The sequence below is a fragment of the Gossypium arboreum genome, chromosome 7 (genome assembly GCF_025698485.1).
Source record: "Gossypium arboreum isolate Shixiya-1 chromosome 7, ASM2569848v2, whole genome shotgun sequence".
Taxonomy (NCBI): Eukaryota; Viridiplantae; Streptophyta; class Magnoliopsida; order Malvales; family Malvaceae; genus Gossypium; species Gossypium arboreum.
In genome coordinates this window covers 80,418,151-80,490,087 of record NC_069076.1, presented here as the reverse complement: position 1 = coordinate 80,490,087, position 71,937 = coordinate 80,418,151, and the positions used below count along the sequence as shown (strand labels likewise).

Sequence of the window (71,937 nt, the reverse complement as noted above, 5' to 3'; positions counted from 1 at the left end):
GTCCAAACACTGCATGTCAAAACCAGATTAGTCTTCAATCAAATATATTCCTTTCACGAACAAAATTTTGCTCTCTTAATTCAACATAAAATCATAAGTTTAATCTTCAACAAATAGGCATTTTTTGTCTGCATTAATTAAGTACAATTTTAATCCATATCAATCACCTTTAATATCAAGATATCATTTGGCTAAATAAAAACTTCTTTTTTATCACAATTTCCTTAGACATTGAAAAGATAACCACACTAAATTATTTCGAATTTCCTTATTTGATGAAACATCTTCAAACATTCCTTAATATTTGTTGCACAAAATTCCTTTAATAATTGCACAAAAATAGTTTGTTAATCATTGTCAAAATATTTCGGTTACTAAGATAACACCAACATATAACTAAAAACAAATTTTGCTCTGTTTTTTTTTTTTTAAGATTTAAGAAAAATAGTAATATTAAATTAATATTTTTATAAAATTCTAAAAACTTAAATATTAGACCCTCAATTAAATCTTAAAATTTTAAAAATTATGAAAAAAAATACTTGTTTGTAAATCCCTTAAGACTTGCGGACTGTAAGCTTGCCATTTCTCCTACTCCTAGTATTCTTCAAAAGGTTAATTTTGAAATCTTCAATAAGTATTTTTTAAAGAAAATTCACATATTGGATATTAATATAAACGAATGGAAAGAAAATGAAAGCATTATAAATTTTTATCTTCCGTCTCATCTCAAGTTAGTAATGTTTGGTTGCTATAAGTTAGTTATATTTCCAAGTAAATTAGCATCTAAAATTATTGGGTAGAAGTAATGGTCAGGGATATTAAAACAGTCGATTCGGTTAATATTTGAATTGAATTATCTAAAATGTAAAAATTTTTAATCGTTAATTGAATCAAATTTTTTTAAATACATTAATTGAATTGAAATATTTTGGTTAATTCGGTTGGTTAACTGAAATATATATATTTTTACCTTTTAGTTAAAATAAATATAAAATATATAAAAGATATATTGTTAATGTTCATGTTTTTTAATAGTTCAAAAATTATATTATATATATTATTTATTTCGGTTAATATAAAAACTATATTATAATTCAAAAAATACATTGCTATATATAAAATATATATTATGTATAATATATATTATTTATTTAGATTAATTAGGTTAATTACTCAATTTTGAATCAAATTAATCGATAATCAAAATTTTAAAAAATTATTAACCGATTTCCGACCGAATTAAATTCGACCACCGATCAATTAACCAAATAAAATTGATTTGATCAGTCAATTTAATTTTAACTGAACTATGAAGTCGAGTTTAATGAGACTTGATGAGGTTGATATTAGAAAGAAAATTCCGTGGAATTGGTATATACCGAAATGAGCAGTTTTTTTATTCCTAGGATTAGTTTGAATTGGTATATGATTTCATTGTTGTGCGGTTTTGGTTGATGCTGTTTTCTATCTCTTTCTTCCTCTTTTATTTGGCCATGCTTGCGAATTCCTTTATACAATGTGTGCAAAAAATCTCCTTTTTCACACCTCTCTACCTCTTTGCTAGACTCGTGCAAAGTTTTTCTTCCTAAATTACTAATTTTTAGTTTTAGTTTTCTTTTCCAAAAATTTTTAATTTATATGATCAAATTATTAACTATTAAAAAAATGAATGGTGATTTTTATATAGTTTGTAAACATGTTTTAATGATGATTAGGATTTTTTATTAGATTAATTATTATTTTGAATAATATTGTTTTGTATTAATTATATAAAGGCTTTAGTTATGCTTTTAAAATTTATTATTAAAAATTTTGGATTGCTAAATAATTAAATATATTTTTAATTATGTTTAAAAATTCAAACAATAAAGTGAAATAAAATAATAATTAAAAATACATTATTTAAAAACTAATTAAGAAATTAAATACATGTATTTTGAAACTAGTTCATTGAAAACAATATATTTAACCTCTAAAAAATTTAATTACAAAATTAGCCCTTAATATATATATATATATATATATATATGTATTTTTTATTTTAGCATCTAAATTTTTTGGGGTTAAAAAGTGATGCATAAATTATTAATTTTATCTCATTTTATTTTAAAATTGCAACATTCAATAAAAATATGTCATGTGTGATATTATTATCGGATAATATCATATTTTTAGATAAGATAAAATATATAATTACGATACTAATTTTGACAAAAAAATTATTTTAAAAAATACTTAAGAGAAAAAGAAAACATAGTTAGAGGAATAGATTTTATTGCATTGATCAATTTAATTTCAGCAGTGTTATTAATATGCCTCTTAGATAAATATTAGTAGTAGTTATATATATAGATTGATGTTTCATTACATATTTTCATTTTGAAAAATTTCAAAATTTATATTAGAATGATTCTAAAATTAAGTATCAATAAAATTTTGTCACATCATTAAATTTTAAAAATATGAAATTGTTATATACTCATTCATAGAGAAATTATTTTCTAGACCATATCCACCACATTATTCATGGTCCCTTTTTAATTATTTAATAACATTTCAACAATTTTTTCTATGTCCTTTTTTTTTATCCTGAATCCTAAACCCAAATCCTTAAATCTTGAATTTTGAATCCAAAACATAGAACTCTGAACCCTAAATCTGAACCCCAAACATGCAATCCTAGACCCTTAAATGATGAACCCCAGACTCATAAATCGTATCCTCGAACCCTTAAATCTTGGACATGAATTCTAATCTTGAACCTTAAACCCAGAATCCAAAACACAACCTTGAACCCTAAACTTTTAATCCCAAATCAAAACCATAAACCTTAAAGTTTGGGGTTCAAAGTTTAAGATTTAGGGTAAATAATTATCAAAATTATATGTCAATAACATGAAAAATTATTAAAAAATTACTATTTTAAAATTTTGATTGTACAAAATAAAAAATATTAACTTATAAAAAATGATTAAAATTTGTAAAAGAAGAAAAGATGATTGTTTATAATTTAAAAATTAATTATTTTAAAAATTTAATTAAAGTTAAATTAAATTGAAGAAGATATATTATACATAGATGAATGTATAATAATATTTTATTATCTTTAAAATTTAATAACGTGAAACTATTTTATTAATATCTAAAAATTATGTTTTTAATATATTTTAATATAATTTATTCTTTTATTATTTATTGTCAGCATCCATATAAATTGTATCCTTGTTTACGGAGAACTGTACCCAAAAACCAAAGGATTCAAAAGGAAAAAGCAAATAAATGGCAGTGAACAAATTTATGAATCCCATCACTTGTCCATCTCAGAAACTGCCATACGTAGCTCTACAGCATCCTATATCCAGTCTTAGGCTCAAATCTCCCAGTCTCTTCATGGCCTCAACAAACATGAAGAAACCTTTAAGAATGGCTGATAAGAAAGTGGGTTTTCAAGTCACTCACTCCATTCCACATCAAAAGTGTGAAGTCTTCAAATCGATGGAGATGCAGGGTTGGGTTAAGAACAACATTCTACCATTGTTGAAACCCATTGAAAGAAGTTGGCAGCCCCAAGAGCTTGTACCCGATTCGGCCTCCGATGGATTCGAGGAGCAAGTTAAGGAACTGAGAAAGAGAGCAATGGAGATCCCAGATGATTACTTTGTTGCCCTTGTTGGAGATATGATCACTGAAGAAGCTCTTCCAACATATCATGCAATTCTCAATCGATTAGTTGGAGTTGGTGCTGCAGCTGATGCAAGCACCAATTGTTGGGGCATTTGGACAAGGGGGTGGACGGCTGAAGAAAACAGACACGGGGATGTTCTAAATAGGTATCTTTACTTGTCTGGAAGGGTAAATATGAGTCAAATTGAGAAAACAATTCAGTATTTGATAGGTTCAGGGATGTACGTTGGAATAGAAAACAACCCTTATCTCACTTTCATTTATACTTCATTTCAAGAAAGGGCGACTTTCATCTCTCATGGAAACACTGCTAGGCTTGCTTTAAAACACGGGGACCCCTTGTTGGCTCGAATCTGTGGAACAGTAGCATCAGATGAGAAACGCCACGAGATTGCCTACACGAAAATCGTGGAGAAGCTGTTCGAGATGGATCCAGATGGAACCGTTATTGCTTTCGCAGAGATGATGAAGAAGAAAATCACAATGCCGGCTCATCTGGTGTATGATGGTGAAGATGATAACCTTTACCAGCATTTCTCCGCTGTTGCACAAAGACTTGGGGTTTACACTGCCGATGATTATGCTGATATATTGGAGTTTTTGGTGGATAAATGGAAAGTTAAGGAGCTAAGTGAGCTTTCAAGTGAGGGAAGAAAGGCTCAGGAATATGTGTGTTTGCTGGCTCCGAAAATCAGAAGGTTAGAGGAGAGAGCTAAAGCAAGGTCTAAGGAAGCTCCAAGGATTCCATTCAGTTGGATTTTTGGCAGACAAGTAGAGCTCTAAATTTTAAAAGATTAGATGGCAAAATAAGTGCAATAATTGCATGGCTTTGGCATATACAGAACTACAAATGTTGGCTTGCAATAATAATATAAATAAAATAGTTATATACATCATTTAAAAATAAAATAAAAATAATTTTCTAAGTATGTTAATATAGAAAGCAATTCGTGAAATACCATGCACTACAATTTCACTTAATACATTATTTTCGAGTATAGATGTAAATCAATCCCTTTAAAAATATCATCTCAAATAAAATAGTAATTTGAAAATAAAATGGTTTATAATTTTGTCTAGCAAAGGTGCTAGACATTTGTCAGGCCAGGGGAATAATGGACCGATATGTTTACTGGGTGGGCAGGCTACAGTTGGAACTTTTTGAAAATCGAATTGCCCATTTTCAGTGTTTCAAAAACTAATGGTGTAGTAATTTAGGGATAAACTTTATTTTTGGGTTAGATGTTAAAGTTGATTCTATTATATTGTTATATCTGAATTTGATAAATTTCATTTTTGAATTTGTTTTGGGTTTTTCCTCAAACTCAAAATTCGAATTCAACATGGCTACCACCAACTCATGGCTTGCCAATGCCTGCACTCAACTCCAAATTTCAGCACCATCTCCTATCAATGTCAACTCTTATTTGTTGGCCAAATTTGGTTTATAAAACAGTTTTGCTGCATTCCAGAAGATTTTTTTTTATGTTATTTATAACAATAAGTTTTTTACTAAATTAATATTAGTGTTTGGAAATAGGTGATATAAATATTTCTTGGATTTTGATCTGTACGATTTTCTTTCTATTCTCGAATTTTGGTTTCTTAAAGTGTACGTAGGCTCTAAATTACAAACTGATGAACACTATGAAAACTTTTTATTGATACTCAAATGAGATTATCAATAACTCTCAAACGCTAGAACTCTGAAAAACAAACTCTCTCATAATTAGAATTTATTTGAAAAAATAAATCTTAATGAATTTTGACAGAATGACAACGTTTAGTAAGATCTACATTTTACCTCGATAATGATCTCTATTTATAAAAAAAAAAATAATAAGAGTTGGTTGAACAAGTAGAAGCCGGATATTAATATTTTGATCGAAGATAATTAGTCCATCTCGAACTAAGGGAGGTGGGAAACCATTATCAACGATTAGGGTTGCCGCCCATTTCATATGATTTGGTGCTTAGTAAGCATTTTCATGTATTGGGTTAACTATATATGTTATTTGGTCTTTAAATCAACCTATATAATTTTACCAACTCAATAACTTGTTTTTATTCTCAAATATTAATTAATTAATTTATTAATTAACTAATTTTTCCAACACAATTGTAATTCTATTAAAGTCGTGATGACTTTTCCATACTAGAAACTATGAGTAAATAAAATTAATTGTCTTGTTCAACAAGACTGGATGACTAATTAATTTAATTTTTAATTGAACTTTAATTATTTAATTACAATAATTTAAATAATAATTTGAAAAAAATTAAAATTGAAGTAATCTCTTGCTTATATTAGGAAAACGTATTCACTACACATAGTGATACATGAGATTTATTTCTCTAATTCATCATTTTCATTTATTCATCTCATTGATTCAAATGTAAACCATCAAGGTTATACCAAGATAGCGAAGGGATTGATTGTACATATATAATTAAGACTCAAATAATTTGAAATTAAGTTTTGACTCTTCAAATATTAATTACAACATTATTTAGCCATTGAGTTATTCCACTAAAGTACAACAACTGAACACTCCCTAATATATGCCATTACGAAATTTATTTATCAAGTACTCATCTAATGACCTTGTCATATGTGTGTTACCCTCTAGGATATCTTCAATATCTTTGGGTTAAATCCGTTCATCCAATTTGATCTTATTTTATCTCAAGGTAACCATTACATCTTCATTAATGAAAAGTCAATTATTAACACATAGTAATTAAATCATTCGTCTCATACAAATGACCTATGACCACTTTACTTTTCCATCTGTCATGTAAAGCCAATGGGAGGATATCATTTATCCCTTTTTCTCTTGGGCTATGAATTCCACTATTATAAGTGAAGCTATGTCATGCAGAAGCTATATACCCAATGTACCAGCTTTCAGCTCTATTACCAATTGAACCTAGGCTTTTAATATATCAAAGTAACGAGTCACACACATAAAGCCCATTACTTACTCGGGAGTGAGGAAAGACACAATATGAACATTACAAGTAAATAAATCTGTGAACAAATTTAAGATTTATTCTACTTGGGTTCTGTCCAATATTTTGTCAATCCAAACAATCATATCTATGTCTCTATTTTCTGATAGTCTCTCAATCACTCTCACAGGTAGGGACAATCTCATCGTCATGCCTCTTCCTAAACCTCTCTCAGTTCCTTGACCATTTTACTTCATCACTCTAAGGTCCTTCTCTCAACTGAAATCTAAGCTTTCTTCAATCACACTCATCTTCATCATTTTCTCATACCATCATTAGGCTAAGCTCAACTTTCACACCATTCAAAACCCCTCACCATTAACCATTTTCATATTGGATCTAGTTTCCTAAGTGTAGTATATTTGTTTTGTATACTTGTATTTTTTTACACAAATTGGTTTAATAAAAATATTCATTAATTACATCAATACCTTTTGTATATTGTCCTCAATGTTTTGCTCGCAAAGCAAAATAGAAGTAAATATTGACTCACTAGTTATCTAAAATTTAACTAATATTAAGTATTATTATATGGTTGAATCTGAATACGAAAAGTCGGCTTGTATTAGTAGATGAACATAAACTTGTCCTTAGTCTAATCAGAAATAAGCAAACCAACTAAAAGACTAATATGATTTCTATCAAGTCCACTTGGGGAGATGTTTTTTTCTTAAACATCAGAGCAAATGAGAAGATAGAGACATAGATGTGATTGATTGGACTAACAGTACATCAAACATGACCTAAGTAGAATAGATCCTAGATTCGTTTATGGATTTAATTCGTTTATGGATTTATTCACTTGGGACGTTCATAGTGTAACATATCTTAATCTTGAGTGGATGATAGACTATGTATGTGTGACTTGTATATTTTTTGTAAATAAAAGTCTGAGTTCAAATATATAAGGAATTGAAATCTTGTGCATTGGATATATGACTTTTGCAGTATATAGCATTATTCACAATAGTGAAATTCATAACCCAACTAATGGGTAAATGATATCCTCTTACCGGAATTACATGATAACTTAAAAGTAAATGTGGCCATGAGTCGTTTGTCTTTGTGATAAATGTCTTGATTACTATTTGATAGTAATTGACTTTTCTTAAAGGAAGATGTAATAGTTACCATGATATTACATAGTGTCATATTGGAAGAACAGATTTATCCTAAAGAGATTAAGGATATCCCATTGGTGCAGTCGTAAACCAACTAAAAATTCAACAAAGACAAATGCACTTATTAATTAATAATATAGCTACGGTGAGCACAAATATTGTTCACACGAAGACTAAAAGTACTAGTAATTACTGTCTTTCTATTATTTAACCAACAAATTGGAGTGATTGATAAAACTAAAATTAACTAAATTGATTACCTAAAGAACACATCAAAGAACAAATTAGGAAAATAAACGATTAACAACCAAGAAGTGAGACAATACCTAGGAAAGAATTCTGTCATTATCAGTCTAAATTACTCAATTTCTTCACTTAATATCTTAATCAGTAAAAATCCCTAAGTTATGCTAATATCTCTCTTTAAGACTAAGAGCAACTAACTCTATATTGATTAATTAAAATTTCTTTCTAATTAAAACCTCTATTGTCACAATAACTTGATCTATGGATCCCCTTATTAGATTTGAGTCTAATCCAGTAGATTTATGTCATTCTATTTCTAGGATTGCATGGAACTCCACTCAATTACGCTAGATCTACTCTTAAACAGGGTCTATTCCTTCTCTAATTTAAGCACATCAAACATGGATTAATAGTCTAGAAATATTTAACCAATAATTAAACACACATAATTGAGAATAAGATCCAAGTATTTATTACGTAAAAATAGAAATCAAATAACAAAATCCATCCTAGGGTTCATCTTCCTAGGTATTTGGAAAATTAGTTCATGATAGCAAATAAAAACATCCCAGCGACAGTTTAACCACAAGAAACAAAGAAAATCATAATAAACGTCAAAGAAATCAAAAGGAGATCTTCAATCTTAATGGAAATCTACTTCAGAGTCGACTTTAATGGTGTTTTTCGAGTCGTTTTCTTGAGTATTCTATAGCAACTCTCTCCCATCTTCTTATTTTTTTTCATATACAGGTCTTAGAATGCCCGAAAAACCAAAAAATTGTATTTTCCCGCATGTTTAGAGTGCGATTTACAAAATCCACACAGTTTGGCATATGGCTGTGTGGCAGCCCATGTGGCTCACATGGCCTTGTGTCTAGCCCATATGGCTCTTGAAACTTGCTCTAATTTTTTGGTTTTCACTCATTTTTCACTCCTTTTGCTCTCAAAGGCTCTCCTAAGTATAGAAACATTAATTTAAAGAATTAGAAGAATAAATTTCACTATTTAAATTTAATAATCATCCAAAAACACATTAAGAATGAGGCTAAAACATGTTACTCATGACATTTATCACCTATTAGGGTAACACACTTATGACATGGTTAGTGGACAAGCACTTATTAAGTAGCTTTCATAATGGTATGAAATTAGGGATAGCTCAGTTACGATACGATAGTGGAATAACTTCGTAACTAAATAAATTTATAATTAATAGGTGAAAAGTTAAAACTTAATTATAAATTATTTAAGCCCTAATTATATGTGCCCAATCAGTACCTAGCTCATTGAAACCATAAATGAATTGGATGTAGAACCAAATGAAAAAAAAGAGAGAATGGAAATGATGAAGTTAGAGAAATGAGTTGCATTCACAAATGAATATGTTTTCTCACTAAGTACAGAACTAACTTGAGAAATAAATTAAGGTTTACGAATCATTATTGAATTAATTATAATTAAATAATTAAAGTACAAAATGGAATCAAACTAATTAGTCATTATAAATCCATTGAATATTGAAATTAAATATATTTCCTCATAGATTCTTTTATAGTAAAATTGTCATGACTTTAGTAGAATTAGAATTGAGTTGAGAAAATTATTTAATTGGGAAAGTAATTTAGTTAATTTAATTATTTAAATAAATAATATTTATTTTTGGAAATAGAACATAAATATTGGGTTGGACTCAATTATAAAGTATTAGGTCAAAAGTTTAGTACACACATATAATTGAACCTAATACAGGAGAGGCCCAATCCCTTTCATACAATAAGTAAGGGGCAACAACCCTTGTAATATTTATTAGGGTGTGTCACCCATCACTCTCCTAGTTAGAAGGTTTTCTATTAAATAAATATTATTTGTGTAACCTTTATTCAACTAGGATTCTCCTATCTCTCTCTACAAAACCAGCTCTGTTTTAAAAATTTTTAAACTTTCACTGTAACTAAAAATCATTTTCTTAACCAGATTTTTTCAACAGTTGTTATTAGAGCCAGAGTTATTCTATGTTTATAGTATAAATTGATATTAAATTTTCTCTCTTATTCATGTTTGATTATTTTTTATAAAATGAGGCATTCTTTGGTTATATGCATGTTTTGCTATTATGTATGTGATTGAATATATTTTATTATTCTATTATATATATATGATAAAGTAATTTTGCTAAAATTGTGATTCCTAGAAATTAGATTGGGTGTAAATTTAAGTTTTGTTAATTTTTTGGGGTATGAAACTAGATCATGCACTATAATCTCCATGTAAGTTTTAATTTTAATTTTTTTAGAATAATTCATGTGAGCCAAAAACGGACTTAGGGTTTTCATAACCAATTTTTCGACAAATCTCGGAGAATTGAGACCCATATAAAACTAATTGTGAAGACACAAACCCAACCCAACCAACTGATAAAAGACTAATAGTGGTTTGGCTAGTGACGACCTATAGTGGTCTGATCGATGATGGTTGAATGGTCAGCGGCAATGGCCAACAGTGGCCCGACGGTGATGATATGACAGTGGCATCAGCAATGACAACGATGACCCATGTTGGTGACGGCAGTTTGGAGGTGGATCCTTTTGCTGAGTTTTTTCAAGCCTTTTGGGTTTTGGGGAACCCAAAACTAGGATATTTGGCTTTCACTTAAAAGACCCATAAATGTAAATTTTTTATTATCTATTTTTTCTAGGATGGAATCATGAAAATTTTGGCTGGTTAGAGTCATTTAATTTTTATGGTTTTATATGATAAGCATTATGATATTTTAAATTGACTGGAAAGTATGTTCATGCATATGTATGATAAGTATGCCATATAGTTTAGGAAAAGAATGTCACAAGTACTTGTCGTGACATTTTAATCATTCATGATTGAAATTGAAAACAAAAACCTTACATGTTTTTAAAAGGTTGAGTGGGAGAAGGTTTATACACAAGACTTAATGCCTCCATCAATGGCCTCTTTTGATGGCATGGCAATTTTCCGACCCTAAGGTAGGTATTGTCTTTGTGGATTTCACTGAGACATTTCCTTAAAAGAGATAATTATCCTGTGATAGCATATGATAATTTGTTGGCACTGAGGTAGGTATTATCATGTGGAATTCACTAAAGAAGTTTTTTTTTTCTTTTATAGAGGACAACTAGTCATGCATGTTACTCGTTGAGATTCTCTTAAGACGACTCATTCAAGGTATACATAATGATAGATGTTGAGTTGATGGTTATATACTCAAAATCATTCTAGTTAAGTAACTTCCCACGAAGCTCTACTTAAGTTAAAATGATGGTTAAATGTGAAACAATTCTTAGTACTTATGAATACCTAATACTTTAAGTTCATGTATTAATTGGATAGAAATTCATGTTCTTACTAGTTGATTAAGATTGCCCCAAGGTGACCTACCTCAATGAGTGTAGGAATTATCATTGCAATGACTTACAAATGTATTTGAGGTTTAATGTAAGACGCATGCATCATCTTAAAGCATATTGAATGTTGCAAAAGTTTTTTTTCAAAATATTTGCTTAATAAAAAGGTATTAATGAATGGGTGTTTTATCTTTCAAGTTTGAAAACAACATCTACTCCCTTACTAACCATACTTACTATGAACAAGCTGAACAAAAATAACTATAATAAATGGAAAAGGAACCTCATGATTGTCCTAAGTTGAGAGAAATTCAAGACAGTTCTTGATAATAAATGTCCTCCAGCCAACCAAATTGAGGCTAGAAATCACTAGAAAGGACCTGATGAGATAGTTCATTGCTATATGTTGGCAAGTGTGACCAATACTCCTTATAAGCAACTAGAGAGTTTTGATTTATACAAACAAATCATATAGCGTCCAATATTTTGCAAGTGTCATAGGTCTAGTTGAAGTAATTTGTGTTTCAATGTAACACTAAGTATTCCAAGGATCGAACCCGAAGGAGATTGATTGATAAAATGAATTAACATAAATAAAGCCTGCAAACTAGTGAGTCTAGGTAGCTAATCGACCGCCTATAAACATGTTATTATTTATAGTAAAAATAGCACACCAAAAATATATATAATTAGAATGGCGGTGTCTATAAGTATACATGTCAAATTGTAATATAGTATTGTGTACAACGGAACACAAAAAAAATTCCAAGGATCGTACCCAAAGGAAGATGAAATAAATCTATAAAAATATTTTTACAATAATAAGTCTAAATAGTATTAACCAATCCTATATTATGACCAATTATATACTAATGCTTTTAGACCCTTTAGCTTTTTTTTTTCAATTTAAGTGAAAATAACTTAAATTTATTTTTTGTTTCTTAACCTAATAAAATGTCATGTAAATAATTTATATACAACTTAACAAAAAAATATGAAACATAGATAATGAAATTAGTGAAATTGAAAATTGAACTAAAATTAAAATTTAATGTATACAAATACACTAAATTAATGTTAATATATAACATTACAAATTGTACCAAAGTTGAATATCTAATTTTGTATTTATCCCTTATGCTTGAAAACGATTATTTAATTACAAATTAAATATATTTTTCGTAAGAAAAGTAATTTATACATTGCCCAGTAATTCCTAATCACACATCACCTAACATTTCTCCCGCTACTTTAAGAATTTTCTTTAATATATTATATTTTTACTTAATTTTTTTAATATCATCTAGGAGCCTACATACAAAAAGCGAAAAAAAAAAAGTAAAATACATGAACTAGCCGTTGGGACGCTTCAAACTAATGCACGCGCCGTCCTTGCAACGGTCAAAAAGATCCCATGTTTTGAATTCTCATCTCCTTTGTCCACCCACCTCCATAAACGACGCCGTTTCCTTTTCCTTCCCCAACGTTTTAAAAACCAAACGCTCTCAATCCCTCACACAAGTCACATCTCTAACTCTCCCTCTCTCTCTTAGAAGAACAGGAAACAAAAAAAGCCCCTTTGTGTATCTGTTCTTCGCATTCTGCTTTTAACTACTTTGGTTTGGACTCTTCAAAATTTCCTTTTTCTGATTTGAGTTGGGTGTTTTTGGGTTTATTTTTTGGTTGAATCAATAGTAAGCAAAAGAAAGAAATGGCAACCGTTAATGGGTACCAAGGAAACACTCCAGTGGCCACTAGCACTGGATCGAAACATCCTGCCCCCACTGCTAAGACTGCTGATGCTCAATCTGTTCTTAAAAGGTTTTGTTTCTTCTTTTTTGTTTCTCTTTTTATTAGTTCTGTTTGCATTGAGTTTTGTTTCTTAACTAGGTGAAACGGAAGGTATTTTCACTTGCACTGGTTCAATCAAGAACCCTTTTATCATTATTGTTGTTTTTATCAATATGAAAATTAGTGTTTTCAAGTTATTTGCTGATCTCTATCTTCTCTCTTTTTTTGGGGGGTTGTCAACAGGTTGCAATCCGAGTTGATGGCTTTGATGGTAAGATTTGTAACTCTACTTCTTGGAATCTGTTTGATATTTATTTATTAGTGCAAGTTTGTTGAAAAATATATAAAAAATGATTAGATGGGTGGAGATTCTGGAATATCAGCATTCCCAGAAGAAGACAACATATTTTGCTGGAAAGGAACAATAACAGGAAGCAAAGACACGGTGTTTGAAGGAACAGAATACAAGCTATCTCTTTCCTTCTCCAATGATTACCCTTTTAAGCCTCCAAAGGTTAAGTTTGAGACTGCCTGTTTCCATCCAAATGTTGATGTCTTTGGCAACATTTGCTTGGACATTCTTCAGGTATTCTTCCTTCCTTTGTTGGTTTTTTTTTTTTGGCAAAAACAAATCCTAGTTTTTTGATGCATTATTGTTTGTTTTGTAGGATAAATGGTCATCTGCTTATGATGTAAGAACCATACTGCTATCCATCCAGAGTCTGCTTGGAGGTATTCTTTTGGTTACTTCTTTTTCATTTCCTTTTCCATTAAATGCTAGTGTAATTCTAATGAAATGGGCTTTTTTTATTGTAGAACCCAACATTAGCTCACCTTTGAACACCCACGCAGCTCAACTTTGGAGCAATCAAGAAGGTATGTTTGTTATATGGTTTTATGAACAGCAAATCTTTCTGAGTAGGGGAATTGTCTGACTTGTTCTATTTTTATTGGGTTTTGCAGAATATAGGAAGATGGTTGAGAAGTTGTACAAACCTCCTAATGCATAATTTGAGAAATCAAAACAGGAGTTTTGTTATGGTTTTTTCTTCTTATTATTATTAATATTTTTTCTTATTGAAGAAACGAGAACATGAAATTTGTCATTTTTCTACAGCATGTATGATTTTACTTTACTATTGAATGTGATAATGATAAAAGCTCTTCTTTCTCGAAATTCTGTTCTTGAATCAATTTTATCCAGAGCTCAAATCAAATGAAAGTCTTACCAAGCCTCACAGCCACAATCTTATTATGAAGGGAAATGTACTTTTCCGACATGAGGGGTTTGCATGCATTTCAATCTGATTAAACCAAAAGCCGTCCTTGTATGTAAAACGGATTTTCTCAAGGGAAGGAGTCAAATCTGATGTAAAATGAAATGAAATCATCAAAAGATCGGGTCAAAATAAGCATTTTTTGCATTAAGGCATCCCAAATTAGACACAAGAGTTGTTTTATATGTTGCAGAGGAACTTGAATTGAATTGCATGAAATGAATACAACATAATTACAATAAATCACCTAAGCTTTACTTAAGTGGTTCTCAATTTCTTTGGAACAACAAATTTTAAGTTGGAGCCAATGAGTACATATTGGATGTCGTTTGTACACGCTGAAATATAGTGCACCAGTAGGTAAAAAATGAATTATTTATTGAATTATGTTATATACATTGCGCTAAAAATAAGTTAAATGGGCTGTTTTTGGAGAAAGAATGGCACACGCTTTTCTCCAACGGATGTATTTTCCTAACAACTTTTTAAATGTTAGCAACCGTAAAATTTTTTAAAAGGCGAAACAATAATATTTTTTTCTTAAAAAAATCAAGTCATTTTTCATTCTTTTCACTCGAATCTAACTCTCTCTATTCTCTCTAAGCTTTCAATTCTTTCAACTCTCTCAATTTTTGTTCAAAAATTTCATATACACTTTGTTTAAAAATACTATAGTTTTATTTAATTATTTCGTATATTCATTTAGATTAAAATTTCACGAATGGTAAACTCTTTAATTCGTTTCGATGACAAGCATATTTTCGTCACTCAAGCGATAATGGTAAGAAAAAATTTTAAGTTTCATTATTTTCAATTAAGTTAAATTAAATTTTTTTAATTTTTAAAATATTTTATTTTATCGATATAAATAGACGGATGATCGTGTTTTAGAGGAGTTCATACATAATTTGTCAAAGAGCCAAACACCAAAATTTGTGGTTATTTGCAAGACACGATATTCTTTTATGCATCTTGTATGCTCGGAGGCTACAAACTGGATCCTACACTCGTTAGCGCGTTGGTGGAAAGATAGAGGCCTGAGACACTCACTTTCCATCTTTCATGTGGCGAGTGTACAATCACACTTGAGGACACAACTTTACAACTCGGTTTACCGATGGATAAGTCAGTTGTTATGGGGTTAGTAGTCGTTCCCGGTAAAGAGGACTTTTGTGAGGCTTTTTTAGGGAAGGTGTTGAACAAGTTTTAAGGTGGCCAGAAAGATATGAAGTGGTTGGAAACTAATTTCAAAGATCTTCCTTTGAATGCCCCCGACATCGTCAAAGAACAATACGCTTGGGCATTCATCTTGTGGTTAATCAAGGACATTCTAATGCCCGATAAATCTAGAAATTTGGTACACATAAGGTGGCTACTACACCTAGTCGACTTCAAAGAATGCGGACGACTGGGTTGAGGATCAACTGTGTAGGCCACGTTGTATCGGGAGTTTTGTTGGGTGACGAAATCGGATAAGATGTCAATTGGTGGTTGTTTGCTTCTGCTACAGTCATGGGCGTGGTGGCGACTACCATTTCTACGTCCCCAAATGAACAATCCTTATATATTCTCATTGGTGACAAGGTAAAAATTATTTGATAATAATATGTAATTAATATAGTAAATATTGTTTATTTATTATATATTTAAATTAACATATCGCTTGAATAGGTGGAACTAAGAGCTGAGTTACGTGAGACTATCAGAGTAGCTTGAAGATATCCGACTGTTGTTAGATCAACGCTCAGAAGTTAAGGTTAGTTACTGCTTTTCCAAACTTATAATAATTACACAATGATTTGTAATTTAAAATTCTATAAATAACAGAATTTACAATTATGCACTGCAGTTTGAATGAATGTCAAGCGTCGATCTGGATATCATAGAATTCACTTCCTTGGCATAGCCTTGGCATTGTCTCTTGATGCATATTCCTTTACAGACCTGAAAACAGAAACAACTTTTGTAAGTTCGTAAAAGCTTACTGAGCTAAACCTCCGAATACCTTTTTCATTCATTCTACGTTGCATATGTTATTTTGCACATCCCTGGGGTATTTCTTTATCTTTCTTCCTTCTTTGGCGGGTACAATACTGAGACTATTATCCTTCTTTCTTCAGAACCAATTTCTCCTCTCTTGAGTGTACTATACTTAACATCTCTCTATTTTCTATATTCTTTCTTAATTCTTACATTATTATCAAACTTAATATCTTTTTCAATACTTACTAGTCTTATCATTTTTTTCGGGCGGGGTAGACTATGCCTAGATATTCCTTACTTCAGTGCATTCTCTATATTTACTTTTAACTCATATTTTTACCTCGCCATGTACTCTAGCTCACACTAGCCTTTCTATGCATCCTTTGTAACTATATGTGGTTCGCTATTCATTTAGGGTCCGTTTGGAAGCCAGGAAAACATTTTTCGGAAAATGTTTTCCTGGTTTTACCATGTTTGGATGCTTGGAAACATTTTTCAAAGGGAAAATATTTTACTGAACATTGGTAAAATGCCCTTCAATTTGGGGAAAACATCTTACTGATTTCAATTGTGTAAGACATTTTCCATCTCCTCTTCATCCAGGTAAGGCTTTGTTTTTCATCCGTTCTGCCTTCTTTTTCTTCCATTCTTCAAATTTTTCCATATCTTCTTCTTCTTCTTCTTCTATTCTTCAAATCTCTTCCCTTTTTCCTTAATTCGTCGCATTTCGTTTCTTCTCAGGCAAAATTTACACACGCTGCTGTTTCGTTTTCTGTCTTCCCCTCTTTCTCAGGATCTCATTCCTTCTCTCAAGGTATGGCATCTTCTTATTTTGCTTTTTCATTTTGTTTTGGTGATGGGTTTTGTGATGTGGAGTTGTGGTTTTGGTGCATCTTCTTTAATTCTCCTTTTTATTTGCATGTATTATGGATTCTGATTCCCTTGGATTGAGATTGACGTGTGGTTGTTGTCCCTCTTTTACACCCGCTCGGTTCTCTTCATTCTTGCTGTTTCGGCTTTTTTTGCCATACTAACAAATCGTGGTCGTTCTCCTGGTAGTCGGCAGTGACTTTGGCTATAGAACCAGAAGCTTCACTACTAGTTCTAGCACAAATACTCTTAGGCTCCGAACATCTTAATTTTGCCAACATAAGAAGTATATGAATTAGGCTTTACCAATTGGAAATGTTAAAAGTAAATTTGGATTCTTCTTATAAAACAGATTTGAAAATCTGATGTGCAAATATCATGATTCGAAATTAGAAGAGAGTTGTAATGTTAAGTGTTATTGCTTGACTTATTAATAAAGATGCCAAATATGACAGAATCATCAAATAAGGTATACTTCTTTCATTGACAATCATAGTTTGGTTTATAACAATCACTGATCACTGCCGGGGAATGCTTAAATACACCCTCTATCTACCACAGAAATAACCTAATATAAAAAGCACTCAATAGGGGTGATACCACCGGCCATCATTGTTGTGTTTTCCCTGTTTGAACTTCCACTATCTTTACTATTTCTCTGATGTGGAGGTGGGCTTCGAAGTTGAGCTTCTGGTTGTTGCCTGCGTTAATAGGACGATAAATAGTTTAAAATCATTAGGTATATCTTACTATAAGATTACAACAATAGAATGTCATTGAAGTATAATTTTTTCCGGCATGAAAATTACCAAAAAACAAAGAGAATAAAAAACCAAAAGAAAAGAAATAAAACTCTTTTTCTGTTTACTGATTATGATAAATCGTGTTTTGACATTCAGATGAGAAAAAGAAAGAACATAAACAAAGATTTTAAAAATTCTAAAACATAAACTGATATTGCAATCTAGTTTAGTTGGGTTTATGTTTGATTCTGAGTAGCTATCACCTTATTTTGATCTTATCATTTTAATGCATCTGTTGGTAAGGTCACAATTCTTTTTAAAATATTTGATCAAGGAAGTCTGGGTTAGAAAAAAAATGCATGAATCTCTTAACTTAAAATCAACCCCTTGATTCAATTCAAATCAATCATTTCCAGTGACTTTTTTGTATCACTCGCTATATACATGCACAAAGATGATCAAACCCAAACTAAATTCCTTTGATTTTATTTTTTCCCTTTTTTGGGGGGGTATAAAGTCAAGTATTTAAGCATACGGGGAAGTTGACTACTTAATGCTACCAAACAAATCATAAACCTTGTTGTCATTGATACTGATGACCATTTTAGATAGGGATGGCGCGCGTTTGGAGACCATAAAGTCTTCCAGTATGGTTCTCCAACATGGTGACACTATAGTTTGATTTGCTCAGTTTTATGGTCAATTAAAACATATGATAAGCAGCAGTTAAATATTTAGGTATAACAAACATCAAAATAATACCAAAATGGTTCAGGTTTCATATTCAAACACAACACAACACAACACAACACAACACAACACAACACAACATAACATAACATAACATAACCATAGAGTTTGTAAGAGTTCCCCACCAGACAGATAGGAAAGCATAAGTCGTAAACATAAATCGTAAACAACAATATGGTGGTGAAACACCTCCCACATATGCATACTTCTAATACAAGACACTTAAACTAACTGCACTTGATTTATTTAGTACTTCCTTTCCAGGGATATAAGAGTGCTGCCTGCAGCTTCCTTCCAACAGAAGCTTGTCTCCAGGACACCTGCGTTAAAAAAATAGATCCGATACAAGTTAACAATAAATATGGTATTCAACTGATATAATGTAAGGCACTGCAAATGGAATGATAAATAAATAGTCAGTTGGTTGCATCTTCTTGGATTTGATACAGCTTAAACTTCTGAAACATAAATTGATATTGCAATCTGGTTTAGTTAGGTTTATGTTTGATTCTGAGTAGCTATAGTTAGGTTTATGTTTGATTCTGAGTAGCTATCATCTTATTTTGATCTTATCATTTTAATACATCTGTTGGTGAGGTCACAATTCTCTTTAAAATATTTGATCAAGGAAATCTGAGTTAGAAAAAAATGCATGAATCTCTTAACTTTAAATTAATCTTAATTATGCATATGGTTTATAAATATTTTATTAATATGGGTTGATTATGAGAAGAATAGATTCTTTTAATCTTGCTTTACATAATGTTTAGGATAAAGGTGTGGTTAGGCCACAACAACATTAACAAAGCTTTTCAATATCACCAGGTTCTTTTACTCCTAATACAAATCTTAACGTTCAAGTACACTATATTTCGTCATTTTCCTTTTTAACTACATGCTTCTACTGATATGTTACGTTATAAGGAAGGCAGTATTGAAAAGAGCTAAAGGTCAAAAAACAGCATGTTAAAGAAATAGATTAGTTACCATCACTTGTAGGAGAAGGAGCTGGTGAAGCAGACTGAGCTTCAAAATGTAGAGAGGAGACAAAAGAGAGAGCTTTTTGGGTTTTTCGAGTATGGAGATGGGTGTATGGGAGAGAAGATAAAGATTTTGTAAAGCTGTTTTATATAAAATATATTATTTAGATTTAAGGTCTAATATTATCTTTAGTCCTTATATTATATTAAAATTTGATATCCAGTCCTTTTACTTCAATTTTGGATAATTTAAAATTTACAAATCTTATAATATTATTATAGGTTCGGAAGGACAACACAATTACTTCATATCATTGAAGTAACATTATAATTCTTTTATCTTTTATTCAATTACACGATTAAAACATATGAAAACCGGTCATTGTCTTGATTTGGATGGAGTAGTGATTAATTATACATTTTTATTTAGCATGGGTTCGAATGATGTTATCTTATCCCTTACCCCTAATGTTATATTAAAAAAAAAGTAAATCAAACATTCGTTAAAGAATTATAGGAATCCTATAAGAATGTGTCATGTATTATGTTGTTATTAGCAACTTTTAGTTTGAGATGAATATGAACGAAATTGATAGTTCAAGTATCAAAATAGATAAAAAAAATTCATGTACCAAAGTGAAAATACGAGTATAATTTAAAAGTTAAATCTTGGCGTAAGCTTGAATAATCCACTTTATAACTTTTAACATATTTGTAACATCACAAAAATGAATGACCAAATTATGTAAAATTAAAATAGATAGATTAAATTTAAAATTTAAACATAATAAAAAGACCAAAACTAAAATTATTGCTTTAAATTCAAAGTGAGAAACATATGATAATAATAATAAAAGGACATCTAAATCAGAACAATTGTGTTCCAATACTTTTTCAATCATAACCTTCATTATTTCAGCAAATTCACTTTGTTTTCTCACATTTCCTTTTTTTTTTTCTTGTGATGAATATGTCTTAAATTATGCCCCTTTTTTTGTTATTATTTAAGTTGGGGTTAGTTAGTTAACTCTATTCCCTTTAATCATGGTAACTTTAGTCATAGTAACTTTAGTCATTGCTTGAGAAACTTTCATATATGTATGTATGCACTTTAGTCATGGTAACTTTAGTCATATATGTGATCTTATGAAAAATTTGCATCTTTTTTGTAGTGATCAAATATTTGCGTGGCATTATTTTGTGTAGATGGATCATAATCAAGATCAAAATGCAATTGTCGGAGTCGTGGATTCAGTTTTAGCTTTTGGGGCTCTCTGGATTAAAAAATTAAAAACTAGGAAGGAAATTGATTCTCACCCTCAGGTGAATCGAGATTATGAAAGAGAAAATTATATTAATAGTATTTTATATAGTGGTGACCAGTATTACGTTGATGTGATAAGGATGAGACCGATAGCCTTTTTTAATTTGTGTGATATTCTTAGTAGGAATAATTTGTTACAATCAACTAAATCGGTGAATATTAGGGAGTAAGTAGTTATATTTTTACATATAATTGGTCATAATGTAAGGTTTCGAGTGATTGGATCTAGATATTATAGATCAACTAAGACAATTCACTGTTACTTTAGGGTTGTATTGAGAGCTATTTTGAAATTGTATAAGATAGTTATATATTAGATTACCCAATGAGTCAACTCCTAGTGAAATCAGAAACAATCCAAGGTTTTATCCTTATTTTAAAAATTGTATTGGAGCATTAGATGGAACTCATGTTCGTGCATCCGTTCCACTTAGCATTCAAGGAAGATTTCGAGTAAAGGGGACGACACAAAATGTATTGGCTGCCATTACATTTGATTTGAAATTTTCCTATGTTCTAGTGGTTGGGAAGGTAGTGCACATGATTCTCGTATTTTAAGTGATGCACTTTCACGCCCAAAAGGATTAAGAATTCTGGAAGGTAAGAATTATAAAACATTAAATATCAAATAGTTCTAGTAAACTCATAATTTATTAGTAATAATTATGTTTTGTCAAATTCACTACAACAAAACAGGTTTTTAGCGGCGTTTGTATGAAAAACGCCGCTAAAGGACGAGCATTAGCGGTGCTTTTTAAAAAATACCGCTATAAGTTCACCTTTACCAGCGCTTTTTAAAAAAAACAGCAAAATTTATGCTCAACGTCGTCGTTTTAGAGCTTCAACGGCTTTAGCGGCGCATTTTTAAAAATGCCGCTAAAGATCAAGTATTAGTGGCGCTTTTTTAAAAACGCCGCTATATGTACACCTTTAGCGGCGTTTTTCAAAAAATTTTGAGCTTTTAGTGGCTTTAGCGGCGCTTTTTGAAAAATGCCACAAGAAATGAAAAAAATTAAAATACTATTATTTAAAATGATTTTAAAGATTTTTGGTATATGACTAATTGTTTTTTAATTTATATGTTAAATATTTTCTTATATAATTGTAAAAGAGATAGTATTAATTTTAAAATATTGAATTAATTATCATTATAGTTTAGGGTTTATGGTATAGGGTGTATGGTTTAGGGTTTAAGTTTTAAGAGTTACTATTTTAAGGTTTATGAATTATGGGTTTTGGAATTATGATTTATGGTTTATGATTTAAGGGTTGGGAGACAATGGTCAGGGGTTTAAGGTTTAAGGTTTATGGTTTTATGATTTATGATTTATGTTTTATGATTTAGGGTTTATAGGGATACGGGTTAGAGGCTAGGGATATGAGTTTAGGGTTTATATTAATTAGTATTTTTAATTTATATATTAAATAATTTCTTATATAATTGTAAAGAGATAATATTAATTTTAATATATTAAAATTATGATTATAGTTTAAATTATTTAAGAGATAATAGATAAACTTTATATATATTAAATGGTTTAAGATTTAAGGTTTACTTGAGATTTGTTACATGATAAAATTTTATACAATCAATTAATGCTTTTATATTTAAAAATATTTAATCTAAACCATTTCATATATATTTAAATATTAGATTAAGAAAAAACATTGATAAATAAATAAAAAATGTAATGAGAATGATATGGATAGGTAACTATAAATAGTTAGGGTTTAGGTGTAAGTTTGTTGTTTATAATTTAGGTTTTATGATCTAGTATTTAGGGTTTGGTGTTTGGGGATCAAGATTTAATTTTTAGTGTTTAGGGATAAATATGGGGTCGAGGTGCAATTGTATATATGAACTTTAATTTTATCTAGTTCTTGTAAATTATTAACATAATTATTGATATAACATCATTTTATATTTATATATTGCATACATAAATATTTATATTTATTCAATATAAAAATACATAAATATATTTTTAAAATGTCTATGATTAAATCAAAATAAAAACTTAAAATTTTAATATTTAAAATTTTAGTCCATATTTCAGTTAAAAATTCAATATTCAAAATTAAAAAATTCCAAAAATGATAATCTCAACACAAAAATTGTGAAAGAAAAATAAAAAAATATGTTAAAAATAAAAAAATTAAAATTTAACAATAATAACGTTTTTTGGGTAAAACGCCCCAAAAAATTAAACTATAGTGACATTTTTAATAAAACACATAAAAAATTGAGTTATAGTGGTTCTCGCAATAAATCAAAGAATTACCGGCGTTTTAAAAAAAAAAAAGCCACAAAAGGCTATTATTTTTTTATAAAAAAAGGCAAAATCCCGCTCATTGTTTTTGGTTACCCGCTCGTTAACCAAATCCCCCAAATTATTTCTTTTTCACCAAATAAAAGAGAAGAGGGGGGAGGAGGAAGAAGAAGAGACTGGAGATGAAGGGACTAAAAAGGTCAAAGGTAGTAGTAGAAAGGGGAGTTCTAGGAAATCTGGTCGAGATTCGGCTGAGAAGAAAGAGCCAGTGACAAAGCTTTGTTTTGAATCGAATTAGGGAAAGTGACAAAGCTTAAAGGTATGTGGGTGGTGTCCAAAAAGAACTATACTGGGAGACGAAAGAATCACGGATCTTAACGACTGGCTTTTGGACACCCATAAGCCTTTCAATGCTTTATCATCCGAAGGTGTTCTGTATGTTGAATTTGGCTTGGTAGTACCCAGTAGGTGTTTGATTTTATTTCTCAATGAACATTGTTTGGATTTATTTGAAGCAGTAAACACTAAATAGTTATAAATTCTCACATAAGCCTGTCTATCTGCAACGGGAGGACGGTGATTAATTATTTAATAGTCCAACATCTATTTTTTTATTGTGTTGATTTATGTGCTTGCAAAGTTGTCTTTGTGCTAATGATGTTTTCTAAATGTATATTTTTAATATGTCCAGAACACGGCTGGAAATCCAAGCTGATGCTGCTTGTGTGGATCTTAAATCTCGATCTCCATATTTTTATGAGTTTGGATGCAAGATAGCACCACTGTGAGTCTCTCCGTCAGTCCTTGTAGTATCTTTTAGAATCTATGCTATTTGGATTCGAGTGTAAGCGACAAGTACTAAGTATATTATCCAACACGGGTTTAGTTAAAATTTTCTAAGTATTTCTTTTTGTATTTAGAGGATCCTTAAAGGTTACGTCCTTATGGATTGAAGAATCCAAGCAATGTAGGATCCATGCTCTTAGTTCATCTCTAGGCTGTCTGGCCAGTAGACCTTCTAAATCCAACTGGTCCAACAAGATTGTTTCAAATTGGTATCTAGAGAGTCTTTATAGGATTATATATATATATATATATATGTTTGAGCACAATTGTCTGATACTAATACTTAAAGAAGTCCGAGTAACATAATGAAAAATGGATTTCTCAGTCGCCACTTTGTGTTTTGATGGGATAGGGTTGGTGATAAAGCCATTGAAATCTTGCTCTTATCGGCATTCAAGATCAGATATAAGGAGATCTTAATCAAGGCATATACTGCAGCATACACAATGGCTTCCAAATTCTTGACCCTTCTAACAAAAGAAGAATCAAATTGTGGGAATCCTTTTCCTTTATTTAAAGCTTATTTCTTTCAGTGCTATGCCTCCTTTAGATGTATAAACATTACAATTCTGCTATGTTATCCTTAGGTACGAGTGTTAGGTACAAATATGTGCTTGACATGAGTACAACCAAATTTTTTTTAAGTTTTTCCTTGTATTTGGAGGATTCTTAGAAGTTATATCATCATATCCATATGTCGAACATAAGCATTGCGTATGGGTATTTCGAGAAAGATTGATTCTTTGATGTTCTGCTTTTCCTTTTGTATGCTTTGCAATTTCAATTTTTTGCTTACACATTTTTTCCTCTCTTATAGGAGGACTTCTTGTGCTTTGTCCTGCCCATTCTTCAGTCAAGTTTCCAAGTGAGAAGTCCAGAAAGGCCCATTCTGCAGCCAAGTTCCCAAATGAGAAGCCTGGAAACTGTCTATCTGCTGAAGATAAGGTGCCAACTGAAAGGTAATTAATCAATTAAGATATCTTAGACGTCTTACGCAGGTGTATAACTCCATTGCATGCTTTTTGAGGGACTTAATAATTATATCTTTGACTTGCATATGTGTTTTATTGTGCTGAGAGGTAAACTCGTATACTGATGATATTTTTGCAAGTACTGAAATTTCTCGTTAATTGATTCTTTTTGGTGTTAAAAGTTTCATGATTGATGAAATGGATACGCAAAATCTAATTTGGAAATTCTTCGGTTGATAGAATACCCTTAATGGGCTTTTCTTTTCACAGCAATTTACTCTCATGTGGCATTTATTTAGTTATTTATTGTTTTATTTTATTGCAGTTTCTTCTGGTCAAGTTTGAAAAAATGATTAGTGTAACTGTATCCAAGTTTTGGAGGCTGGATGTCACTCATGTGATTGCCTCTACAGATGAGAATGGTGCATGCACTAGGACACTTAAAGTTCTCATGGCCATTTCAAACGGGAAGTGGGTTCTTAAATTAAATTGTGAGTTCGTTGTTCTTTTCCTGTTAAATAAAATGTTGCAGATGGTTGGGCCACCTATAAATCAGCTTGCTGTATTTTCTGTGTTATTTTTTTTTATGTTATAAGTACAGATTCCTTTTATTTTATTTACAGATACTTGGTTGTGCTATGTACTTTGTGTAATTTGTTGAGAAATTCTTATCTTTTGCAGGTAAATAAACCATCACTTATATTCATTGATGAAATTGATGCTTTAGCAACTAGGTATGGTAGGTATGGTAATCTTGTTGCTACTACTATCTGTTCTTTTTTTAATACAAGAATTTGTTGATACCACACCATTTGTTTCAATATATGTTAGAGCATATATGAACACCAGCTGAGTCTTCTAGTAGAAAATTGGAGCATATATATGTAGATGTATATGTGTATACACACATATATAACGTATAATATGAACAATATTAGAAAAACTTAGGAGCTGAAATGTTCACTTTGGAAAATGATTCTGGTGTTTCTTGCCTCAAAGGGGTTCATCAACTGCTCAATGGTAATGAGAAAGACGTTGGATTGGAAAAACTTAACTCAGTCTATTGTTGGTGGCTGTCTTGAATTTTTTTTTCCTATTTATACTCTATTATATTTCTCATGATAATACTGAATTTACTGAACGTGGAACTTCCTTGAGTTGTTGCTCCTCGTGCTTTTTGTAAACGTTTTCAATCTAGGTTGCTGTTAAGAAAATGAAAAGAAAGTTCTACTTTTGGGAAGAGTGTATGAATCTAAGAGAAGTTAAGGTAAGCTGTAATATTTCTTTGAATGTTAACAGTCATTTGCTTTTTACATAAGCCTTAATCTTAAGAGCGTGTTCCATTTATTGTGTACCCTCATCTAAGAGAAGTTAAGGTAAGCTTTTCACATTTTCTTTGACAAAATTAGTGAATTATTATCTGCAGGCCCTTCGTAAACTAAATCACCCTAATATTGTAAAGTTAAAGGAGGTTGTCAGGGAAAGCAATGAACTATTCTTCATTTTCGAGTACATGGTAAGGGTGCTTTTCCAACTTCACATTATTATTCTGCCAAAGCATGGGTTTTATGATTTTATCTTCCACATAACTATTGTATCTTCATTCCCCACAATTATAATTTAAGTTGCCTTATTTTCAATATTTTTGGTCAACACAAAGCTTGGGGACATGACTGATTAGACTGGAACTAGGAACATGGAGAGAACTTGTCCATGTCTTGGTTACAAATACCATTTTGGAATCATTTCTTAAGCAGGTGTTAGGTTACCAGGATCTGTTCAATTAATTACAATGTTTAAGCTTTTAAAATTTGAAAGGGATTCACTTTTGAAGAATTCTATAATTGATTCTAGTGTAAGAGTTGTGCAGATACTAACTACTCCCCTCCCCTTTTCCCAAGGACAGGCAGGGAAAAAACAAAGAAAAGAATAGAAAAAATCTCTCCAATTTTATCTCTTTCAACAAAATATCATAGGTTTTTTTCTTAAACAATAAAGGTTTCAAGTGGTTGTTTTTGCCTGCTGATCTCACTATTGAACATAACTCTTTCCTTTAAATATAATGATACAATAATTGTGTACTTCTTTAAGCCACTTTCAGAGCAGTAGGTACTTTTTTTTTTCACGATCTGTTTGTTTCTCAAGAAAGTATGGAAATTTTGAGCACTTAATTTAATTTTATAATTATTTTAATAGATTAGGCTATATTTGGCTGCGAAATGAATACCAAAACGATTTTGAATTGAATTTGTTTTAAGATATTATTCCAATAGCATCAGTTTCTATCGCCGTGTGAACTTTTAGTTATAATTAATGAAAAAAAATCAGCTTTTTTCTCTCTTCCATTTAAAACATTTATATATTCTTTTGATTTATTTGATGTAGTTGATTTCGAAAGAACTTGGTGTATTTGCACGAGAACTTTTGTGTGTTCGCTGCAAGACTTTTCTACGTTTTACTTGTATTGTTTTGTTCTCAGGTTGATCAATAGAAGTTCTCGTTTTTCTTCCCTGTTTCATCTGGGTTATAATTGGTTGTAACTCTGTTTTCGTGTTATCTTGTTTAGGTCAGAGCATTATGCGACAAGGCATAAAATATGCATCTCAAAGACTAGATACATTTGCATGTGTTCGGTATAGAAAAAGGTGTTTCCATTTTGGTGTTAGGATTTTATGCAGTGTAGTTGCTTACTGTCTTACACTATTGTCCTTTTAGGCAAAATGGTTGAACAAGCAATTGAGCAAATTATGGCCTTTTGTTGCAGAGGTAAGATACTTGTTCTTATATATATTTTTGCTATAAGATTCATAGTAGTTGCTGGTTATTTATTTCAAAAAGGCTGAGAGAGGCTTTTGTGTAACTGAGGTTTTCCACCTTAACAGATGAAATTTAGGCAGGTTGTTCAACTCTTTTGGTGCTTTCTGAAGTGAAAATAATTGAAATTGTTCTCTATGTAACTTATAATTTAGTATTTTTTCATAGTAGATAAACCAGTATTAGACTATTGTGTTGGTTGTCTGCAATATTAAGCATTCTGAGCATCAATATATTTAGATATTTTGAGGTTTAAAGTTGAACTCAGGGAAGAAATAAAGATAAAAACAACTAACATAGTGGATCAGGAAAATGCTTTGCCACGAGCTGCTTTCTGTTTGACTTGTTTACATATCTAAATAATAGATTGTTTGAGGATAGGCCATGGATTTGGTGATATTTTTTATTTAAACTATGTAGGTTTTAGATGCAACGCCTGTACATGCAAAGGCACATGATTAATAACATGATCAATGACTTTTGCCGAAACAAATTCTAATTCTTGCATTATGGTGGCATTATTAAAAATTTTTCTTTCCATATCATAATTCAAAGAGATCGGATAATGTGTTTTGACATATGTGGCTTTGAGGGTCGTATAATTGATTTCCTTATTGGCTTGACTTTGGCTTACAGGTGCATACTTTGCCTTTCTGTTCCAGTGTTTTGGATTCTCTTGCGGTTGAATTGAAAGCATCAAAGCACTTCTTTAAGTTATATGCTGGCATTGCAATACTTTGGCTTCATCTAAGCTTGAGCCAGCCTTCTTTTGTATATTGTTTTTTCTTCTTTTTCCTTTGATTAATGAGAGGTGACGATGAATTGGTAGTCTTTTCTCATGAGGATGCATTTTGTTTTAGAAATTGTAATACTTTTTGTGTCTGTGTGTGTTACTTTTTATGTATTAAATTACATATTGAATCAATGTTTATGTATTAAATTTAAATTCATTAATTTTTATAATTAGTTTTGAAGTTTAAATTTTAATGGAAAATTTAATTTAATTAATATTTTTATTTATCTTTAAAAGTATATAGTTTAAATTTCAAATTTAAAAATGAAACATATATTTAACATAGAAATAAATATTATTTAATTAAAATAAAATAATTTTTTAAAAGGTTATGATTTTTAGTGGCGTTTGTAGGAAAAGTGCCGCTAAAGGTTGTGTTTTTAGTGGTGTTTTTAGGGAAGTGCCGCTAAAGGTCGTGATCTTTAGCGGCGTTTGTGGGAAAGTGCTGCTAAAAATCATGACTTTTAGTGGCGTTTTTTTCATAAACGCCACAAAATGTTAGCGGTGTTTTTTGCAGCATTTGTAAAAGCGCCGCAAATAGTTTTAGCGACGCTTATATAGGCCCAAAAAAAGTCGCTAAAAACCTGTTTTCCTGTAGTGATTGTAGGTAAATATTATCTTGCTAATGCTGGATATGGATCCGAAATGGATATATTACCCCATATTGTGGTGTTCAATACATTTAAAAGAGTTTAGTGCTCAGGGGCCTGAAAATGCAAAGGAACTCTTTAATCTTCGTCATTCATCATTATGAATCAGTATTAAACGTGTTTTTGGGATTTTGAAGAAATGGTTTCGTGTATAGATGCTGAACCATTTTGGAATTTTCAAACTCAAGTAGATATAGTTTTGGCTTGTTGCATCATTCATAATCATATCATGAGAGTTGATCCTAGTGATTTACTTAATTAAGGATTATACGAGGAGCCTGAGTCTGATTTGATAATATCAACTCTTACGGAGTGAGAAGAAAGAGAAGAAGTAAGAGAATGGTCTGCTAAGAGAGATGAAATTGCAGAAACTATGTGGACTAATTATATGGCTAGAAATATTAGGTAGGTTTAGGGCTTAGGGTTATTGTTTCTATGTTATGTATGTTTTAGTATTAAAATTGTTTTTTTTTTGTTAATGTTGGATTCTGAAATTTTAGTTTATTATGTTTGCTAGATTCTGAAATTATTATGTCTTGAATTTGTTAGATATTGATTATGTTTTAAGCTTGTTAGATATTGAATTTATTATGTTTTAAGCTTGTTGGATATTGAAATGATTGACAATAACAATGATTAATGTAGAATGGGTAAGGGCAACAAAGAAGGGACCTCCAAGCAATTCAGGTGGACAAAACCGATGGAACATCTTTTTCTTGAAATTTTAGCAGAGGAGGCCCATAAAGGAAATGAGCCTTCTAATACTTTCAAAACAGTTTCTATTAATCGAGTTGTCGAAGTTATTTCTTAAAAATTTCAAGTCTAATGCGATGCAAAACATGTGGAAAATCATTTGAGGACAATAAAAAAATAGTGGCAGATTATATGCATTTTCGGGGTGAAAGTGGTTTTGGATGGGATGATAACATGAAAATGATCACATGTGATAGAGCGACATATGATGCAGCAGTAATAATAATATATGTATATATATGTTAAGTATATTTCGACCTCCAAGCAATTCAGGTGGACAAAATCGATGGAACATCTTTTTCTTGAAATTTTAGCAGAGGAGGCCCATAAAGGAAATGAGCCTTCTAATACTTTCAAAACAGTTTCTATTAATCGAGTTGTCGAAGTTATTTCTTAAAAATTTCAAGTCTAATGCAATGCAAAACATGTGGAAAATCATTTGAGGACAATAAAAAAATAGTGGCAGATTATATGCATTTTCGGGGTGAAAGTGGTTTTGGATGGGATGATAACATGATAAAGATCACATGTGATAGAGCGACATATGATGCAGCAGTAATAATAATATATGTATATATATGTTAAGTATATTTCAATTATTTTTTACTTGTTATTCTAATTGTGTATAATATCCAACAGGCACACAAAAAGTATGAACCATTTTTGAATAAAAGCATTGATCATTATGATGAAATGACTTTGGTTGTTGGCAAAGATATGGCAACAGGGAGTTTTACCAGAATATTTGCTGACATAGATTTAGATGATGATAACCAGGATTCAGTGCCTATAGACTGCGAGAATGAAGCGACTGAAGAGGTAATAACAAATGTATCTTCATCTGACACATCCAAACGTAAAAGAAAAAAGGCTCAAGAAAGTGTCGTTGATGAACAAATTAAATTTGTGGGTGAACAACTTGGCAAAATTGCTAATGCTTTGGAACAATTTACTGCAGATAAGACACCACATCTTTACGAAGAAGTGATGTCAATGGAGGTAGAAGGATTTGATGATGACTTCTTGTGTTCTGTGTTTGATTATCTAGTGAGTCATGAATCTGAGGCAAAAGCTTTTTTAGTTAAAAGTAAAAAGCATAGAAAAATTTGGCTTCAAAAATTTTTTCAAGGTTGAAGATATTGATACTTTTAATGTGATGTAATATTAGTTATACACTTGGACAATGTTGTTGTTATCATGTGGTGTAATATTAGTTATCATGTGGTGTAATATTAATTATGCACTTGGATAATGTTGTTATCATGTGGTGCAATACTAATTATGCATTTGGATAATATTATTAATTTTAGTATTAATTGTGGTTTGGAAGTTAATTTATAATTATTCAATCCTTGTTTTTATTTTTTATAACACAATTACAAATAATTTATTTGTTATGACGGTTAATATTCTAGTTTAATAATTGAGTATTATTAAATATCTAAAATGATTTATTTATTTATAAATAAATCATTGCAATACATGTAAAAACAATTTTAAAATATAAATTTATTAATATATATATATATATATATATATATATAAATATATATAAAATAAACTCAATCAAACAAAGAAAAGATAAATTCTTAAATATATATATTTCTTAAAACAACTTTTCAGGAAAATATTTTCAGGAAATCTGCCAAACAACATAAAATATTTTACACAGATTCATCCAAACACCAGAAAAGTAAATCATTTCTAGAAAAGTAAATCATTTTCCAGAAATCATTTTCCGAAAAATATTTTACTGGCAAACAAACGGAGCCTTAGTGTCCGCCCAAAAACATTGTCTTCAAATGGTCATCACAAGATTTGTTCTTAAGATTTCGCCATAAAGGCATTCCTTTTCAAAGATAGCCACAGAGGTTTCCCTTTCAAAGTCTCGCCACGAAGGCATCCTTTTAACAAAGTTTGCCATAAGGCATTCATTTAACTGAAATAGCCACAAGGGCTTTCTTTAACAAAGATTGCCACAAAGGCTTCCTTTTAATAGATATTGTCATAAAGACGTCTTTTCAGAGATAGCCACAAAGGCTCATTTTTACGAAAATTGGTGTTTTTGACGATAGGGATTCGCCTAACTCATCGTCGTGAGGTTTGTCCCTCATTGTCTAGTACTCACCTAACCGTCATTTAAATATTTTCCATGTGATGTCATAGCACAGTCATGGTCTTACACTATATGATCTTCAGAGCACCATGAACTTTTCCTTTTAGAGATTCGTGTTTTTAGTCCTGACAAATCCCTTCATACGGCTCTAGAGACAAACACAAACACTTCGTGAAAATTCATACTTCATAGACTCATTCACATCTGACTTGTTTGTACTTGAAAAATTCATACTTGACAGACTCATTGACCTTAGAGATCATTTCCATATTCCATAGGAATCATTTATGCAAGTTCATCATCATAGAACCATCACATCATATATTCTTAACTTATTTTCATAGAAAGTTCTGCATGCATAATACATTTGCAAGATTCAGCTTAGGGACTCACCTAACTTGCGTCTTTAACAGCTCTAAACACTAGATAAATGCTAAGACGTGTACGAGAATACATATATTTACATAGCAACTCTTAGGCCTTAATCCATCATTTGTCCTTAGTCATTATATTAGAGCGTAGCTGGTATCTTAACTAATCACACTTGGCGCGTCATGCCTTCTTGGCGACGACCCTATTATCCGAGTTTCCTTAATATATTTCTAGACTTGTTTTTCCTAATGATTTATTCTTTTCTAATCTAATCTAAGGTAGTTTCTTGCCATAGTCCAATATTGGTTACGCGTCCACTTAACACGCTAAGAGCATCAATGGGTTGAAGTAACACTTAGTTTACTTATTAAGTTCAGAACTCGCCCAAATGCCGGGCGTTATCCTACTTTTAAGAAAATCTTGTTCAAACATCGTGGTCTCAGAGTTAGCTTTGAGGAGTACCTCACCTTTCTTCTAGTCCTATTATCTCAAGAAAAGGAAGAGAAAAAATATTTTCTTCTTAACCTATCTTAAACACTTAACTTAACCCAAGTTTTTATTGAAACTTTTTAAATATTACATCAACCATTGGGTGGTCTTATCCAAATATACAATTTCCAAGAAAATTAATTAAGTACCTATCTTTGGTCCTTAACTATCTCGACTCTTGTATGGTTGGTTCTTAACTATTGTTCCTTCCATCTTGAGTGATTCAGAGCCAACCTTATTAGATACTCTACACTACTAATGTAAACTCGCATCATAATGATCGTTTCCCTTATCCATAATGGAGTTTGCCCACTTTATGTGCCATCAAAGCTTTTAATTTATAATGTTAATCTTTTTCAAATTTTCAATTTCTCTTTTCTTTGGAAAAATCAATTTCTAAACTTTATATTTTTTAGTTGAACTTTGTATATTTTTAAATTTTAGATATATATATTTTTTGAATTTTTAAATTTAGAGTTTTAAAAAAATAAAATTTATGAAAAATTTTATACAATATTTATTTTGTAAATTTAATTTATTTTTTCAATTTTCTAAAATTTAAATACCTTTTTAATTTCTTAAAATTGAAATTTTATATATTATTTTGACTTTTAAAATTTATATTCATATATTTTAAAATTTTATAAAAATATTTTAAAACTTTTAAAATTATTTATATATTATATATGATTTTTTGTACGTTTTAATCAATATAATATTTATTATTAAAAAAAAAAGACTAACGTAGTGCGATGTAATAAAGTGACATGATAGTCTTAATTTTTTAACACTTGGATAATAAAGGATAATTTAAGCATCAAACTAAGAAGAAAAAATGTTGAAGTAGCGAAGTGAATAATCATGGATTGATCGGGTGCCAAATTCAGCATTAAGCTATTGTTTTTCTTTTTTTATTTATAATTTATGATTATACAAATCCCGTGAAAGTGAATGGCTGGTGAACTGCAAGCCACGTCAAAGGTAGCAAAAAGATTCATCCACGTCATCCATAACGATAAACTGATAAAACGGATATAATGAAAAACAGAGATTTAGATAGAAGCCGCTAATCAACCAATCCATTTTCATTTTCTCTACAGTTATGGCTCCATCTTTGCTTCACTTTAACACTGCAGCAGCTGTTGCTGTGGCCTCTGCAAAAGCTGCTGAAAACGACAACGTAAGTAGAGTTCAACTCCCGGACAAGACAAGGAACTCTCGGGTCCTTGTCCTGGGTGGAACTGGTCGGGTTGGAGGATCTACTGCCACTGCTCTTTCCAAGCTTTGCCCGGATCTTCGTATTGTCGTCGGTGGTAGGAATAGGTTAGAGTGCCAAAACCTAGTTTTGTAATTGTTTGGTTGACGAGAAAATGGAAGGAAATTGAGGTGAAAAAAAGAAATGAAGTTTTTTTTTTTCTCTTTCTATTTTGCTGTCTTTTGGTATCGATCTGGATTGCAAAATTCTGGAATTTTGGTTTATGCTAGCTCAGTGAAAGCAATTTTTTTAATAGATATTTTGTTCCAATTAGGCTTGGTAAAATATAAACAAAAAACCTATCAGTTGTTTGGTATTTGTACCTGTCTTTTGTTATGCAATTCCTCAGTTTTCTTAGTTAAGATGTTGAGTGTTGGAGTTTATGTGATGACTAGGGAAAAAGGTGCTGCCATGGTGGCTACGCTAGGAAAGAATTCCGAGTTTGTGGAAGTCAATATTAACAACAAAGATTCATTGGAAGCAGCTTTGAGTGGTGAAGCCTCTTTATGAGACTATCTATATAATTTCTTTTCTGTATCTATGTCATTTCTGGATGTTGTCGAACAAATTTGAAGAAATTTATCTGGAAAAGGTTCTAGCATACTCAAAACATAGTGAGAATGGATTTTTTTCTGCAGATGTGGATCTTGTAGTTCATGCTGCGGGACCTTTTCAACAGTCACAGAAGTGTACTGTCTTGGAAGCAGCCATAGAGACCCAGGTGAGGCAAAGGTAATTCTTATGTATGAATTTCTTCTCTATTTCAGTGCCCTGTGTTTTTTTTTTTATGTGATACATAATGTTTGATTGTATGGTTTAGTACAAAGCGGATATGATAACTCGGAAATTGTTCTTGTTTATCTTAACAGACTGCATATCTCGACGTTTGCGATGATACAAACTATGCATTCCGTGCAAAATCGTTCAAGGGTAGAGCAGTTGATGCAAATATTCCAGCCATAACTACTGGTGGAGTCTATCCAGGAGTGAGCAATGGTATGGAAATTCTTTCTATTTGTTCCACAACTTAAGAGCAGAGAACTTGCTGGTATGTAACTTTCAGTAAATAGGGCTACATTAGTTAGTGACTAGCTAAAGCCTTATTGCATTGCTCACTAAACTTCTATCTTAATCCCAAAGAATATTGATGGTTTTGATATGACAGTGATGGCAGCGGAGCTTGTTCGTGCTGCCAGAAGCGAAAGCAAGACAGAACCAGAGAGGTTAAGGTAATTACACCTTGCTAATGCTTATATGAAGTCCAAAAGTATATCTTCTTCAAAATCTATTTTCATTTTATTACATGTTATATGAATGTACATTCTCAGGTTCTCCTACTACACGGCAGGCAGTGGCGGTGCTGGGCCAACTATATTAGCCACTAGTTTTTTACTGCTTGGCGAGGAAGTTGTTGCATATAATAAAGGTGAGTACTGAGAAAATTTTTAAAAAAAATTAATCTTTTTTACATAGTTTGAAGTTCTCATCATTTCTGTATAGGATGCATAACGCGATTTAATATTATTTGATCAGGACAAAAAATCAAATTAAAGCCCTTTACCGGAATGCTCAATGTAGACTTCGGAAAAGGCATTGGAAAGAGAGATGTTTATTTGTTGTAAGTTCTTTTAAGAAAGTCTTCTTCTCTTCTTACTTGGGTAAAACTTTCTTGCTTCTTTCAAGAAAGCCTTCTTCTCTTCTTACTTGGGTAAAACTTTCTTGCATAAATCTGAATCATTAGTACATTGAATTAGTCATTTCTACTCTAATGGCATTTTAATAATCTCTATACTTGTCTTCAAGTCCTGAACAAGTCTAGTATTGTTCCGTAGGATTTTATCTTCCGGCTCTGCCCGAGTACCTGAAGGGACAGAGTAGGAGCGCCTCATAGAGTGCCTGGAAAGGCAAACCATGTGTGATTGTGCATGGCTGGACTCAAACCCCCGCCCTACAGGGCATTTATGGGTGAGACTGCCAAGTCCAAAAACCTGTCAAGAAAAATGCTGGCACGCAATATGTCAAGTTTCAAATGACATTTTCTTGGCAATTTATATCTACTTTTGAATATAGATTTTTTTCTTTTTTCATTTTTCTTTTTTGTTCTCGGTGCTAACTGCTTAGTTCACATCGAATGTTGTTCGGTGTAGTTGTTCAGCACCTATCTAGCGGCCTTGTTTCCATTAGAACAACAAACACTGAATTATTTTTGCAGGAACTTACCTGAGGTACGGAGTGCTCATGAGGTCTTAGAAGTACCAACCGTCAGTGCTCGATTTGGAACTGCACCTTTCTTCTGGAATTGGGGAATGGAAGCCATGACAAATCTTCTTCCTGCGGTATGCTCTCATATTATATGACATGGTTAATACTATCCTTGATAATGAGCCGCACTTTTCCGGCTTAGAGAGTGGCACAATGTATAAATTAATGAATATCAGCAATAAGAATTCTGAGGTCCCAACTCCCAATCACGCTTTGAATTCTTAGAGAAAGTGATAACAACTTGGCTGATGTTCACCAGTGATAATCGGTCAACTATTGGTTCAGATGAGATGTTAAAGGGCGGCAGCAATGTGTAGCTTTCCAGGCTTTAACTTCAACTTTTGTACCAGACAATTAACAACGAAGTCAGAATTTTGTAGTTATATTTTCATCTCCTTTAAACAAATGCATCTCATTATTATCAAGTAAATGTTGCAGGAATTTCTGAGAGACAGAAGCAAAGTCCAACAGTTGGTTGAATGGTTTGATCCACTAGTCCGAGCAGTTGATGGAATTGCCGGTGAGCGAGTTTCGATGAGGGTATGATACTAAAACTGAGCAAACTTTAACGGATAGTATTCCAGTAGTGGTTTTATGCTACTCGATTATATGTGAATCAAGTATTTTCTGTTAAACTTTTCCTAGGTTGATCTGGAATGCACAAATGAACGGAGTACACTTGCTTTGTTTAGTCACAGGAGACTCTCTGTGTATGTAGAAAGCTTCTAGAAACAAGTAACTTTGTTCAATAAAGCCTCTGCCCTTAAAATCCCTTCAACATGTAACTTGTAGAAGGCATCAAGTTTAATTCATTCGCAGAATGGTTTTATCCGATGTCACAAAATAGATATGAAGAATATCGAATTCCGTTTATTTCAGGGCAGTGGGAAACGCCACAGCTGCTTTTGCAGTAGCAATTCTTGAGGGAAGCACGCAACCTGGTGTTTGGTTCCCAGAAGAGGTACACAAAAAAACTAAATATCTATGTTACCATGACTCAAAACTGAGTGTCGGATTGTAGCCCTAATACCTGACATATGTGTAATGGGTGACATAGATGCACTTTAAGTTTATATTTAAAATGTTACTAAAAATGTTACTTCAAAATGTTTATATAGCCTGAAGGTATTGCAGTTGAGGCTAGAGAAGAACTGCTCAAGCGAGCTGCAGAAGGAGCAATAGCATTTGTGATGAATAAGTAAGTCCAAGAAGTTAAAATCTCTCTCGACCCATCTTCCCGTCACACTCTTTCTCTAACCGAAGTTTTTGGACCGCAGGCCACCCTGGATGGTTGAAACAGACCCAAAAGAGCTTGGATTAGGAATATATGTATGAGAATATGAGAAGGCTCGGAACTTAGTCGCGTGCTAGCTGCCTTTTTTCTGGTGAATTTTTGGTTTGGATGAATTGTTGATCCTTGTGACTAAGGTCATGTCAGATGCTGGAAATTACATATGATTTGAGGGACTTGAGCTTGGTCATTTTTGAAAGGAACCATTTACTTTACAGTCTTCGATTCTTGGTTGAATCGAACCCATCTGAAAATCTTAACCCTACTGTAATTTTTGTTGTTAAAAATGTTGAGGATGTTCTTTGGAATACAGCTGAGGTGATCAAAACATGTAGCCAGTATCATCTATTTCTTGATTCATTAAAAGAAATTTTATGTTTTCTATTTCACATGTTTGTTACTGCAGGACATGTGAAACGAAGGAAACTGAAAAGGTTGGGTCAGGCGATAGATGTTATACCATAGGATCAATATAATCTGAGTAGGAAAAGACTTCATGCCCTATAATAATAATGTCATTTCCTTTAAAATCATTTTTGTCACACATTGCATTTTAAAAATAAAAATTTGAATTTGAAAGTGATATTATTGAAAATTTTACCAAATTTTTTAATATAATAACAATTCTTATAATAAAATTTGAAAGCGATATTATTGAAAAATCATTTTTATTTTACACATTGCATTTTTGGGTACAAAATAATTTTATAGATTTGACAATAAATATAAAATAAATTTTATAAATTTAAATTCAAAAATAATTTAAAAATATCAAGATTTCTCGAATACGTCATATATATCTCAAAAATTGATTTGAGAATAAATATAAAAAAATCTAAAATCTAAAATTTTAAAACTTCGAAAGAAAAAAATTAAGCCACGACGTGTTGAGCAACCAACCTCAACAATTGCCCAGCATTCACACTTCAACCTCAACAGTTTTTTTGTTCCTAGATATGAATGCAATATTTTATTTTTTGAAATATGAATGTAATAGTTTTTAAATATATATTTTTAGTAGAAAAAGAGAATACACTAATTAATTAGTCAAAGCAAGAAAAAGCCACACCAAAACAATTATCATGAAGGAATCGTAAAATAGTATTCGATGAAGACCGGTGAACATGCAATGCAAGTGAAGCCAAAAAAGACATAAAAATATAATTAGAACCATTTTAATAAAATATACAAACATTAATGGTCAAATTTATCTTTGAACCAATCTAAAATGTGTCTTATCTTTTAAACATTATACATATATACTTATTTAATATTATGTACAGTAAATCTTTGAATAGTAAATATTTAAAGTGAATATTAAGATAATATATATCAAAGGTGATTTGTATTGAAATAAATACGTAATTATAAATAAAAACAATTACTTTCTTTTGGCCATAATAAAAAATTACTTAGTGAATATTTAAAGTAAATATTAAGATACATTATTACTTAGTAGTGGCTATTCATTTTAAATATATATTTTAATTAAAAAATCCTTTTATTACTTATAATTCTAGTTTTAATTGTGAATTTTAGGTAAATATGTTATGACTTAGAAAGTTTATATATTTAATTCTAAAGATTTTTTTGGTAAATTAATTCAAAATTTAAACTAAATTGTTCTACCAAATTAATAAATTCATATGATTAGCATGGAATATATACAAAATATTGATGAAGAATTTTTGGAATCATAGTTTAAGTCAAAATTTGAAATTAATGGCACATTTATATAAAGTTGTTCACATTTTAAATTTTCTTATATATAGGTTGCTTGATTAATATGATTTTCTTGGATTATATTCTATCATTTCTTAATGAATGTCATGATTTGTGATTGAATCTTAACTTAATTAGCATGAGTATTGTTGTTTATGCAAGAGATCGTGTGTTTGAGTGTATTAAAACGCATAATCATCCTATTTATAGGTTGAGTAACTCTCAGCATTAGATTAAGAAAAGGCTATGGGTAATCGCTTTCAATTTTTTATTATTTTAATTTTAATTTTTTTATAATATATTTAATTTATTCATGGCACTAACTTTTTTTTTAATTGAAAATGGAAAATAAGATTGCTTGAATCCAAACTGTTATCCTTTCAACTCAGTAAGTATGCTGCATTATTATTTAATATATTTTTCCAACATGGGTATTTGATATGATGATCAAATATCTGGAAAAACTTATAAAAAGAATTGTTTGTGTTGGCTGTATGTGATTTAGGTGCAGGAGCAATAGGCGTATGCAATGGAAGAATTGCCAATAATTTGCCCACTGAAGAAGAAAATGAGAATCTATGATCCAGATGAGGCAACTCACCAGGCTCTTAGAGAAATAAACATAGAACTCATCCTAGATGCTCCAAATGAGGACCTTCAATCCTTGGTCGTTGCCTCAACTACAAATGAGTGGGTTCAAAAGAACATAGGAGCCTTCTCACCCGCCGTTAAGTTTCGATACATTGCCGTCGGAAATGAAGTGAAGCCGACTGATGCAGCAGCGCTATATTTCTCCCCGCAATGCAAAACATTTACAATGCTTCGGTGTCTGCAAACTTAGATCAAATTAAGGTTTCTACATCAGTTGATACATCTTTGTTGGGAAATTCGTATCCTTTTTCAGCTGGATCTTTTAGTGCTAATGCAACAACTTACATTGCACCAATCATCAGTTTCTTGGCAAGCACTGGGGCACCTCTTCTGGCGAATATTTACCCTGCCTACATCAGTGACCCGAAAACCATCGACCTTAACTATGCTTTGCTTACGGCTCAAGCAACCATAGTACGAGATGGCACATTGGAGTATCGAAACTTTTTCGATGCCACATTGGATTCCTTGTAATCTGCTGTTGAGGATGCCGGCAGTGTCAATACGTGTTAGAATGTGGCCCTCCATGCAGCTCAAGCACCAGTCATCCGATCATGCAGAGCAGGCCAAGACCAGAAGCTGTCGAACCAAGTGCTGCAATCTGTTTTTGTTCATTTTGTTGTTTTAGTCAATGTAACTCTTTTTGGTTCATATTGAACTACATTAGGTAGAAGATTGATGTATGGATGAGCTGTTAATCAGCTTTTCTTTCATGTTCAAGTTTAGTTTTGTAAGTTCCAATGTCTTAGTGGTAGTTGGTGTAGATTAGTTGACCACGTGTTGATTTTGACAAGCAAAAAGCTTGATTTATGTATTGGCAATATGCCATTGTTTATGTTAATGAAAAATTATCAGATTTCATTCAATCTTATGCTCCATTCTTCCTTTGCCTTCTAAAAATTCTAAGTTCTGTTCTCCATTCTTGACAGTAGCTAAAAGCTTGAACTTCAAGCATTTTTCCTTCATATTTTACCCGGATATAATACGTTGCTGTTGGTGCTCTGTTTGAAATTCTTACTTTACCCGGTTAAAGTGTGTTGAAACTCCAACAATACGGAGATTGTTGTATCGGAGGCAGGTTGGCCATCTGCTGGAGAGACGGCTGCTACAATTTGCAATGCAAGCACTTACTATCACAATTTGGTGAATCATGTTAATGGTGGAACTCCCAAGAGGCTTGGAAAACCTATAGAAACTTATCTGTCCGCAATGTTCGATGAAAATGAGAAGGGTCCGGCTGAAACCGAACGCCATTTCGGCCGCTTCTACCCTAACAAGCAGCCCATGTATAATTTTAGTTTCAGCTAATTGGAGAAGGGAAAGCTGTAGACAAGTAATAAATGTTAGCAAAGATAGTTGAAATTTTATATGAAGTTCAAGTGGTATTATGTCTTGATGAGGTTTACCAAGTTTTAGAAATCTAAAATTTGCTATTATTATCACGGGTAGCCTTTAAAAACACACTATAAATACATTGAAAACAAAGGATACACTAAACGTTAGAGCTATGAGTATGTAATTAATTGTTAGGGTTGTGATCCCTTGACCTTTCCCCCAACAATGCATTATATTCTTCTCTGAGGGTGTTGTATGTGTGGGTGAGGTTATGGAAAGCTTGGTTCTTCTCATCCAGGTTATCATTCTTCTTCTTCTTCATTTGCAGGCGAAGCTTGAGAGCTTGGATTTGTGTGTTGAGGTGTTGGATCTTTTGTGTTTTCTCCTCATGCACTTTCTGCAGTGTTTCCAACTCCGATACCGCTTGAGCTTGAGCTTTTAACAGCACAAAACAACGCCTTTTAGTATATATGAGTGTAAAGTGAAAGAAAAATAAAAAGAAAGTGGTACCTGGAGGATTATTGCAGGAGCTGTTACTGCGACCTTCCATGATGTTTACAGATTCCTGAACAAAATATTTTTAGCAATCAACTAAATTAAATCCAAGATAAAACTGGATGGTATGAAATCCTGAAAGGTTTACATATGTATTTCCTATTTCAGTTTGTTCTGTGAAGGCATTATAAGCCATTTGTCCACATATGCCAGAATTACACTAGTCTCTTTCTACAATCTTCCATTCTTTTTTAGATATGAGTCGACTTTGAATCTCTTGACCCTACTACGTCTCTATTTCATCAAATTTTCTCTCGTCAGGATTATGAGTGCTCTATTTTGCATCAATGGAAGTGTGAGCTAAGTCCGCTGACGCATGTCGCCAACGTGTCAACATGTGGGCTCAAAATTTTTTATTTTTTCTTCAAAAAAAAAAAACTGGTCATCCAATTGCCATCTTTACTTGGTAGCCTCCATTTGAATTTTTTTTTACACAATTTAGAGATCATAAACTTTTAAATTGGATGATATTATTCATTTAAATGCGGTGCAGTGGGATATGGAGGATTATGTTCTTAATTAACGTTGGAATATATATACAACTTCTTAATTAAAAAAAAAAAAAGAAATATCGGATTAAACATAGAAACTTGATGGTATCGAAGTTTATGTTTTATAGAAAAACTTAAGAAGCAGCAGTTAATACATACATGCAACGTAAATCTAGTGGCAAAGCCTTCTAGGAATCGCAAGAGGTAACTGGTAAGTAAAAGTGTAAAACAATGGTTGATAAACTAACCTTTTAGAGTAGTGTGGATATATCCATGAAAGTGCAGATTGTTGTGTATCTTTTATTTGTTGGGGTAACAATGGAACAACTTTTACGATACTTAAATATGTGAAACTGAAACTTGGAAAGGTCAACACACATGACAAAAGCAAGAGCTTGGAAGTTCAAACAAAAGGCAAAAAGGTGTGATGAGATGAGCGCATCTTCTTTTTTTATGGAAACAATATATTGAAAGCCATATAGATTTTGACACACAGATATGCTGAGCCCAAGGACTGTAAAACCCAAACACACGTCCAACACCTTCCACTTTTGATTGAAGGAATCATCATGAAAATTAAAATAATCAAATTTAAAAATAACTAAAATGTTCATATTTGTAAAATAAAAAATAAAAAATATATATATTTATAAAAGTGAAGGATAAAGAATCGATACCATCATCATCGTTATAATTATTGTTGATGCACAAATTAATCTAATAGCTAAAAATGGATTATAAAATGACCTGAAATTGGGTTAAAAGAAAAGAAAAAAATATATATATATAATTAAAAACAATTTTAATTAAAATCCCAAATTAATTAAGGAAAAGGCAACAGATCCATTTTTATTGGGCTTTAAATTGGATTGATTTTCGTATTTTGATGGATTCGTCAATTTTTCTATTCAAGTTATAAGTTAATCGCTTGACTAATCCAATTATAGTTCATCATCATCATCATCATCATCATCATCATCATCATCATCAGCTCCAGCTTCTTTCCATTACTCCCCTTTCTGAACAAAACAATCGCCAAACCATCAGTGCTTGGGGTGAGCAATCAAGTCATTGCACAAGGCAATCTTTTAATCTCTAATATGCTACGTGACTCGAATTTCAGCTTGAAGTTTGGGTATGGCTCGATTGTGCGTCAAGTCAAGAAATTAGATGATCAACCATCCTCTGACTAAAACCTGCGAGGTTACTCGATGGACTTGCTGTAATGGGCACTTCAAGAGACAGACACAGTTGCAGATTCCTTTTCTTCCTCCTCTCCTTGTTGATCAGCATGATCTGTGGATGCTTGCTTTCCCTAGAGCCATTTAGGAGAGAACTTAAGCTCAACAATAGTTCTCTCAAGGTGTTCAGTGGTTCAGACAAGTTTAGGATTTTGCTTTAAAAGGACAAGTCTAGGATTCAAAAGTCCCAAAATGAACCAAAACATACCTAATTTGTCAATTATAACAAATTCACACGAAAATATGCTCAAGACATAAAAATCCACATAATGGCTTAGGTACATATCTAGAAGTGTGCATGGGCTGGGCCGGGCCCAGATAAAATTTTAGACTTGTTTTTAGGCCCAATTCTGGCCCAATTTGAAATATGGGCCTAAAAATTTATCTAAATTTGATTCGAAATAAAATTGTTAAGTCCGACTCGATTCATATTAATTTTTTTTAGCTTATTTCATTAAATAAAAAATTTTAAAATATAATAAATTAAATATATTTAAAAACATAAAACAAAATATTAAAACAAGAAACAAATAAAATGAGACAAACAATTCTTAAAACAATACATAAATTGAAAATATAATAAAAAGTGGTTATATTAAAATTGAAAATAAAATGTAAATATGATTAAAAATAAAAAAATATATATTTAGTATATAATTCGGGCCGGGCCGGGCCCGGGCCAAAAAAGGTTTACCTAAAGCCCGGCCCATTTTCTAAACGGGCCTATTTTTTTGCCTAAACCCATATTTCGGGCCTATATTTTTACCCAAACCCTCCTATTTTTCGGGCGGACCTTCGAGCCGGGCCGGGTAACCCGGCCCATGCACACCTCTATACATATCCAAAACTAAGTTCAAAAGCAAGAAATTATAAAGATTAATGAGTGTAGCTAAGGCTCAAGATCTTGGATGCTGACGCAACTGAATCAAGACTTATATGCACTTCAATTATCTATGCATAGAACAAACAATTCGTACGTTGAGCTTTTTGAAGCTTAATGATGTTAACATAACCAAGTTAATAATACATACCATTAAGACATGCTAATATAATATACTTTTAAGTTTAAACCTTTGTAACTTTCCTTAAAATGCTCAGTTTCTTGCCGTTTCTTCGTTTTCTTCATTATGTTACGTTTCATATATTGTACTCGTTCTTGCCCATGTCCCATGCATAATTATGCCTTTAGTCTAAGCAACTTGAATTTCTGATAATGGTTTTCCTTGTGGGGAACAACTGGGAAGTTTTTTTTTCCCATTCTTTTAATATTATTTTTCCTGGGAAGATCCGTAATTCTATAGATAATCTTAAGCATCCATAATTTTGACTCCCATGGCATATTCCAGCTTCATTAATTACGAAGAATATATGACCTCGTAATGATCTCCGAAGACAAGGACAAGATATTCCAATGGTTTGGCTTGCGTTTAATATGATGTACTTGACAAATTTTTATTTGAATTAACATATATACACAATTCTCTTAATTTGGGTATTTATCAAGATAATAAGTATATTTTAATACCGATAGAAATAAACAGGGAATGTCACTCCTGACCTTAGCAGTTTCTTTGCCTGCCTTGAGGCCTCCATCATGTGGCCATGGGATCAAAGAAGAAGCCTGCAACAAAAGAGCCTCGGATTTGCAGAAAGGTGTATTCTATTGTGCACTATACATTATCGCAATAGGAACTGGTGGAACCAAGCCTAACATTTCCACTATGGGGGCAGACCAGTTTGATGACTTCGCGCCGAAGGAAAGGGTTCAAAAGTTATCCTTTTCAATTGGTGGATGTTTAGCATTTTCTTTGGCACCCTCTTCTCCAACACTTTCTTGATCTACATACAAGACAATGTGGGTGGAGCCTTGGCTATGGCCTACCAGCTGCGGGTCTCTTGGTCTCTGTTTTGGTGTTCTTGGTGGGAACCCCGCATTATAGACACAAATTGGCGTTGGGTAGCCCTTTAACCACGATTTTCCAAGTGCTTGTGGCTGCTGTCAGGAAGTGGAATGTGCCTGTTCCAAGCGACCCCAAAGAGCTACATGAGCTTAGCTTGGAAGAGTACACAAAATCTAAGAAATTCAGAATTGAATACACCCCTTCATTAAGGTTGATTTTATTTATTTCAACTTCGTATGTCCCCCTATCTTTCTTTAACCTTGGCTACAATTGACTAGCTATCATTCCTGTGCAGATTCCTAGACAAAGCAGCCGTAAAGAGCGGGTCAAACTCACCATGGATGTTGTGTCCATTGACCCAAGTCGAAGAAACCAAGCAGATGGTGAAGATGATCCCCGTTTTGTAAAAAGATCAAGTATATGTGTTTCACATAGTCAATATAATATCAAATTGGCCGCTTTAATACATTTCCAACAACACAATTCAAATCACTCGATATATCTAAACCATACTTGGACATTACCTCAGAACATTACTTAACATATTTTCATGTATCATGATCATCGACAAATCCAATTCATAACTATTATTACCATATTAAATCATAATAAAAAAATTTACCTATTATCCAAATGTGGAACCATGAATGGTTACGCAAATTAAATCCCTAATATGCCTCAAAAGTTGCACACAAGCGTTAAGTTGGCAAAAGTGATCTAATGTGTGTAAAAGCACAATTTCCCCTAACAAACTAGTAATGCGCACAAGTGCCAAATGTAAATTTGCACAAACTCCAATAAAATACACACAAATGCCAAATCTTCTTTTTGTCGCAAACAAATTCTATAGCATGCTTACTATATTCAAACCATTTCCAACATTGGCTGATAGGACATTTAGTATTAAAATATGTCTTAAGACATCAAGCATCATCAATTATCATCAAATGTTACAATAATCAGTCTTACGTTTTTCACAACAAACATTTAAATGGTAATAACATGCTTTCCCAATAATTTACCATAATCTGAAGTCTAAACATGATTACGACAATAGCATAACTCAAGCATGAGATAATATATAGCTAGCAACACAACATCATTAGTAAAACCTAATCTATATTACTTCATCAAGTCTATTTGAACTGTTAGTATAAAGCTTGGTGAGGAAAATCTCAAACACACAAACAGAACACGAACAATAACTTGAATAGGAGAAATAAGACAAGGCTCCAAGGCGTGTATCAAGCCATTATCTTTAAAGTTCTATTTGCCTCTACCTATACTCGGTGTGAAAATGAGTTTCAAGAAAATGAACCTCGAGGATACAATGAAGCCTGATGACTATCTGTGTTTTGCATTGGCGAAAATAGTCCACTAAGCACTGAGCAATGTATAGTAAGACAATCAATTTCAATAAAGAATTTTTGCAGTAACTCTTTATAGAACAATCTAATAACATTAGAAGATAGAGAAAAGGTAGAAAGAATTTTTAGAGTTTATTGGTATGATTTCGAAATAAAATCCCATTCCTATTTATAAGAATTTTCATATCTCTTCATAAAGACATCTTTCAATAGGTGTCTTTTCTGAATAATCACATATCTAAAAGAGACATAATTATTCATCTAATATCTCTTGATTAAACATAACTATTCAAATAATATTATTTGAATAGTTATAATTCTTTGTCAAAAATCAAGCCAAATTACACTTTACCAATAACCAAAAGATATAACTTTTGATTAATTACACACTTTCATTTATAGTTATTGGAACACTATAAAAATTTGAAAATGTTCCAACATGAATTAAGCTAGCACAAACAAAACAACTACGCCTCCGCAATCTTCTCCTTCCTTTTGGCCTTAGACGAATCGACCACTTCCTTTGCTACAAACCATAATCATAACAATAAAATAATGTTAGAGAAATATAATCAAACATCAAATCCTTCTAAAACTATTAGTGATATGCAAATTGATATAGTGAAATATTTTTTCACTTTTTTTGACAACTCAAGAGAACTCCAATCTAACCCATTTTAAATCTAAATCTAACCTCAAAATGAAGTTTAAAAACTCCTAAACACTCAAAACCGTTAGCAACACTAGCTTCTAAGCTCTCTCTTTCTTTAAAACTCTCCAAGCACTCAACCAAGGCATCTTTAGAGAACTCTATCAAAACTGTTAGTTTAGCAAAAACTTAATTGAAATATAGAACTAAAGATGAAATGAAGGGATGATTTAATTGATTGACAAAACAACCCTTATATACAAGTCCCAAGTAACAACCTCAACAAGAAATAAATTCAAATTGCTACTAACAAGCTAAAAACTCCTACTCCTACTAACAAGCTAACAAATCCCCCTAAGACTTAGTCTTATTTTTTAAAAATTAGTTGCAGCCTTGAGACACTAACATTCTCCTCCTAACTCAAGTGCTGCAGACACCAAGTTTATTCTAAAGAAACTCAAAATGACTAACATGAAAAATCTAGTAAAAATATTCGTCATCTGATCTCTGAAAACCAGTTTCTTCAATATTCGCCTTCTATAAATTCCTCATTGATTAGTATAGCTTCAAGAGTAGCCTCTAATTGTTTCCTAGCATGCAATGCCATCTAAATCAAAATTCCATAATTCAAAATCATCACAAGCTACTCTAGAAAAATCATGAGAGTGGCCAGAGTGCTTTCCCTTCTTCCAAGGTCTTGTGTTGTCACTATACTTGCAATTAATACCATTTATAGTTTGATTGACAAATCTTCTCGCCGCTAATAATTCCTTTTTCAATTTTGTATTTTGCACAGAAAGCTTAGATGTCAATTCTTTCGCATATGAAGCTTTTTCAGTCGGCTTTTGATTTTTTAAACATAACCCACTATTCTCTTCTAAAAGTTGCACATTACTCTTGATCTCCTGAGATAGATTCTTTTTCCGTAGCTCATTAGCATGTTCTTCAGATATTTTATGTGCAAAAGATGATCGTTTATTAGAGAGAGATGTCACTTGCTGCTCTAAGAGAGTTACCTTTGCATGCAACTCCTCATTCTCAAAACACTTGATTTGCAGTTGTTCTTGCACGATACGATTATCTGTCAATTTTATCTCAAGCTCAAAACTCTTTTCACTACATTGTGATGTCATTCATTCCTGACACTTGGATGCCACTTGCTCCTCCTCAAATGGATTCAATCAGAAACTCTTCTTCTGCATCTTGATCTGAAACAATTCATTGCCACTAGAGCCAAGGATCAGGCACATTCCCTCTTCGAACATCACCTTGAATCTTTTCTCTACCAATTGTCCCACACTCAACAAGTTTTGATCAATCTCAGGTACAAACAGAACATCTGAAATCAACTTAGTTCCAACACAGCTCTCTATTGCTACTATGCCTCTTCCCTTCACTTCTAGGTATTCTCCATTTCCTATCTTTACTTTCGACTTCAATGACCTGTCAAGGTTTTTAAACAGCTTTTAGTCATAAGTTATGTGATTGGTACAACTACTATCAACTAACCAACTGTCACATAAAATGCTTGATGAGAAGCAAGAGACGACAAACAAATGGTCCTCTTCTTCTCTAACTACAGCATGTGCTCCACCTTGCTGCTGATTTCTCAGTTCCTTGTAGAACCTCTCAATGTGCCCCATCAAGTTACACCTTCTGCATTTCACATCTGGCCTTCTCCAACACCTGAAATTGGGATGATTCTGTTTTCCACAATACTTACATGAAGAATACTTATTATAATTTTCAGTACTATTACCTTTTGTAACAGTTTTTGAACTACTGTTGTAATCACTCTTCTTCCCATTCCACTTTTGTTCCTCTCTTTTTTCGCCTTGCTGTATCTTAGCCTTTAATGCTCCTTCTATGCTTCCTTATATGCTTACTTCCTGCCTCATTAGCTTCCTCTGTTATTGTGCCTGTAAAGCACTGATCAACTCCATTACTCTCAATTGAGTCAAGTCCTTAGTTTTCTCAAAAGAGGCAATAGTTGCTTCATATTTCTCAGGCACAGAGACAAGTATCTTCTGCACCAGTCTAGAATCAGAGAGATCAGTCCCAAGAACTCTTACCTTGTTGGCAATGTCTATCAGCTTGTCTGAGTATTCTTTGATTGACTCAGACTCCTTCATTTGTAGCCTCTCGAATTTTTTGATCAAGTTCAACACCTTCATGCTCTTGATCCTCTCATCTCCTTGATACTCAGCTTTGAGGTAGTCCCATATCTCCTTCACTGATCCAAAAGCCATAATTCTATTGAATATGGCTGGTGAAATCGAAACATAAAGACAAGACTTTACCTTAGCCTTCTTGGTGGTTTTCTCTTTGTGCATTTTGATCTGGTTCATTGTTGGATTATTTAGAAGTGGAGTCACCTCGTAGTCTTCCTCGATAGCTTCCCAATAATCACAACCCTCCATGTATGCTTGCATTCTCACGACCCGTGCTTGATAATTCTCTCCATCAAACACAGGTGGGGCTAAGATGGACAGGTTACTCGATCTCGATTCCATTTTCCTCAAAAACCTCTCAAGTGTATCTCTCAAATTTTCTCTAAGAACTCTTACGAAACTTTTCTCACAAGCCCTTCAAGAAAAATAGCTCTCGATACCACTGTTAGTTTAGCAAAGACTTAATTGAAATATAGAACTAAAGATGAAATGAAGGGATGATTTAATTGATTAACAAAACAACCCTTATATACAAGTCCCAAGTAACAACCTCAACAAGAAATAAATTCAAAATGCTATTAACAAGCTAACAACTCCTACTCCTACTAACAAGTTAACAAATCCCCCTAACACTTAGTCTTATTTTTTAAAAATTAGTTGCAGCCTTGAGATACTAACAAAAACTAAGATCAAACTTAGGATTAAACTATCCCACTTGATTCTAATCTCAAATCTAATAAGAATCTAATTCAAAAACATAAAGAAACAATAGATTCAAAGCTTTCTCACTTTACCTTGAAAAATGGTAAAAATGAAATAAAAATAAAAACAATAATTTTCAATGTTTAGACCTTATAGATTACGGTTAGAAATCATTTTATCTTACTGGAAAATCAAAGAATGATCAAAGAAATCAAAAGAAAACTCTACTCCAAAATCCCTTCCAAAATTGGCAATATGATCGATAGAGATGGTCGCACTAACGACCACTATAACGTTCCAGATTTGACCGAACGTCCAAGTATTGTTTGGGGTGTTACAAAACCAAACAACAACAATTAAATTGGTTACATCAAATTTTATCATTAGTCTTGTACTATGTGAAAGTTGAAGATTTAGTCTCTATTCTTTAATTAAATCATTTTTAGTTTTTATACTTTTCAAAATTTGAAATTTTAGTCCTAGCTTAAATGGTAGTCATTAAGTCCGTCAGCTAAAGTGGCTTCATTTTTTTTTTGTGAATATTATGTGAAAATAACTAGCCTATATGGTATGACACGTGATGATATTTTTCGTATAAGATTTTAGAAATAGTAAAATTTAACTTACCGAATTTAATAATTACCTTTTGGTCGAATTGAAATTTTAAAATTTAAAAACACAAAACTAAAAATATCAAATAATAATATAAAGATTAAGTTTGCAACTTATAAATATTATAGGGACCGATAGTTTAATTTAACTACAATTTTAATTCAAATAAAATCATGAATACTAACTGAAGTAGAAGAAATATGTAATTTATGATTTAACTACTGTTTCTCATAATTGGAAATAATAAAAGGTATGCCACTTGATTTTTTTTAATATGTTTCATATAATATAAATATCAAAATAATGGATGGAAAGCTAGGTGTTTTTAAAAATATTTATATTTGACACATATTTTAAAATTTTAATATAAGATATAATTATTTAAATATATATAGAAGTTAAACATACGTGCCTCGAACATATTTATACATGGTAGCTTCAAATAGTGGAAGATTTCAAAATTCATAGCGTTTAATCCGATAAATTAGTTATATATGTCAAAAAAAAAGTTTATTAGTTAAATAGATCATTTTTTTAGAGAAATATGCCGATTTTAGAGAATGTGTGTGAAAGTTAGACTCATTTTCTGCACAGGTAATAAGAAAGCCAGCTGGATGCGCTTTCCCTTTGAATATCATTTTTTTGACTTTTTAAAAAAATATATATAATTAGTCTTTTTTTTGTCAAATGGTTAAATATTAGTAGTTTTGTCTTTAAGTCTCAAGTTTGATTCCTCTTCTACTCACATTTGTATTTTTTATTTCATGTTGTTTTAAGTTTTCATTATTTTTAATTAATTTTTTAATATATCAACTCCTTTGGCTAAATGGTTAAATAATAATAATTTTACCCTTGAGTTTCAAGTTCAATTCCTCCTCTTCTAAACACATTTGTAATTTTTATTTTTAATATCTATTTTATTGATAAATTAAATAATAAATATGTAATTATATAATAAAATATATATTTTACATATATCATTATGTTAAAAATATTTGAAATTAATAACCCTTTATATAACTATAAACATCAATCAATTTTTTGATATATTTTTCTTTATAATATTTATATGTCAAATATTTATTTTCTCTACGTATATTGTGGGTATGGTGATTTCTAATATTATAAGATAAAATAGTTATTCAAATATAATTATTTTTTATGTGTAAAATATTTCAAATATCAATGTTTTTCATTTACATTGTGAGTATAATATTTCAAATATTTTTATATGTGAAATATTTTAATTAATTATTTCAAATATCATTATATTTATATGTGAAATATTTCAAATACACATACAAAAATATATAATACTAAAATTTACAACACTTATGATATGGATTGAAAATTAAATATTACACATATAAAAATTATATTTACTAAAAATAATGATATTTGTAATAATTATTTAATTTTATGAATAAAAGAGATATTAATTAAAAGATGAATTAAAAAAATTTAAAACAATATATTTATTAATTAAAAATAATAAAAAGTTTAAAACAACATGAAATACAAATGTGAGTGGGAGAAGAATCGAAGTTGGGACTCAAGGACAAAACCATTAATAATTTATCATCTGACCAAAGATACTAATTATATTATAAAAGTAAAAAAGAAATGCAATTGAAAGTGGGTGCGCTTTCCTGCTAGCGCTGGACGCACTTTCAACACACTCTTCAAAATCGGTCTATTTCTCTAAAAAAAGGTCTATTTCCCTAATCTAGCCCTTTTTATTAATCAATATTCCATCAACTTTTAAACCTCAATATTTAAAAAAACATCCTCCAACTTCTTTTTGGTGAATTATAATAGGAGGGTAAAGCTGTAATAGCAATGCTACTAGTACAACTCAAACCTAAGCCACACTTGAGACAATAAATACCACACCTGAGATAATAAATACATTGACCATCAGACCAACACACGAAGTTCAAAACATTCTCTAGTTTAATTACAAATTATTTACATTTTGAATGAAATTAATTAATAGTTTTTCTTTTCAAAAATTAAATTAATTAATGGTTGAATTTTCTAGACTGCTTCAAAATACATCTTTTCTATATAAGTTATTGTTAATTAAATAATGACTTAATATATAATTTGATATTTAAATTTAATATTTTTTAATGTGGTATTTTTTTCAATTTAATATTTGTATTTGACAAAAGGTATATATTTTGATACACAAAGATAACAATGATAAAAATACTTTTATATATATATATTTCTTTTATAAATGCATACATTTATCAACATTGTAAAATCTTTTAAAACAATTTTCAATATTTAAGAAAGAGTTAAATGTGATTTTAAAACATTTTGAGTTATCAGATGGGGGCACATCCAAGTTATAAAACAAAGGTTCAAAGTTCATCGGCTAAAACGAAGTCTTTCGGCTTGAGAAATATAAAAGTTTCATTATTTATTAAAAATTTAATCAATTTAAATAAAATATTAAATAACATAAAAATAACTTCAAGGTTGTAAAGTCAACTTAAAAGCATTTAGAAACACTTTTCGAGTGATCGGAGGTGTTCGAGGTTAAATACGAGCTTTAGGGAGCTCAAAACAACCAAACTAATGTTGTAGCCTCATATTGATATCTAACCCTAGGTATCGGTACCTAGACCACGTACTATAACATTTTAGCTACTGACTTGTTCGAGTGTCATGTCTATGATAAGGGTACTAGACCCTGGGCCCCTGAAACTGAAAACAGGTAAAAGAAAAACACTTTAAAAACATAACCAAACATCATCGTATCATTTCATTATGAATCAAAACATTACAAATCAAAATTTAAACTTATTTAAACTCAAATACAAAGCATAAACACATTCATGGGTAGAATAACATTCACAATGGTTAAGAAAACTACAAAGAATTTAAACATGCTATTCCACCTTACAACCTTACATACAAAATAAAGCTTTGTATACATGCCACCTAATTTAACTCAAATAACATTCAAATATTTAAAATACAACCTTACAAGTTTGTCGGGTGAGCTTCTCGACAAGGCCATATCTACACGTTTTAAACCATTAACGCATGAGCTTTAAAAGCTCAGTAAGTAACAAGGATGATCAAACTTATCCTAGTCCTTATTAATGTTGAGTCCTTCAATGAAATACCTTGCCTAGCTCATTCATGCCATATTTTAATCAGTTTATTAATTTTTACCAAATGAAGAACTCAACTTACCACTTCAGGTTTTATTAGTTGATTAATTATGGAATTTATATCCAAGTTCCATATGAGAAATTTGTTAGTACAAAACTTCAATGAGGAAAATATCAAACACAAAAATGCAACACAAACAACAAGTCGAATAGAAAATGAAGAAATAGGACAAGGCTCTAAGGCGTGTATCAAGCCACTATCTTTAAGGTTCTATTCGCCCCCACCTATACTCAGTGTGCAAATTAGTATCAAGCAAATGAACCTCGAGAATACAATGAATGAAGCATGATGACTATTTGTGTTTTGCACTGACTAAAATAGTAAGCACTAAGCAATGTATAACAAAAAAATCAATTTCTATAAAGAATTTATGCGACAACTCTTTATAGAACAATCTAATAATATTAGAAAATGGATGAAAGGTAGAATGAATTTTTAGAACTTGTTGGTATGATTTCCAAATGATATCTCATTCCTATTTATAGGAATTTTCATGTCTCTTTATAGAGACATCTTTCAATAGGTGTCTTTTCTAAATAATATCTTTAAAAGAGACATAATTATTCATCTTATATCTCTTGATTAAACATAACTATTCAAATAATATTGTTTGAATAGTCATAATTTTTGTCAATAACCAAGAAGATATAACTTTTGATTAATTACACACTTTGATTTATAGTTATTAAAACACTATAAATATTTAAAAATCTTCCAACAATTTCCCCCCATTTTCAAAATATTTTACACTTTGATAATAATCTTGGAAATCAATTTGCATAAATGAAGGTGTCTTACGATTGAACCTTCACTTAGTGAAAACATGTTAAAGTTAATCGAAATTGCATGGTAGACTAAGCTTTGAACCAACTGTTCCATTTGATTAATCGAACACATCTCACACAATGATTTCAACACCGATTAATGCATAGTATCTGGAGACACTATTATGGCCATGTGTCTGTATCCTCTTTTCATGAGTGCTGTCAGAGCCAAGCTCTTTAGCTTCTAGAAGTGGCCACACTTCCACTTAGATAGGTAGATCCCATCAAGAGTATTTCCGTAATTATAACACTTTAACATATGTATGTTATGAGTCTATTAATAGTATATTACTAATCTTTCGCTTACCATTATAGGTTCCTAGCACTTTAATCTTAGGATTCATTTATTTATAGTGCTAGCAATCACATACTAATAATGTTCTTTGTCTCATTAAACTTAAGACTTAAAGTTATACCAAGATTTGAGTCAAGTTTCCATCATGGGTAATTCTAATTAATGGGTTTGAGTCCCATCCCTTTTGAGGTTTTGTTGACTACATCTCTAGCAAGACTTTTTGTCAATGGATCCACTAAATTTTTACTTGTCCTCACATAATTAATAGTGATCACTCCATCAGAAATTAATTGTTGGACATAGCTATGTTTTAATCCAATGTGTTTAGACTTTCCATTATATAATTGGCTATATGCCTTTGCTAGAGTAGCCTCACTATCACAACAGATAGAAATAGGTGAAATTGTTTTAGGCCATAAAGATACATCATAAAACAAATTTCTTAACCATTCTGCTTCTTTAAATGCAATAATTAATGCAAGAAATTTGGCTACCATGGTGGAATCAGTAATAAATGTTTGTTTCTTAGAACTCTAAGAAATGGCTTATCCACCAAGAATGAAGATCCATCCACTAGTAGAAGCATGATCTTCCAAACTTGTAATCATCCGAATACCTTTTTAAAACTGAAGGATTTCCATTATAGCATAATCAATAGTTAATAGTTTTCTTTAAATACCTAAGTACTCTATTCAAAGTTTGTCAATGCAAACTACTTAGATTACTTGAGTACTTACTCAATTTCCCAATAGCATATGTAATATCTAGTCTTGTACAAGTCATTATGTACATAAGACAACCAATGAGACTTGTATATTTCAATTGATCAATTTTCCTACTAGCATTAGATACTAATTTTATTTGAGGATCCATGAGTGTAGATGTTGGTATAAAATTAAAAAAATCAAACTTTTTAAGCACATTTTCAACATAATATGATTGTGACAAAGCTATAATGCTTTCCTCTCTAGTTATTTTAATCCCAAGAATAACATCTGCTACACCATATCTTTCATAGCAAAGTTGTTTGAGAAAATTTTCTTTGTGTTTTCTATTTGTTCCAAATATGTGACAGATTTTAGCATGTCATCTACATATAAGCAAATTATGATACCTTTTTCATTTTCAAATTTGCTATATATGCACTTATCAGATTCATTTATTTTATAGCTATTAGGTAAAACAACCTTATCAAAATTTTGGTGCCATTGCTTTGGTGCTTGTTTAAGTCAATATAGAGATTTAACAAGCTTACATACCTTATGCTCTTGTCCTGGAACAACAAATCCTTCAGGTTTTTCCATGTACACTTCGTCTTCCAATTCACCATTTAAAAATGTAGTTTTAACATCCATTTGGTGAACACCAAAATTATACATTAAGGTAAGTGATATTAAGAGTCTAATCTAAACTATCACAATTCGGTGTACCAGATTAAACCATTTTTCCATACTTAAAGAGCTTGTATAAAATGAAATTTAGTTATGTTTTTACTTAGTTTCTACTTTTAGTTCATAAATAATAAGAAGTGTAATTTGAGCCACTTATATGACCTTAGGGGCCAAAATAGGCCTAAAGGAAGGCTATCATATTCAGTGAGTTTGTAGGACATCATTCGAAGGCATAAAAAAAGGAGACTGACCGCGATGTTGCAACACAAAGTGTCGATGTTGCAACATAGTGAGCAGAGCACTCAAAACGAGCAAACTGCCTTAAATGTCGCGACATAGCCAGAAGGTGTCACGACACAACCCTGTAATCAAGCTTTAGTTCATAAACTAACATTAGTGTTGTGACACAAGTCAGAGGGTGTCGCGACATCACTTTGACGAGAAGAATTAATGAGCCAAGGGCGTTTTGATCTGTACAACAAATTTTAGTGCAAAAACGTCAGTCAAATTAAGTCAACTGATGACGACTAACCCTAAGCTTATAAATAGACAACTCTAAACACTTCATAGACAGTTTTTATTCAAGTTTTAGTATACGTCTTTCATTTAGTTTTATTTTCAATTTCTTTCTAGTTTATTTTGTACTTAGGTTTCTTTTATCATTGTAATTTTACTTTAGTTTCTATTTCGTTCTTTGGGGAATATGATTTGGGGAGACAATCGACTCTTTGCAGGGAATATGATGTTTATTAGATCCATAAGGAACTAATCTCTTTATAGGAGATTAGAAAGTGGATGTGGGAGTAATTAACTCTTATGTAGGGCTTCTTAGCGGATCAGCTGATTAGGATAGGAAGAACTTAAAACCCTAGACCTATCAACCCTAGAAAGTCATCTAGGTGGGAATGAACCCCAATTGGTATTGTCTATCCATGAACACCTTACCTCAATTCAGTCTGGACTGTGAGGTGGAGAGATAAGTAATTCTTGTCGACTCATTAGTTTAGTGGAAGATCGAGAGATCTGGCTAGGTTAATGACTAGTTGATTGAATAGAACCCAAAGTAGGAGTTAGTTTTGACCACTGAAACAATTTAGTCTTTTGTCCTTAAAATTGATAAAATCTATAAATTATTCTCTTCTTGTTTTTATGCATTTTAATTATTTTTATAAAATATAATTTTTTATCACCGTAGGATTCATCATAATATAGTTTAATTAAATTACTAATTAGATCTATTAACGTAGATATTAGAATTAGTTTAGTTTCGCCTCCCTTGGGTACAATTCTATATTACAACATGACTGTATACTTGAAGAAACAGTCTAACGATTATATTTGGTTACAGGATTTACACTCTATACGGTAGTACGTCCGGAGGAGGTCAAGTTGTTGGCATCATTTCCGGGGAGGCAACGCCACTAGATTAGTTTAATTTTTATGCTTAATAGAATAATTAAGAAAATTTTAAATTATAGATACGATTTTAATTTTTAGTTGTTTTTATTTTTCTTTACTAGCTTTTTTGTTTTTTCTTTGTGGTTTCAGTGCATTACTAGAAATAAGGGCACATTTATAAAGCCGGCTACTGATCCAGAAAGAATTGTTCGTAGAAATCATCAACAACAACAGTAGATGCAAAATAACCCATTTGCTGCTGTCAATCCACAGCATGAAAATTCATTTTTTGATATTCTTAAATTGCTAGATCGACCACCACTACCACTGTAGTTACCGCTAAAACAACAAGTGGCTCGAGAGGAACACGCGCTGAGAGATTACGTATTACCAACCCTTGACGCAATACAGGGTAGCACCGAAAGGCCGACTATAACCCTAAATAAATTTGAGATAAAGCCGGCAATGATCCAGATGATACAAAATAACCTGTAGTTCAAAGGGACTATAAAGGAGGACCTGAACTAGCATATAAAATGATTTCTCCAACTTTGTGATACTTTTAAGTCTAACAAGGTCATCGATGATGCTATTCATCTTTGGTTGTTCCCTTTCTCCTTAATAGATAATGTTTTATCTTGGTTAGACTCGCATGCACCAGGATCCATCACGACATGGAACGAACTAGCAAATAATTTCTTTTACAAGTTTTTTCCTATTAGAAAAATGATCCAACTAAGAAGAGAGATTTCCACATTTAAGAAATGAGAGGGAGAAAACATTCATGAAGCTTGTGAGTGATTCAAGTCGCTGGTACAAAGATGCCCTCACTATGGTTTACATGACTGGTTACCATTGCAGATGTTCTATAATGGGCTAGATGCATAATCAAAATTAGGACTAGGTGGAGTCGCAGAAGGAACTTTGATAGATTGAACATACGAAAATGTATATGATCTGATAGAAAACATGGTCATGAATTCCCGCCAATGGCCAAATGGGCAATTTACTTATGGCTAGAGACCATCCACAGTTAAAGTTGTCCATATGGAAGACAAGTATCAACAAATTTTGGACAAACTTAATTTGACCAAGTCAACATCCAGTAGGTCCACAATATATGGTGCAGATAGACCAATCGACCAATATCTTGAGAACCCAGTCAAGATAGTAAATTACATTGGGAATAGGGGTAAAAATCCCTATTCAAATACTTATATTCCTGGTTAGGGAGATCACCCAAATTAAAGATGGAGTGGCAATCAAATAGGAGGTAACGGTCTTAACCTAGTTAAACAAAATATTACTTACCAACCTCCATATTTGTAGAAACCTTAGAAAAGTGCCAACCCAAATGACTATATTGTTTATGGCCAATGATTGGATTGGATTGAGGGAGAGATGCAGTCAATGCGAACAGTTGTAAGACGAATGCAGTCTGAGTGCACTCAGATACGAACCATATTAACAAACCTAGAAGATCAAATGAGCCAATTAATGAGCATGATAGGAGACATCAAACGAAAAATTGGTACGAACAGTCCAAACAATACTGAAAATAATCCACAAAGAGAGGAAAGAAACAAGTGAAGGTAATAGTGCTCCTGTCAGGTAAAGTACTGAATAGCCTAATTAATCCTACTCAAAAGCAAGACGAGGGGGAGGCGAAAGATCTTTAAGACAAAATCCCTCAAAACTATAATGTTGAACCAAAGCCAGAAAAGGTAGTCAAGCTGGCAGTTGAGCCAGAAGCCAAACAAAACGTAGAACCTATACTTAAAAAGGTACCATTCCCTTCACGGTTAACAGACAAGTTGAAACAGGATGATGTGGAGTTTGTAAGTTTTCCAAACTTATTTTAAATCGCTTAATGCTAATTTAACTCTCATCGAACTAATCGAAAAAGTTCCCAAGTATGCTCAATTTTTAAAGGAAATAATGGATAGGCGTAAGAAAATTAAAACGAAAGAGCAAGTAAACCTAGATACATTCTGTAGTGCGATCATTACCAAACAAATACCCCTTAAATTAAAAGCCCCAAGAGTTTTACTGTTCCAATAGAGATAGGAACATTCATTTCAGTAAGGCCCTATGTGACGTAGGAGCCAATATTAATTTAATGTCTTTATTGATATATAAGAAACTCAGGTTAAGGGAGTTCAAGAACACACATATCACACTATAGTTAGCTGATAGATCTTCAGTTCAACCGAAAGGGGTGCTCGAAGATATGTTGGTAAAGGTGCGTAATTTTATCATCCTGGTCGATTTCATAATTTTAGACTTCAGGGAAGACTAGAAGATACCTATTTTGCTAGGGAGACCCTTCTTAACCATATCTAGGTCCTCCATCAATTTAGAAAACAATGAATTAATCATGAAAATCAATGATGAAACTGAAAATTTTAAATGTCACCAACATAATGAGGAATGTAGAACATATTTAGGGATAACATATTATAATATAAATGTAAATTTCCCTAACAACCTAGATCAAGGAAGGGTATTTTCTGTGATCATGCAGGTCGAAAGATCAAGTACAGAGAATAGGACAAATAGAGTAAGGTGGAGTGGCACGATGGATGCTGGACCAATTTTGATAGACAACCAATAAATGAAGTGTCTATGAATAGAATAACAGAGCTGACGGACGAATCCGACAGCAACACCTAATCTTCCATATATTATTTTAATTTGTTTGTAAATTATTGTATTTTAATAGACTTAAATATTAGTAATTGGATAGGAATGAGCCTAAATAGGTAGATTAGGACTTAATTTTATTTAAATTGATTAGAATTAGGATATTTATGTACCGAGCACTTGAAATTCAAGAGAAAAAGGCCAAAACAAGATCAGTGTCGCAACACGACACCTTTGTGTCCCAACGCCGACTCTAGAATAATTTTTTTTTTAAAATTAAGTCGATGTCGTGAAACAGGTACTCAAGTGTTGCAACATTGATGAAAATAGCCCCAACTCCCAAAATTTCAAGATGTGTCGTGATATTAGAAGACTTCCAGGGGTGTCGCGACACGAAACCCCTGTATCGCGATATCGTTGCGAATTTTTACAAGGTTGACCTGACCCGTTGCGTAACCTGAAAGTCAAAACCCTATTTTTACCTAGTTTACTAACCTAAAACACTAATTCTTTTCAAACCAAAACACTATTAGCACAATTCTAATACTCTTCTAACTCCAAAACACTTTAAACCTCTCTGAACCCCTTCCCATCTTCAAACCTTATTTCCCATTCTTCATTGTTCTTTTCTTCTTTGTACTACTAATATGATTTCTTTTTTTCAGTTTTTTTCTCTTTTGTGCAAGTGTAAGATCCACATCAATAATGAAATTGCAACAAATTCTTGAAAATAATCACAAATATTCAATATTACGAGGTTAAGGGTTCATCCTTGAACTTTGTTGTTACATTGCATTTTGCATTTTTGAAACATATAGTTTGATTATTAGTTCATCTAGCCAAATATATTTGAAAATGCCTCCTAAGAAGTTTAAAAGAACCAAAAAACAAGAGGCACTGGTGTTTACAAACCCCTCTAAATTTTAAAACATGAATGTCAAAATTTTTTTTCTAGAACTACAATGAAGACATTCATCCAAGAAAGGGGTTTCGAGCCATCGATGGTCCTTTGTAATGAAATTTGGGTGCTAGTTCGGTATCATAAATGGGATTGATTTTGCATAACCCCAAAAGAACACATTGTTATCCCAGTTGTCCAAGACTTCAATGCATATTTTAGGATCAAAAGTCTAGGAGACCGTATAATGTCGTTTGGGAAACTGTAACGGTAAGGGGTACAGAGGTGTATGTCATCCCTTGAGAAATTTTTAAGTTTTACAATGTTCTATATTATGAAACTGATTTGTTAATAGTGATTAATTCACAAATGGATTGATAAATATGGAATGTGGCCACGAGTTACTTGTTCTCGAACAAGTAATTAATCACAAACATTTGTTGACAGTGATCATATAAATCATTAAGAAGACACAATGGTGACAATGAGATAAAATAGGATTGTATTGAGTGAACGGATTTAACTCAAAGGAATCAGGGATATCATATGAGGGTAACACACACATGACGAGGTCATTGGACAAATCAGTTGGATGAACTGCTTTCGTAAAGGGTATACAATAAGGAGTTTCCAATCATGGTACTTCTTGAGAACTAATTCCATGAGTAAGTAATTTTTGAATTATCGAAACGATGCTTCTGGACATAATTTCAATTACTAGAGCCTAATTGTATATGTCTGATTAGTCCTTCCACTAGCTCAACAAAAGCTCAATAGGACTATATTTGAATTAGAAGAAAATTCTACGACTTTGGAAATAATGTAGTTGATTTGTTTTATTTGATGTGGAATTAAATTAGTCAGTCGTGAGAATTGTTCAAACATAAAATTTGATTAAAAATTTTCTTGAAAAATTAAATTTGGAAAATCTCAGTGATTTTTTAGAAAAATAATTTTAATAAAGTAAAATTAAATTAATCAAAATTAATATGATATTTTTAGAAATTAATTTTCAAGTCCAACAATTGGCCCAATAAGTAATTGAACTTAAAAATTGGACTTGAGATTGAAAATTAAGCTCAAGAACCCAAAATCGAGATCGAGACCAAAAAATTGATCGAACCTAGCCTAGTATGTGAAACTAGACCGACGGTCCAACCAGTAGTTAGACCGGACCGGTGAGTCATCACTTGCTCGGATTGAATTGGGAGCAGCAGAACCGACTCAGAGTGCCATAAGAGTGTCGTGCCTCCACCACCAGGCACTATGGCACTGACGGTTGCAGGGGCAGCATTCTGGTGGCCAATGAATGGTCCTTCGGCGGTTGAGTAGTGGAAGAATTACACTCCTACTAGAACTCTATCGGATAATTTAATTTCAGATTAACTATTCCAAAAATAATATTATTTTAATTACTTTAATATTAAATTTAATTTAATACTTATCTTAATAGTTTTAATATTAATTTAATAGATTTAATAGTAAAGTTAATCTAATATTTATCTTGATAAGTATTATATTAATTCAATATTAAAGTGATTAAGTTTAATCATAATTGAACTCTTTAAACTACCCTATATAAAAAGAGTATTGGGTCATTATTTTTCACAAATTTGAATTCAAGAGAAAGTTGTAAAGAGAAAATCATTTGAAGAAATTATTTTAGAAAATTTCTAAAGATATTTTTCAAATTTACAGTTTGATCCCAAATTTTAGAGAAATTGCAAAAGTACCCATTGATAATTTTGTGAAAAATTTTCTAATTCGAAGTGAGTCCACACTCGGCATACGTGAGCTTGAGGATAGCGGAGAAGACTGCTTTGTCAAAGCTTTCATCCTTGACGAGTTGAAGAGGTACAAGTTTGATTAAGTGTTTATTTCTTTAAATATCACAACCAAGTTCTAGTTTTGGAAAAACTTTTAAAACTTTGTTTTTTTTCCTTAAACTTATTTTCCGTTGTGTTTTCTAAATTCGATTTTTCCAACAATTAGTATCAGAGTCAAATTGCGTTCTATCAGAGCCAGATTGCGTTCTATCAATAAGTATAAATAGGTAATCAAAATAGATTTCTATTTTTCTTTAATGATTCAATTACATAGAAAGTGACACTCTTTAGATCTTATGCATGTTTTGAGTTACATATGGGAATGGATGTGATATTATATATTTGTTATATATTTGTTATTTTTTCCCAACTTATGGTTATTAGGAAATAGACCATGAACTATCATATCCACGTAGGACTCTTTTTTTTTTAAATTCATAGAATTCTCTTGAGCCAAAAACGGACATAGGACTTAAATGTAATTTTTCCAAAAGGAGTCCATGACAAGGAGAAGATGGAGCAATGGCGGTTAAAGTCCCAAGGAATGCCTTGTGCTGAAAAATTGTATAATTTTTGTTTTTCATTTATTTTCTAAAAATAGAACGATAGAAACCTTGTCTGACTATTTTATTTTAATTACTCATCTCATTTTATATATGTTTTATAATATTTATATTATGTTATATTATATTATAAGTTTTATATATATGTATGAGATGATCCACAGTTAATTGATTAAAAAATAAGAAGTGTGGTAATGAGAATGTTCATGTCTAGGATTGGCTCTAGAAAGGAAAGACTTTTTTTTAAGTGGTCAAATATGACTCACCTCCCTTTCTTGGGACCCTATCTAGTGCACGGTTTACATTCACTTCTTCAGTTTTTCCCTTAAAAGAAAAACTGTGGAGAATGAAAATTATTTTTTTATGATTGATTGATTCTTGTGAATAAATGAATGTGAATATTATAAAATTTTCATAGCATACCATGCATATATTGGAAGCATGCCATATGCATTAGGCAATAATACCACTAAGACTATTGTATGATCCTTCTTGAAATCTGGGATAAAAACCTTACATGTTTTTAAAATATTGAGTGGGAGAGGTCCTTGAGCAATACCTACGACCTATATTGATGGTCCCTAAGTTATAGCATGATAAAGTTTTGATTCGGTTCCTACCCTGGTTGCACCCCAAGGTAAACTTTATCATATGGGTTCAATAGATGAGATTTTCTTTTAATGACAACTAGTCGTACATGACTCTCACTGAGATTGTCCCAAGATGACTCACAAAGGAAGGTATGTTCATGATAGGTGTTGAGTCAATGGTTACACACTCAAGATCGTCTCTCATTAAATAGTTCCCCAAGAAATTATATTTAAGCTAGACATGATGGTCAAACGTTAAACGGAAGTTGGTTCATGTGGAGTCTTGAGAATAAAGAATAAGAAGTCAAAAGATTCTAAAAAGATCAAATATTTCTTCTACAACATGAAATGGCACTTCAGATCAAACTACAAGGAGTATAAGGATTACCTAACTAAAAAGGGCAAATGTATGAGACTCTTTTTGGTTGAAGCTTGCTTAGTGGAAGAATCAATTGACAATTGGTTTATTGATTTTGGAGTCACTATGTGTGTGTTTATTTATTGGGGTTCGGCAAAATGAGAAGTCTATGTGACAAGGGCCTCTAATTGTGAACTAGAAACGGGAGCTATGTTTCATTCGAAGTAATGGGAGAAGTTATTTTGCATTTTGATAATTTTAGGAAGATTATTTTAAAGGATGTGTATTATGTGCCTCATTTTAGGAGGAACTTAATTTCTCTAGCATGTTTATTTAATGATGGTTATTCTATAATAGACTGATGGAAAACAATCTCTATTTTATCAAACCAAATAGCTACTCGATGCTTGAAATTGAAATGGTGAATAAGAAGCTTAAAACTTCTCACTCTAATGAGGGGTACTTATGGCACTTAAGACTTGGTCATATTAACCAAGAAAGAATCACTAAACTCATGAGAGATGATCCTTTAAGTATGCTTAAGGAAGCTAGTGTTCCATAATGTGAATCTTGCTTAGAAGGTAAAATGACTAAGAGGTTTTTTAATGTGAAAGGTAAAAAGGCCAAGCAACCTTTAAAACTTATGCATATTGATGTATATGGTCCCATGAGTATCAGTACCCGAGGAGATTACAATTATTACGTGACTTTCATCGATGACTATTCTCGATATGGATATGTGTATCTAATGCACCGCAAAAGTGAAACCTTTGATAAATTTTGAGAGTTTCGTGTGAAAGTGGAAAAGTAATTAGGTTTATCCATAAAGAATCTTTGGTCTAACTGAGGTGGGAAACACTTGTCTGACGAGTACTTAGGATATCTCACAGAGAATGGAATTTTGTCCAAGTTGACTATGCCAAGCACTCCATAGCAGAATGACATAGATGAGAAAAGAAATAGAACCTTTCTTGACATGGTTCATTCAATGTTAAGCTATTCACAACTCCCTACTTCCTTCTAGGATATGCAATACAAATGACTTTCCATATTCTAAATTATGTGTCAACCAAGTCTACCTGTAAGACACCTTATGAAATATGGCATGAAAAGAATGCATCAATTATAATGAGACCTTCTCTTCTATTGACATGCTCAAGACTATCCACATACTATTATCTATTGCCACTACTCTCGATTACAAGATCTGGAAAATGGATGTTGAGACAGTATTCTTGACTGGCTATCTTGATGAGACCATTTACATGACTCAACCCATTGGTTATGTTGTCAAAGAAAATGAGAAAAAATTTTGAAAACTGCTAAGATCCATTTATGGACTTAAGCAGACGTCTCGCTCATAGAATAAAATATTTGATTAAATAATCAAGACTTTTGGGTTTGAGTAAAACACTAATAGACCTTGTGTTTATAAGCGTATAAAAGACAAAAAGGTGGTTTTCATCGTTCTGTATGTAGATGATATTCTACTTATTGAAAATGATGTAGGAGAATTGTCATCAGTTAAACTGTGGCTATCTCAATAGTTTAGCACGAAGGACTCGGGTAAAGCTAGTTATATTCTTGAAATTCAAATCCTTAGGGATTGAAAGAATAAAATGATAGCTCTATCACAAGCTTCATACATTGATAAGGTACTGGAATGGTTTGCAATAACCGATGCGAAGTTAGGTATTCAACGGACCGCATCGGGTTTTCATCTTTCTTTTGATGACTATCCTAAGACAGTAGAAGAAAGAGAGCATATGAGTAAGGTTCCATATGCTTCAGTAGTTGGAAGCCTTATGTATGCAATGTTTTGCACATGTCCAGATATTTGTTTCGCCTTAGGAATTGTAGATATCGTGAAAGTAGCTTCTGAATATAACTTTGTGGATTTGTTTGCTAAGACTCTTGTAACTAGGAGTTTTAACAACCATGTCGAGGATATGGGAATAGAAAATATGACATATTTACTTCACTAAGGCAAGTGAGAGATTGTTGGGAAAGGTGTCTATATTGTAGTAAACATGTACTTCTTTTCAATGTATGTGAACGATGAATGAATAAACAAAGTTTATTTCACATTTCACTATTATGTCTTTTGTGTTTTTATCTTTCATGTTTTGCATGCATATCGAAATTGTGACAGGTGAATATTAGCTTATTGATTGTCCAAGTTTAAATTGATGATAAGTAGCACTGTAAGAACGTTTAAAGTGCGAAAAAAGATAATTTACTTCAGTAGATAGTCTAAACGAATCTATAATCCCATAAAAGAATCAAAGTGAGCATTTGATTCAAATACTTAGAAGGATTATTATTTCGTCCACAATTCCAATTCGAGATATGGCTAGTCTTGTCTATCGAAGCAGTTGATTCCATAGGTAGAGGCATAGATGTACTCATTGCAAGAATGATACATTAGACTGAACCCAAGATGAATTAATTCTGAATCTATTTGGTAATTAATTCACTTGAGGTGTTCATGATGTGATTTACCTAAATCCTGAGTTAGTCACAAAACATGTGTATCTAACTTATGTGCTTTGATATAAGGGGAGGTTTGTGCTCTAAACATGATCGATCCATAGCTAATATGTTGGGTACATGACTTGTGTATGGTTGGTTTTACTAGCAGTAATGGAACTCATAGCTCGATTAAAGAGTTAACGATATTATCTAATTGTCATTGAGTGGATTGATAAATATGAAACATGGCCACGGGTTTCTTGTTCTCAAACAAGCAACTTTTCACAATCATTTGTTGACGGTGGTCATATTTAATTATTAAGAAGACAAAATGGTGACAATGAGATAAAATAAGATTGTATTAAGTGAATGGATTTAACTCAAAGAAATCAAGGATATTATATGAGGGTAACACACACACACGAGGTCATTGGAAAAAGCAATTGGATGAATTGTTTTCGTAAAGAGTATACAATAAAGATTTTTCAATCATGGTACTTCTTGTGGACTAACTCCATGATCAAGTAATTGCAATTTATCGAAACGATGCTTCTAGATATAATTGTAATTACTAGAGCCTAATTGTATATGTCTAATTGGCCCTTTCGCTACCTCAAAGAAAAACTCGATCGGACTGCATTTTAAGTAAAAGAAAATTCTACGACTTTGGAAATAATTTAATTGAGTCGATTTATTCGATGTGGAATTAAATTAGGCAGTCATGAAAATTGTTCAACTAGAGAATTTGAATAAAGAATTTTGGAAAATCTCAGTGATATTTGAGAAAACTAATATGATATTTCTAAAAATTAATTTTCAAGTCAAATAATTAGCCCATTGGCAATTGAACTTAAAACTTGGATCTGAGATTGAAAATTGGACCTGAGAACCCAAAAACAAGACCAAAACCCCAAAACTGGTCCAACCAAGGCTGGTATGTGAAACCGGATCGACAATCCAATAGGTGGTTGGACCAGATCGATCGATTTGTCACTGGATCGGACTGAACCGGCAGCAATCGGACCTGCTTGGGGTGCCATCAGCATGTCGCGCCTGTACCACGGGGCACTCTGGTGTGGATGGTTGCGGCGATAGCATTCCGATGGCTAGTGGGTGGTCTTTTGGCGATTGAGTAGTGGAAGAATTACACTTATACTAGAACTCTATCGAATAATTTGATTTTAGATTAACTATTCCAAAAAAATAATATTATTTTAATAGTTTTAATAATTATCTTTTAGATAAATATTCTATTAATTTAATGGATTTAATATTAAATTTAATCTAATATTTATCTATTTATCTCGATAAGTATTATATTAATTTAATATTAAAGTGATTAAGTTTAATAATAGTTAAACTCTCTGAACTCTCTTTATATAAAGCAAGCCTTAGGTAATTATTTTTCATAAACTTGAATTAAAGAGAAAGTTGTAGAAAGAAAATTCTCTAAGGAAATTATTTTAGAAAATTTCTAAAGATATTTTTTATATTTACAACTTGACCCCAAAGTTTAGAGAAACTACAAAATTACCTCAGTAGTAATTTTGTGAAAAAAATTTATTAGAAGCGAGCTCACACTCTACAGACATGAGCTTAAGATAGCGGAGAAGACTACTCAGTTGAAATGTTTATCCTAGATGAATCGAAAATGTACAATTTTGATTGAGTGTTTATTACTTTAGATATCACAATCAAGTTCTACTTTTGAAAAAAATTTAAAACTCTGTTTTTCTTTTCCTTAAACTTATTTTCCGTTGCATTTTTTAAATCCGATTTTTCCAAAAGGTGAAAGTAATAGTGCTTGGTTACTCGTCAAGGTTAAACCTACACGAATCAGATAATAGTGTAACACCTCTCACCCATATTCAATGCCAGAATAGGGTTATGGAGCATTACCAGACTTATAACACATATAACCGTACTTTTCTCATACATTCAATCAATTCATACAATCATCATTCATTCTCAATCAATGTGTCCCTTATAATAACCTATGAGGCCTTAAACATGCTTTAGGAGTGGTTCCGGACTAAATCGATAACTTATAAAAATTTCACGAAACTTTGGAAATTTTTCACAAAATAGAGAACACACGCCCGTGTGAGCAGGCCATGTGTCTCGCACGACCACTAGACACGCCAGTGTCACCGGTCGTGTGAAAACAGGGGGTACATACTGACTTGGGTCACACGGCCAACCACTTGCCCTTGTGTCTAGCCCGTGTGCCCTTCTAAGTGGCCACACACGCTCATGTGCCAAGCCGTGTGCTAGGCCGTGCCAAACCTGTAGGGTATAACGACTTATGCGACACGGGCAAGTCACATGTCCGTGTGCCAATTAGGGGGTATACTGACTTGTACCACACGGCCAGTCACACGCCCGTATGTGAGACCGTGTAACATGGGGGGTATACTGACTTGTGCACCAGGGGACACATGGCCATGTAACATGACCGTGTGTCATACACAGTTGAGACACACACCCGTGTCTCTGCCCGTGGGGACAAAAAATAGGCTATTTACAAAGCCATTTTGCCACCCTATTTTTACATACCTATACAAGCATAATTTGCAACATTTATAACTCAATAGATAGCCAATCCACAACATTTCATACACATTTTATACCAATTCGATATAGTATTCAAATACCTAATTAATATCATGCATTTTTCATTCATTTGCCTATCACATACCAAGACAACATTGCATATTTTCATTCCATCTACTATTTTCCAAAACATACCATATTTGAATACTTATACACAATCAAAACATTGTACCCAGTTAAGCCAAATCACATGGCTTTAACATAAACCACAAAATGTACCAAACTCACCATCTTAAGTAAGTATAACTATCATCTTTATAGATAACCTAAACATGTCATATTTACATATATCCATAAGTTCAAAGGTACCAATCGACAACTGGATAGTATGATGCGTAACTCCGACTTTATCCGAATCGAGCGAGCTATCGAACCTTTATAAAACATAGAAAAGAAATAGAGTAAGCTTTATAGCTTAGTAATCACGTATAATTTAGCATTTAACTTACCATTTACACATAATCAAACATGTAACGCCCCAATTTTCGGGAATTCTGTGAATGTTGGCATAGGTTTAATTATGTTAGTGGGCTTTTAGAAAGCCCAAACTTAAGATAGAACCCAACAATTTTAGTTAATTTTTGTTCCATAAGAAAAAGGGGGTGAAATTATGAAATAGGACCTATGTGAAAATGTTTGAAATGCTATAGGCTAAATTGAAGTGGCCAAATAAATAGGAGTGCAAAATAGGAGGATTTGCATGATAAACCTCCCATTTTACATGAAGTGGCCAGCCATCATGTTGTTGTAGACAAAATGTACACTTGATATCCATAATTTATGGTACAAATTGATACAAATTGATAATAGGTTAGGTAAATGTTCAATGATAATAGGTTAGGTAAATGTTCCATGATAATGGGTTAGGTAAATGTTTCATGATAATGGGTTAGGTGAATGTTTCATGATAAGAATTTCATGTCTTTTGTATTAAAGAATTAAATGGATGAAATATGAAGTTTTATTAAAAGAAAAAGGGGTGAAAAGAACAAAGTTTTGTCCATCTTTGTTCATCATAGCTGAAAGTTAGAGAAGAGAAAGGAGAGGAGAAAACTCTTGAGTATTTGGTCATTAGGAGGAGGAAAATTGAAGGTAAGTTCTTGGTACCTTGCTTCTATTTTGAGGTTCATGAGTTCTTCTTGATTCTACCTTAACTCTTGAAGTATATTTTGATTTTTAGTTGTGTTGTGAGCATTTAGTCATGAATTAAAATGAAGGAAATGGTTGTTGTTTCATGTTCTTTTGATGAAAAAATGGAAGATAGGTGAAGTTGAGCCAAACAAATGAGCATGCATATGCCTTAGATGTTAAAGGGAAAAATCAGCTAACATGTTGTGCTTTAAAATGGTGAAATGGAGATTATACTTAAGTAAAATCATAGATATGTGATGATTGATTGGTGATATACATGTTTAAATAACATGCATGCAAGGTATG

The 71,937-nt window shown here is 31.8% G+C and overlaps 5 protein-coding genes, 1 long non-coding RNA gene, 1 other non-coding gene and 1 pseudogene across 16 annotated transcripts; 5 read left to right on the top strand and 3 right to left on the bottom strand.

The window, feature by feature from the left end:
• Positions 1 to 3,225: 3,225 nt before the first annotated feature.
• On the top strand, positions 3,226 to 4,522 carry LOC108486211 (stearoyl-[acyl-carrier-protein] 9-desaturase, chloroplastic-like). The gene has a single exon (XM_017790120.2). It carries the CDS (start codon positions 3,283 to 3,285, stop codon positions 4,468 to 4,470), a length of 1,188 nt encoding a protein of 395 aa, XP_017645609.1. The 5' UTR covers positions 3,226 to 3,282; the 3' UTR covers positions 4,471 to 4,522.
• Positions 4,523 to 12,901: 8,379 nt separating this feature from the next.
• LOC108481453 (ubiquitin-conjugating enzyme E2 20) lies at positions 12,902 to 14,411 on the top strand. The gene is made up of 6 exons (XM_017784586.2): positions 12,902 to 13,264; positions 13,478 to 13,505; positions 13,593 to 13,820; positions 13,903 to 13,966; positions 14,051 to 14,110; positions 14,198 to 14,411. Exons 1-6 carry the CDS (start codon positions 13,155 to 13,157, stop codon positions 14,242 to 14,244), a joined length of 537 nt encoding a protein of 178 aa, XP_017640075.1. The 5' UTR covers positions 12,902 to 13,154; the 3' UTR covers positions 14,245 to 14,411.
• A 9,001-nt stretch (positions 14,412 to 23,412) lies between these two features.
• Positions 23,413 to 29,025, top strand: LOC108486647 (serine/threonine-protein kinase MHK-like). Of its 7 annotated transcripts, none has more exons than XR_008286160.1 (11): positions 23,414 to 23,895; positions 24,123 to 24,215; positions 24,630 to 24,769; positions 25,095 to 25,236; positions 25,574 to 25,739; positions 25,930 to 25,982; positions 26,447 to 26,515; positions 26,675 to 26,764; positions 27,815 to 27,893; positions 27,964 to 28,014; positions 28,699 to 29,025. XR_008286160.1 is itself a non-coding variant. In XM_053031318.1 (5 exons), exons 1-5 carry the CDS (start codon positions 25,985 to 25,987, stop codon positions 28,861 to 28,863), a joined length of 378 nt encoding a protein of 125 aa, XP_052887278.1. In that variant the 5' UTR covers positions 25,969 to 25,984; the 3' UTR covers positions 28,864 to 29,025. The 7 variants fall into 7 exon arrangements, 1 of the variants encoding a protein (XP_052887278.1); XR_008286159.1 differs by having other exon boundaries at positions 25,930 to 25,991; XR_008286161.1 differs by having other exon boundaries at positions 23,413 to 23,895; positions 25,930 to 26,515; positions 27,815 to 27,881.
• A 5,234-nt stretch (positions 29,026 to 34,259) lies between these two features.
• On the top strand, positions 34,260 to 38,556 carry LOC108470423 (uncharacterized). 4 transcript variants are annotated; one of them, XR_008286188.1, is made up of 13 exons: positions 34,260 to 34,558; positions 34,886 to 34,983; positions 35,129 to 35,211; positions 35,360 to 35,486; positions 35,656 to 35,719; positions 35,819 to 35,916; positions 36,024 to 36,108; positions 36,703 to 36,826; positions 37,191 to 37,292; positions 37,398 to 37,462; positions 37,637 to 37,713; positions 37,871 to 37,950; positions 38,030 to 38,089. XR_008286188.1 is itself a non-coding variant. In XM_017771728.2 (13 exons), the coding sequence occupies exons 1-13, from the start codon at positions 34,338 to 34,340 to the stop codon at positions 38,085 to 38,087; spliced, it is 1,287 nt and encodes a 428-aa protein (XP_017627217.1). In that variant the 5' UTR covers positions 34,263 to 34,337; the 3' UTR covers positions 38,088 to 38,556. The 4 variants fall into 4 exon arrangements, 2 of the variants coding, with proteins under 2 accessions (XP_017627217.1, XP_052887317.1); XM_017771728.2 differs by having other exon boundaries at positions 34,263 to 34,558; positions 37,632 to 37,713; positions 38,030 to 38,556; XM_053031357.1 differs by having other exon boundaries at positions 34,415 to 34,621; positions 37,632 to 37,713; positions 38,030 to 38,556.
• A 1,738-nt stretch (positions 38,557 to 40,294) lies between these two features.
• Positions 40,295 to 41,724, top strand: LOC108478165 (glucan endo-1,3-beta-glucosidase-like; annotated as a pseudogene).
• Positions 41,725 to 41,859: 135 nt separating this feature from the next.
• Positions 41,860 to 43,120, bottom strand: LOC108488203 (uncharacterized). Its single transcript, XR_001871725.2, has 3 exons — positions 43,046 to 43,120; positions 42,262 to 42,316; positions 41,860 to 42,186 (listed from the first exon to the last, which is right to left on the bottom strand). It is a non-coding gene; the product is annotated as an uncharacterized LOC108488203 (long non-coding RNA).
• A 6,016-nt stretch (positions 43,121 to 49,136) lies between these two features.
• On the bottom strand, positions 49,137 to 50,468 carry LOC108478146 (uncharacterized). Its single transcript, XM_017780568.1, has 3 exons — positions 49,875 to 50,468; positions 49,465 to 49,658; positions 49,137 to 49,398 (listed from the first exon to the last, which is right to left on the bottom strand). The coding sequence occupies exons 1-3, from the start codon at positions 50,466 to 50,468 to the stop codon at positions 49,137 to 49,139; spliced, it is 1,050 nt and encodes a 349-aa protein (XP_017636057.1).
• Positions 50,469 to 59,269: 8,801 nt separating this feature from the next.
• Positions 59,270 to 59,376, bottom strand: LOC128296198 (small nucleolar RNA R71). The gene has a single exon (XR_008286746.1). It is a non-coding gene; the product is annotated as a small nucleolar RNA R71 (small nucleolar RNA).
• Between the last annotated feature and the right edge of the window lie 12,561 nt (positions 59,377 to 71,937).

Excerpts from the sequence above, each read along its gene's own strand:
- LOC108486211 (XM_017790120.2), top strand. The coding sequence starts at position 3,283 with ATGGCAGTGAACAAATTTATGAATCCCATCACTTGTCCATCTCAGAAA.
- LOC108481453 (XM_017784586.2), top strand. The coding sequence starts at position 13,155 with ATGGCAACCGTTAATGGGTACCAAGGAAACACTCCAGTGGCCACTAGC. Across the intron at positions 13,265-13,477 it reads GCTCAATCTGTTCTTAAAAG|GTTGCAATCCGAGTTGATGG; the intron begins GTTTTGTTTCTT and ends GGTTGTCAACAG. Across the intron at positions 14,111-14,197 it reads ACTTTGGAGCAATCAAGAAG|AATATAGGAAGATGGTTGAG; the intron begins GTATGTTTGTTA and ends TGGGTTTTGCAG.
- LOC108486647 (XM_053031318.1), top strand. Across the intron at positions 26,516-26,674 it reads TGAATCTAAGAGAAGTTAAG|GCCCTTCGTAAACTAAATCA; the intron begins GTAAGCTGTAAT and ends TATTATCTGCAG. Across the intron at positions 26,765-27,963 it reads TCTTCATTTTCGAGTACATG|GCAAAATGGTTGAACAAGCA; the intron begins GTAAGGGTGCTT and ends TTGTCCTTTTAG.
- LOC108470423 (XM_017771728.2), top strand. The coding sequence starts at position 34,338 with ATGGCTCCATCTTTGCTTCACTTTAACACTGCAGCAGCTGTTGCTGTG. Across the intron at positions 36,827-37,190 it reads TGACAAATCTTCTTCCTGCG|GAATTTCTGAGAGACAGAAG; the intron begins GTATGCTCTCAT and ends TAAATGTTGCAG. Across the intron at positions 37,463-37,631 it reads AGTCACAGGAGACTCTCTGT|GGCAGTGGGAAACGCCACAG; the intron begins GTATGTAGAAAG and ends CGTTTATTTCAG.
- LOC108478146 (XM_017780568.1), bottom strand. The coding sequence starts at position 50,468 with ATGGAATCGAGATCGAGTAACCTGTCCATCTTAGCCCCACCTGTGTTT. Across the intron at positions 49,659-49,874 it reads AGTTGATCAGTGCTTTACAG|AATCATCCCAATTTCAGGTG; the intron begins GCACAATAACAG and ends TGTGGAAAACAG. Across the intron at positions 49,399-49,464 it reads AGCATTTTATGTGACAGTTG|GTCATTGAAGTCGAAAGTAA; the intron begins GTTAGTTGATAG and ends AAACCTTGACAG.